This window comes from Misgurnus anguillicaudatus, chromosome 19 (genome assembly GCF_027580225.2).
Source record: "Misgurnus anguillicaudatus chromosome 19, ASM2758022v2, whole genome shotgun sequence".
NCBI lineage: Eukaryota > Metazoa > Chordata > Actinopteri > Cypriniformes > Cobitidae > Misgurnus > Misgurnus anguillicaudatus.
The window spans coordinates 52849223-52921311 of NC_073355.2; the positions used below are offsets into that span (position 1 = coordinate 52849223).

General features: G+C 38.9%; 2 protein-coding genes and 2 long non-coding RNA genes across 4 annotated transcripts; 2 read left to right on the top strand and 2 right to left on the bottom strand.

Annotated features, from left to right (window-relative positions):
- Nucleotides 1-16774: 16774 nt before the first annotated feature.
- On the bottom strand, nucleotides 16775-24413 carry LOC141350884 (GTPase IMAP family member 4-like). Its single transcript, XM_073856732.1, has 3 exons — nucleotides 24393-24413; nucleotides 18012-18066; nucleotides 16775-17858 (listed from the first exon to the last, which is right to left on the bottom strand). Exons 1-3 carry the CDS (start codon nucleotides 24411-24413, stop codon nucleotides 17110-17112), a joined length of 825 nt encoding a protein of 274 aa, XP_073712833.1. The 3' UTR covers nucleotides 16775-17109.
- Nucleotides 24414-27423: 3010 nt separating this feature from the next.
- Nucleotides 27424-41897, top strand: LOC129437155 (probable RNA-directed DNA polymerase from transposon BS). Its single transcript, XM_073856733.1, is given in 11 exon segments — nucleotides 27424-27716; nucleotides 29678-29937; nucleotides 39495-39662; nucleotides 39665-39896; nucleotides 39898-40103; nucleotides 40106-40229; nucleotides 40231-40699; nucleotides 40701-41382; nucleotides 41385-41705; nucleotides 41708-41754; nucleotides 41757-41897. Coding segments are annotated over 11 exon segments (2943 nt in total).
- A 22919-nt stretch (nucleotides 41898-64816) lies between these two features.
- Nucleotides 64817-65950, top strand: LOC129433552 (uncharacterized). Its single transcript, XR_012359466.1, has 3 exons — nucleotides 64817-65025; nucleotides 65262-65501; nucleotides 65862-65950. It is a non-coding gene; the product is annotated as an uncharacterized lncRNA (long non-coding RNA).
- Nucleotides 65951-66621: 671 nt separating this feature from the next.
- On the bottom strand, nucleotides 66622-67825 carry LOC129419080 (uncharacterized). The gene is made up of 2 exons (XR_008636346.2): nucleotides 67267-67825; nucleotides 66622-66870 (listed from the first exon to the last, which is right to left on the bottom strand). It is a non-coding gene; the product is annotated as an uncharacterized lncRNA (long non-coding RNA).
- Nucleotides 67826-72089: the final 4264 nt, after the last annotated feature.

Genomic DNA, 72089 nt, shown 5'->3' on the forward strand with positions numbered 1-72089 from the left:
CTAGTGATTTAATCCGATCATTATCATATTTGGTCAGTCTCATCTAAAGGCCTTTGCGATGCTAAATTGCGGAGATCTTGACTTTTCTTTGGAGGGTGTGTCCGTGGCGGCCTGACAAAGTTCGGCATTTTTGCCATGAAACAGGAAGTTGTTATAACTAAGGCATACAATGTCCAATCTGCCCCACGCTTCACATGTTTGATAAGAGTCTTGACTTGAACACATTTTAATGCCAGTTTTCAGCTTCAGTCATAGCACCACCTAGAGGTAGCAGGAAATGCCATGTTTTACGCTGTGATTTACTGCTCTTAGAGATTTAATCAAATCATCATAATATTTGGTCAGACTGATGTTACAGTTTTTCTCAATTGCTAAAACACTAAAACCCATTGGCTGAACAAAGTTCTCAGTTGCCTGAACTAATTTATCTAATTGTGCAGTCTGTTGTCAATACCTTAAACCATTTCACATCATAAAACACAATTTGCAGATCTCAATGAGACTTTTTAGCAAAACTCCAAACACATACTCATTCTCAAAACACAACCTGCACTCAAATGCACATGTCATGCATATTGCTAAACACAAGCAGCAACAATCAAATACAAATGTCATCACACATGTCATTGATTAAACACAACCACTCAAAATGGATTTAACCTGTTTCAAATGATGTGACACAACCGATATAAGCCAGTTCACTGTTGTATACAGAAGTACAGTGCATTTTAGGCTGTATTCTGTACAATGAACAAATTGTATGGCCCTGAACATTGTGCTTTCCTTTTGTTACTGTACTGACTGCGTTACACTTTTAGTATCACAGAAACAAAGGACAAGTTTGTGAGACGCAGGGTACAGTACTGTAAAACTAGGGGTGAAAAGTCTGATTTCATCTCTCAAAAGTAAATTTTTACATTAGTGAACATGTCAGTTCCATAAAAATGGCAAGTCTGTGTGTCATTGTTCATGAACAAGACAGTCAAAATGTTGCCATGTTGTCAATATACCAAGTGTATACAATTATATGTGCCAGTATTTTTATGTAAACTGTGGATGAATTTACATGTTCACCTTTTTTTCTGTAAACAAATAACACAAATTGTGATTTTGAAAAAAAATTACAGTAAAAATAAAAACATTTAAAAAATGACTCAAAATTTCAGGATTCACTTGACAGGAATTTATCGATTCAGTTCACATTTACAAAAAAAAACCCATAGAAAACATGCTTCATGCTTACAGTAACAGATTATGACACATATGGTCAACAATTTCATGCTATGCACGATGAACTAATTCCTAAATGTTTTGAGGTGTAAGACTATTCAACAAAACCAGAATAATGTATTTTCATGAAAATTAAATTGAAAATGCAAACAGCAGACATTTGTACATAATCATCTGCTTGATTGTATCAAATTTGTCCAAAACAATGAGAGTTACACTGTAAATATGTAAAAATTGACTCCCTGAGAACTATATGTTTTGAACCATGTGTTTTCTATTTTTTTGTGTAGTGTTTACTCTCTGTTTGATAGTGTATATCATTTTGATCACTTTGTTTATGAATTGAGAGCAGTGTTTTGATTTTGAACACAGGTAAAACTGTTTTGAGAGCAGTGTTTGATTTTACACACAGGTAAAACTGTTTTGAGACTAGTGTTTAATTTTGCACACAGGTAAAACTGTTTTGGGGCGAAAGTTTCATTTTGCAAGAGAAGTGAGAGGTTTTGCAAATAGTGCTTGAAGATGAGGTTTTGTGTTTAATGTTTTCAGAAAATGGAGCAAGGTTTCAGAAATTGTGTTTTAGCAATTGAGAAAAACTGTAATATTTGGTCAGACTTTGCCGTAATAAATTGCGAAGATCTTGACTTTTCGTTGAAGGGCGTGTCCGTGGCAGCCTGGCAAAATGTGATATTTCGCCATGAAACAGGAAGTTGTTGTAATTCAGGCATACATTATCCGATCTTCCCCCGACTTCACAAGTTTGATAAGGGTCCCGGCCTGAACACGTCAATATAACAATAATCAGGTACAGTCATAGCGCCACCTGCTGCACACAGGCGGTGTGGCACATCAGTTTCCCTTTGAATGTCCACCTATATTTACCCACTTTAATTCATATCCCCCTGGTTCACAGCTTTACTAATGCCATAGAGTGGCGGTGCACATGCGTGCGAGGGCCCTTCCATTGCTGCTTGCAGCTTTAATTATTTTTCTTCTTCTTCTTCTCCTTCTTCTTCTTCTTCTTCTCCGAAATGGATTGCATTTTTGAGGGCCTAAACATACCCGAAAACTCATGAAAATTTGCACACATGTCAGAAGTGGCGAAAATGTACATGTAGTATAGGTGTCAGAAGTGGGCGTGTAAAAATGGCTCGATAGCGCCACCTGCAAAATTTCAAGAGAACAGCCCCCTCACTACGAAAAACGTACAGATACGAAATTTGGTAGGGTCATCTATCACCCCAAGACCTTCAAAAAAGTATCTTGGAGCTAAGCTCTAAACCCCACAGGAAGTCTGCCATTTTTAATTTTCTCTGTCATTTTTTGACATTTCCATGCGTCGTACTTTAACAAACTCATCCTAGCGATTTAATCCGATTATTATCATATTTGGTCAGTCTCATCTAAAGGCCTTTGTAATGCTAAATTGCGGAGATCTTGACTTTTCGTTGCAGGGCATGTCTGTGGCGACCTGGCAAAGTGTGATGTTTCGCCATGAAACAGGAAGCTGTTGTAATTCAGGCATACATTGTCCGATCTGCCCCAGACTTCACACGTTTGATAAGTGTCCAGGCCTGAACACATCAACATGGCATAATTCAGTAACACTCATAGCGCCACCTAGAGGCAGCAGGAAATACCATGTTTTACGCTGTGACTTACTGCTCTTAGATATTTAACCATATCAACATCATATTTCACCAGTGTAATCTCAAGACCTTGTGTGATGATAAAAAGCAACACCCTTGACTTTTCATTAAAGGGCGAGTCCGTGGCGGCCTCGCAAAGTATCGCTAAATGAATCGCATTTTGACAGGCTAAACAAGCTCAAAAAGTCATAAAACGTTGCACACACGTCAGAAGTGGCAAAAATTTCAAGAAAACAGCCCCGCCGCTACGAAAAACCTACAGATACGATATTTGGTAGGGTCATCTATCACCCCAAGACCTACAAAAAAGTCTCTTGGAGTGAAGCTCTAAACCCCACAGGAAATCGGCCATTTTGAATTTTTGCTGTGATTTCTGTGCAAATTTTGTCATTTCCAGGCTTCGTACTTTAACGAACTCCTCATAGAGATTTAATCCGATCATCATCATATTTGTTCAGTATCATCTAAAGGCCTTTGCAATGCTAAATTGCGGAGCTTTTGACTTTTCGTGGGAGGGTGTGTCCGTGGCGGCCTGACAAATTCAGCGTCTTCGCCATGAAACAGGAAGTGGTTCTATCTAAGGCATAGAATGTCCAATCTGCCCCACACTTCACATTTTTGATAAGAGTCTTGGCCTGAACACATTTCAATGCCAATATTCAGCTTCTGTCCTAGCTAGAGGTAGCAGGAAATGCCTTGTTTTACGCTGTGATTTACTGTTCTCAGAGATTTAATAAAATCATTATCATATCAGGTGAGACTGATCTTAAGCCCTTTGCCCTTTGCAATGATAAATTGTGAAGATCTTGACTTTTCGATGGAGGGAGTGTCTGTGGCGGCTTGCCAAATTTCTGTGTTTTGCAATGAAAAAGGAAGTTGTTCTAACTCAGGCTTAAAATGTCCAATCTGACCCACGCTTCGCATGTTTGATAAGTGTCCTGGCCTGAACACATCAACGTAGCAATATTCAGTAAAAGTTATAGCGCCACCTGCTGGCAGCAGAAAATGCCATGTTTTACACTGTGATTTACTGCTCATAGAAATATATTCAGATCATCATCACATTTGATAAGTCGGAACTTATGTACTTCACAATGATAAAATGTGAAGATCTTGACATTTTGTTAAAGGGGCGTGTCTGTGGCGGCCTGGTAAATTTTGATGTTTCGCCATGAGAAAGCTGTTGTAACTCAGGCGTGCAATGTATATTTACCCACCTATATTTACCCACTGAAATTTAAATCCCCCTGGTTCATTGCTTTACTAATGCCATAGGGTGGCGGTGCACATGCGTGCGAGGGCCCTTCCATCGCTGCTTGCAGCTTTAATTATTATTATTATTCTATTTCTTATCCAAAGAAATGTGATTTACTGTTCTCAGAGATTTAATCAAATCATTATCATATCATGTGAGACTGATCTTAAGCCCTTTGCGATGATAAATTGTGAAGATCTTGACTTTTCGTTGAAGGGCGTGTCCGTGGCGGCCTCGCAAAGAGTGATGTTTCGCCATAAAACAGGAATCTGTTGCAATTCAGGCATACATTGTCCAATCTGCCCTATACTTTACACTTTTGATAAGGGTCCCGGCCTAAACACATCAATATAACAACAATCAGTTACAGTCACAGCGCCACCTGCTGCACACAAGACACTGCACATCAAAGTTCCTTTAAATATCCACCTATATTTACCCACTTAAATTTAAATCCCCCTGGTTCAATGCTTTACTAAGGCCATAGGGTGGCGGTGCACATGCGTGCGGTGGCCCTTCCATCGCTACTTGCAGCTTTAATTATTGTTGGAACTGCTCGTCTCTTCATTACCATGTCAACAGCGTGTACCGCCTGTGGGCGTGACCGCATTAAAGACAATGAAGTCAGCCAGGAAAAACAGTACTCTCTTTACTTTAATGCAGATTATATAAACAGTCAATATATGTTTTTGATTATAATTAGCTTGTTTAAAAGTAGACATTTCAGGCTTTCTTTGGATATGTGTATCATGTTTGTTTGACGAAAATTTGCGGAGTATGAACTGATTTTTGTAACGTGATTTGAGAGACAGCTGGTGGAGACAGAAATGTCTGAATGAACACCCTGTTTATTTTCTTTATTTGACAAAAACATAAAGATCTGTTGTTATTGTGAATGTACACAAAGAGGACCCTTCACAGTTTCAAATGATGTCAAACACGTAAGTGTATGATTATTAATGATGGAGTATTTTAAGTTGATTCTGCAATGATAAGGAGAAAACACGTCAAAACGCTTCGCCGCGTTTTTGGACCCCTGGGGGTTAACGTATTGTTACTCGTTTATGAATCACTTCATGGCTTAGGACCCAAATACATGACAGATATGCTGACTGAATATAAACCTAAAAGATTACTCAGACCATTAGGATCCGGTCAGTTAGAAATACCAAGAGTTCACTCAAAACAAGGTGCGTCAGCATTTAGTTATTATGCCACCTGTAGCTGGAATCAGCTTCCAGAAGAGATCAGATGTGCTTCAACAGTAAAAATCTAGATTAAAAACACATCTGTTTAACGCTGCATCACACTGACTGCACTTTTAACTCAAGTCACTTTTACTTCTATTTTATTCTTTTTAACATTTTAAAGTGTTTTTATTAAAATCACATTTATTTTCTTTAATTGTTATTTTAAATTCTCATGTATCTTTGTTTTTATTGTGATTTTATCGTATATCTATTATTTTTACATTTTCTTTTTCTTTTTTATATATTGTTTTCTCATTTCTATGTAAAGCACTTTGAATGACCTCTGTGTATGAAATGTGCTATACAAATAAACTTGCCTTGCCTTGCCTATAATCCGTTTCCTCATTACGCTCAGCACCGCTCGCTCAACCCAGAACGCCCTTTGATCATTTGCTAGTTCGAGAATTAGGGCTGTGTAGGGTGTAGGGTTTAGCATTAAACCGCTTGTACGGTTTAATGGTAAACGTAAGTTTTCTAAGATTGTTATTCACGCCGGCACGAATGACACCAGACTCCGCCAGTCGGAGATCACCAAAGATACTATTAAAGAGGTGTGTGAAATTGCAAAAACAATGTCAGACAATGTAATCTGCTCTGGTCCCCTCCCCGCCTACCGGGGGGATGAAACTTACAGTAGATTAGTGTCTCTTCATGGCTGGATGTCAAAGTGGTGCCCTCAGCATAACGTAGGGTTTATAGACAATTGGAGGCATTTCCGGGGAAGACCTGACCTGCTAAAGAGAGATGGCCTCCATCCGTCTCCGGAAGGAAGTGCCATTCTTTCTAGAAATCTGACCAATAGTCTTACTTTTGATATTGTCTGACTATCCAGGGCCCAGGTCAGGAAACAGACAGATCGGCTTACCCGTCAGTCTGTTAGCTGCCTTGACATGTCAAGATCACATATATCCCAGCACATAGAGCCTTTTTACCAGAGTACCAACACATCTCGACTGTGTCTGTTCCTCGAACAAATAAATACAGAGCACCGTTTACCTCGTCTCGTACAAATCTTATTAACATAAATTAGAACACAATACATTAACAGATGAAACTCAAATGTTAAAATTCGGCCTTCTTAACATTAGATCGCTTACTAATAAGAACCTATTATCAATGAAATAATTACTGACCAAAACTTAGATGCACTCTGTTTAACAGAGACCTGGCTTAAAGCAGACGATTACATCAGTTTAAACGAATCCACCCCACAAGACTATTATTATAAACACGTTCCTCGTCTAAAAGGGAGAGGGGGTGGTGTAGCTACAATATACAACAAAATATTTAAAGTAAACCATAAATCCGAACTAAAATTTAATTCATTTGAAATAATACTGTTACATATGGAAATAACCGATCATAACAAACAGCTTTCGTTAATTTTAGCTACCATATATAGGCCTCCGGGCCACCACATAGATTTTATTAAAGAAATAGCAGACTTCATGTCCGAGCTTACAGTCACTGTAGATAAAGCCCTTATCGTTGGTGATTTTAATATCCATGTGGATAACCCAAAAGATGCTTTAGGACGTGCGTTTATGAATGTTCTAAATTCTCTCGGTATTAAACAAAACGTGTCAGGGCCCACACATACTCGCAAACACACATTAGACTTAATTCTGTCACTCGAACTCAACATTAATAACATCGAAATATCACCCCAGAGCGATGCCGTTTCAGACCATTGCCTTGTGTCATACACTGTACTTCTAGATAGGATCTCTCAGTCTACACCATGCTACAGATTAGCTAGAACAATAATTTCCACCACTAAAGATAGCTTTAATAGCACTCTTCCCGACCTGTCTAAAATGAAATATGTAGCAGATAACCGTGAAGATCTGGATAGTGTAATAGAAAACCTGAACAACGTTTGCTCTAGCAAGCTGGATGCCGTTACTCCCATTCGAAAAAAGAGAATCAAAGAAAAAACGCCAGCTCCATGGTATGACCATCATACTTCAACCCTTAAAAAGTAGCTAGAAAAATGGAAAGAAACTACCGAAGCACAAAGTTAGAGGTATGGCGTTTAGCATGGAAAGAGAGTGTTCAACACTACAAACAGACTATAAAAACCGCCAGATCTACCTATCTTAGTATGCTAATTAAAGAAAATCATAACAATCCTCTTTCCTCTTTAGCACAGTTGCAAAACTGACTAGAAACAAAGAACAAACAGAAACCAATAGTAAACTCCAACAAAATAGTAACGACTTCATGAACTTTTTTACTAACAAAATTATGATTATTAGGGAAAACATAGAAACTACGCAAGCAGCCACCACTCTACCCAATAGTACATTTACCATTAGATTACCATACGAACATCTTGAGTCATTTAAACCTACTACAATAGACAAGCTCTCTAAATTAATAACGTCAGCCAAATCATCGTCCTGTATATTAGACCCCGTTCCCACAAAATTACTAAAAGAGGTATTTCTTGTAGTGTCAGACACAGTACTAAATATCTTTAACTCATCTCTAGAATTAGGATACGTTCCAACAGCTTTCAAACTAGCAGTTATCAGACCGCTCATTAAAAAACCAAACCTTAACCAGCGAGATCTTAATAACTTTAGACCAATCTCTAATCTACCTTTTCTTTCTAAAATATTAGAAAAAGTAGTGGCAAGCCAGCTACGCACATTCATAGCGAATAATAATACATATGAAAAGTTCCAATCAGGATTCAGGCCCCACCATAGCACAGAGACAGCGCTGCTTAGAGTTACAAATGACCTCCTATTAACATCCGATCGTGGTGAAATCTCAATCAGTATATTGCTAGACCTTAGTGCAGCCTTTGACACAATAGATCACAGAATCTTACTCAATAGACTAGAAAACTATGTTGGTATCAGTGGTCAGGCGTTAGCCTGGTTTAGATCATATCTAACCAATCGATATCACTTTGTTTATGTAAATGAGGAAGAGTCTTATCACTCCCCCGTTAAATACGGCGTACCTCAGGGATCAGTTTTAGGTAGGGATGTCCTGATCTCCACTAATAATATGTGGCCGATCACATTTCTGAATCGGACAGCCGATGTTATTACAGCTATTTCATGTACTATGGCTTTTGATCAGTAAGTCCTTATCGATCTAAAATCACTGTTAGTTTGAGTCGTTTATAACATGCATTTGAAAAAGCAACACTTGTCAAACATAATTGTGACCAGTCACGGAAACTAGGGACACAAGTCGGCAGCGCAAGTTTCGAGATAATGAGCAACAAAGTGTTTATTTTCAAAATTTGTGATTTTCGTTTTATTGCAGAATCTGTTAGTTGAGATCACGAAGAAGCCTCTCCATGTTTGAGATAGCAGTTTTTGTATATTTAAAAGCGTAAATTTTGCGGTTGAAATAGGCTTGTTTTTCCGGAGATTCTAGCGTGCAGCGGGGGGCGTCATTGTCTGTGTGTATTTACATACTGTATAAGCAGCTTGGTTTTCGCTCCCGCCCGCAAAGGGTGCAGCGTGACTACTAAATAAGGATAGTTTGCCCAAAAATGAAAATAATGTAAGTAATGACTTACCCTCATGTCGTTCTAAACTCAAAAGACCTCCGTTCATCTTCGGAACACAGTTTAGGATGTTTTAACGTAAGATTTAGTCCGAGAGCTTTATGTCTCCTCCATTTTAAATCTATGTACGGTTTCCATGTCCAGAAAGGTAATAAAAACATCATCAAAGTAGTCCATGTGACATCAGTTGGTCAGTAAGAATGTGTTAAAGCATCGAGAATACAGTTTGGTCCAAAAATAGCAAGAATTACAACTTTATTCCGCATTGTCTTCTCTTTCGGCTCGAGCGTGAAGTCACGTGACTGTAGTTCCGTGTCACTGACTTTATGCGGCGCCGCAGTCGGATGACGTCAAAGTACCGCGAGAGCTCTGTAAGAAATCTTATGGAGTAGTTTAATTCGACTCGCTCTCGTGGTACTTTGACGTCAGTTCATGCATCACAACATGAAGACTTACACATACACAAAAGTCACACAGACATTGTTGAATACGTTATATAATTGGCTACATGGTTTGTCTATCAATATTTTCAATGAAGTAATTGGCTGGCTGGCTGGCTGGAGGAACGAGCGAGCGATTGGTTTCATTAAAGTGTAATATCATATACAGTGCTACATTTTGCTGTTGAGAACGGGTTGTTTTTCCCAATATTCTAGCGTGCAGCGGGGGGCGCGGTCATTGTCTGTGTTTATTTACATGCTGCGGCTTTTGATACTTTAGTTATGGACCCGCCCCCCAAGGGAACAGCGTGGCTACTTAAGCAGCACTCTGACAGGCTCAATCTGATATCATTGATATCACAGTGCAAACTTCGGAAATGATAACATCCACAAAGACACCGACAAAGAGAGGTGTGCCCGAACAACTTATTTCATTGGAGGGAACAAGATCTGCAAGAACAGTTTTCTGTTTCTTATGGGGTGAGTTTCCATAAACATTAAAGTTTGTTGTTTTTTGTTCATTGTAAGAACACGTACACGTAGACCTTCACATTTAGTGCAATTGTTATTAGCTAGCTCAGGTTCGATGCCAAAACCCAAAGTTGTTGTTAACTCAGGACTGTGGTTTCGATTGCCAAAACCCCTATTGTTATTAGATAGCTCAGGACTGTGGTTTCGATTGCCAAAACCCGAAGTTATTGTTAGGTCAGGACTTGGTTTTGATTGCCCCCATTACTACAATGAGCTTTTAGATGACAATGTGAGCATCTGCTATTAATTTGAATAATGCCTGAATTGACTGATGTTAATGACTTAGCCCACGTATGAAGTATGTGTAGCCGTTAAATGTGCATTAGTCAAAACTTAAAATATTTTTACGTTTTTTTTTAATCAGACTTAAACAAGGTCTAACCACAAACTTTTACAGTGAATTAAAAGTAAAAGGTATTGGTCAAAATTTACATGGGGGAGCTTTACAGAGGGTATGGCTTATCTCAATGAGATGTAAATGAGCCCTATTGTCCCTCCCAGCAGCTGAGAGGGGTGAAAATGCACAAACTTTAAAAGCCGTTTTCTCAGCATTAAGAATTTTGGAGTGCCTACCTTCAAATGGCCACAACTTCTCAAATTCTTATCAGATTTCCATGTGTTACACATCGTTGGAAAGCTTAGAATCTGCACTTTCAGGATCTGTGAATAACTCAAAATGTCCCAGATCCGACTTGTGTCCCTACTTTCCGTGACTGGTCACAATTATTAAACGTATTCTTTATTATCATGAAAATACCTGAAAAGATTTGAAGAACAGCAATATAAATATATGCTTCAGCCATTTCATGGAGCTGCGTGTCATCACAGCTGCGTGTGTATTGTTCTTCGTCTACAGCGCATTTTGAGTTTCTGCACGAGAGCGCCCCCTGGCTTTTGGATGTAATGGCATTTCACTGTAATTCATTGAGAAACATAGCAAGCATTATCGGCCGATCGATCGGAGCATCCCTAGTTTTAGGCCCTATTCTATTCTCGTTATATATGCCTCTAGGAGAAATTATCAGGAAACATAACATAAGTTTTCACTGCTATGCGGATGATACCCAGCTTTACATCTCATCACATCCTAGCAAAACCCACCAGTTTGCTAAGCTAACAGACTGCATTAGTGATATTAGGGACTGGATGGCACATAACTTTCTTATGCTAAACTCCAATAAGACAGAGATACTTATTATTGAACCAAATCGCCCAAACATAATATGTCAGATTACAAGTTGCCCATAGATGGCTGCACGGTGGTGCCATCTTCCACGGTTAAGAATTTAGGCGTAATGTTCGACAGCAATCTATCTTTCGATAGTCATATCGCCAACATCTGCCGCACAGCATTCTTCCATCTTAGAAATATCTCAAAAATACGCCATATGCTGTCTGCATCAGATGCAGAAAAGCTTATCCATGCTTTTATGACCTCTAGAATAGACTATTGTAACTCGTTACTCGGGGGATGCAATGCAAATCAGGTAAACAAGCTTCAGCTAGTTCAAAACGCCGCCGCAAGAGTGCTTACTCGATCTAAAAAGTATGACCACATTAGTCCAATTCTGGCATCTTTTCACTGGCTACCAGTTAAATATTGCATACAATTTAAAATATTACTAATCACCTACAAAGCCTTAAATGGCCTAGCGCCCTCGTATAATAAAGATTTACTATCAGAATACAATCCACCACGTAAACTGCGTTCACAAAATTCTGGTCACGTAATTATCCCTAGAATATCAAAAGTGTCTAAAGGTGGTAGATCCTTTTCCTACTTAGCCCCTAAGCTCTGGAATGATTTACCAAATAATGTTCGAGTATCAGACACAGTCGATCAATTTAAATCTAAACTTAAGACATTCTTCTTTAACAAAGCATTCACATAAAATGTCCAGTAAATGAACTTATCCCGCAATAGTTATTTTGTAGAACAAAGCACTCACATACCTCCTATGGGTAATATAATGTTTTATTTGGAGTATATGCATGGTTTTGATGTCTTTTGAAAGGCGAGACTCTGAGGTTTGTTCCTATACAGTCAGAATCACTGTAAGTGTTACTGTTATAAAGTAATAGAATTTTAAACACACTGAAAGAGAGGAAAAAAATATTCCGCCTACTTTTTTTGTAAACAGTTGCCTGCAGATGACTAATAATGGGGAGCTATTAGCTGGAAAACACATTGGGATCATAGCATGAAGCCTTACAAAGCTTTACCAAGCAAATTTGATTACAATATCTTAGAAAATGTGTCTTTTTCACATGTTTATCCAAGTTTATGTCTAGGCGGCCTTCTATAAAGGGCACTTGGAGACACCAAATGGCCCTTTGTAACCATTGACATAAAATGCAGTTTTTCTTGAATGCTTCAATGTACAATCATATTTTTGGGCTCTAATGAAAGGTTACACTTAGAACTACTCTATTTCATGTCCAAATTCACTGTCAATAATTGCTGACACATAGTAAATGAAGCATAAACACTTTATAGTGTTGAAAAAACTATATTCTTGAAACTATACTTGTAAAAATAAAGATACAAAACAAGTTCTAAAGTAATAAAATACTTTTAATATTAGAAAAACCACAATCTAAATATATAAATGTATATAAAAAACTATTTAGAAATTTTACAATAATATTACAGGTTATTGGCAACATGCCACTCGTTATTACAATCACGGCTTGGCAAAAAGCACAAAGGCACACCACATGAAGAACATTTTACAGTAGTCTTTGCATGGCAGTGCCTGCACCTTAGACGACCTGTGGTGCTGTCTCCACTAATATGCAAAGGCTTGTGATGTGCTCTGTGTGAAGTGGGCGATGGAGCGGGTATGTCAGCAGCCACTGCCAGCAACTCACTAGTGTCTCACTAAATGCCTTCTGGCACCTCCCCTTTACCTTTAGTGATATGCTTGTAAATCAGGAAGGCATTCACAATGGCAATGTCTAAGAAATGATAAAAAAAGGCCTTTACCACTTCTGGGTTTTGTGGATCACCTTATAATAGCTGATTAGGGCATTTGAAAAGGTTCACTCCACCCATGCACCTGTATGGACAGATAAGACAACATTGAGGCACATATTTGTTTTCATTTATAATCTATATTCTACTATTTTACTTGCATATTCTACTATTTTACTTGCATAAAGTAACGCAGAAGCACACAAACAGACACACACACACGCAAATACGGGCACAAATACCTGTGCACGAGCGCATACAAACACACTCGTGCATGAGCTCACCAAACACGCACAAGATATCCAAATACAACACGCACCCAAACCCAAAACTCAGTACCAACAGTAAAATATGTTTTATAATACAATAAAACACTTACTTGTCGAGAGTGACGTCTCCCCCATCCAAAATATCTCTTCCGCTACTGAGTCGAGGAAGGAAACGCTCTCTTCGTCTAAAACGTCTTCCTCCAACAAATCACTCTCACGCCTGGTACACTGCTCGACAACTTCTTCAAGTGAAAAGTTTCTTTTACTTGCTCTTTTCGACATTGTAAAACTTTTTAGACGCTCAATGCTTTCCTAGCACAGCGCTAGCAGCGTTAGCGCACGGTCCGAGTCATAGTGGGCTTTACGCACACAGCGCGCACGCAACAAGTGTTTGTTTATGCACGACCAATCGGGTTACAGGTTGAATCTTTCTAGTGAAGCTGCATATCAATCTTTTCAGAATCTTATTGGCTATCAGATAAGCCCATCATTTGCAAACTCTGACGCGACAGGATCGATCTATTGTCAATCAAATAGGAGACGGTCCCATCCTCGCGCAAGGGCGTTCCTTGCGTATTCTTGCCTGTTGTCACCTCTGAGAAGCACCTATTCGCTCAAATGAGGTGTCAATCAAAAGGGCAGAGTTCAGCGGCCATTTTGACATCAACACATCTGCAATGTTTACAAGTGAAGAGACGCTACACGACCGAATGCGTCGGAGATTTGGTGGCTTTGTCGGCTATTTATAAATGATGCTACTATGTTCCTTGGATGTTTATTGACATATACATATGCTGTGGACTAAATATTTCACTGAATTGGATTTAATGGACCCTTCAGAGTGTAACTACACCGTTTTTGTTGGAATTTTATGGATCTTTGGACTACAAGAAGGCGTTATAGGTCAGTTTACTCATTTTCATACACATTTTGTAAGCTGGTTATTTGGTTGTTGGTTGTTTGACAAACACTCTGATTGCACTGACTGTGTTGACTGTATCTTAAAATGGTTTACATCGTTCGAATCACAAGAATCTCAGCTTTTTAATGATATATGATGTGTTTAGGTTTGTCTTTTTTAAGTTGTTGTATTTCCCAATGTTATCAACGAAAACACACGCAGTGTACCGCCGACGGTACACCGGTTTCGGATCAGGTTAAACCACTATAATGTATGACACTTGCATTACATCCAAATGGCCCCTACGCTAATATAATTCTGTTTTTGTCTCCCCGTCTCGTCCTTGACCCCGAGGACAATGAGACAAACAGACCCAGTTCCTGTTGCTGTTAAGGTCATCACACCGCTGATCTACTGGCTGCCCTTCAGCGTGATGCCCAGCCGATACGCAACCCACGACCACCGGCTGAACAAGTTTTATCCGCTTACCCGCTTCCTATCCCTACAGTGTTTATATATATAAATATATATTAATTTCTCCCAAGGGTTTTTGTCCTTCTAGGAGTTTTTTCCCACCGGGTTTTCTCCTAGGGGTTTTTTTCGTCCCAGGGAGAGTCAGCCAACTTTGGCTTAACTTAGCACTTTACTGAATACGTTACATTATTAATACGCTCGCTTGTACGGTTTATCCTTAGCCGCTTTATTCTACTTATATTATCGATTGATTTTCTGTGTTCTCCCCTACATCTACTCATGTAAAGCTGCTTTGCAACAATTAACAATTTTGAAAAGCGCTATATAAATAAAATTGAATTGAATTGAATTTATGCCTGTGCTTCGTCTGTGTTATTCTGTGGGTCAGAGTTAATTTATGCCTGTGCTTCGTCTGTGTCATTCTGTGGATCAGTGTTAAATCATGCCTGTGCTTAACCTGTGTCACTCTGTGGGTCAGTGTTAAATCATGCCAGCACTTTACCCGTGTTATTCTGTGGGTCAGTGTTAATAAGCCTGTGCTTCACCTGTGTCACTCTGTGGGTCAGTGTTAAATCATGCCTGTGCTTCATGGGTGTCATTCTGTGGGTCAGTATTAAATCATGCCTGTGCTTCATGGGTGTAATTCTGTGGGTCAGTGTTAATTTATGCCTGTGCTTCGTCTGTGTCACTCTGTGGGTCAGCTTTAAATCATGCCTGTGCTTCATGGGTGTCATTCTGTGGGTCAGTGTTAATTTATGCCTGTGCTTCGTCTGTGTTATTCTGTAGGTCCATGTTAAATCATGCCTGTGATTTTTTTAGTCTTCTCAAAATTGCCATATTCACCATACAAATTAAACGATATGCATAAATTGTCTATTAAGTCTACCTAAGTAAACGTTTTCATTTGTGTCTCTCACTCAGTTTGCAATAGGCCTAGCAAACTCGACTCCTTTTAAGGATCCGGGTTATTGTGAGTCACTCGCTAAAGTGATCCGGGTTGTGTGAGTCACTTGAATCACTTGAGTCAGTATTGCTAAATCGCCAAGGAAACTCAGTACAGACCCACTTGAAACCGGCTGATCCACGCGACTCAAGATTCTCAGAGCCGGAAACACTGCAGACTCGCAGACCATGGGACTCGCTCTACAGATCCACTAACCGGCTGATTCGCGTGGATCAGCCGGAGCCGCTTAGTGGATCTATAGAGCGACTGAAGTCTCCTCAAAAGCAAATCCACAACAAAAGCCTTTCACTTCTGAGATAACATGCTTATACGTTTTAGGTTTGGTGTGTATGGTGGACCATTTAAAAAAACAGGCCTAATAATAATAGCATAATAATATAGAAAAAAAACTGTCATGCTTATGTAGCCCCCAGAGCCAGAGAGACAGTTTGCGCGTATCAGCCGGTTACGGATCAGCCAGTTACGAGTTGAGAGATTTTCGAGTCAGAGCAGATTCGCAGGTCTCTTGAGTTTGCAATGTTTCTGGCTCTGAGTGAGAATCTCGGGTCAGTTTGCGGCTCACGCGGATCCACAGGTCTCTCGAGTTTGCAATGTTTCCGGCTCTGAGTAAGAATCACGGGTCAATTCGCGGCTCGCGCAGATCCACAGGTCTCTCGAGTTTGTAATGTTTCCGGCTCTGAGTGAGAATCTCGGGTCAATTCGCAGATCCGCAGGTCTCTCGGGTTTGCAATGTTTCCGTCTCTGAGTGAGAATCTCGGGTCAGTTCTCGTGCAGATCAGTCGGTTACGAGTGGTTCTGTAGTGCAAGCGAAATCTCATCAATAATGTTGAAAGATGTTTGTGTGTGTGGTGGCGCTGTTTATGGTTTTACATTGAATTGTAGTAGGACTCAACTGATCTGGGTTAATGACACTAGAGACTCGCGAGTTAATTTAAAGATCCGGGTTAAAGATCCGAGTGAGTCACGACTCAAACAGGTCTAGTTTGCAAGTGTAACTGTGTTACTTTGGTTACCAATGTTTATAGTAGCGGATTAATTTCTAACTGGAATCAATCTGACTGGGACTACCTGTGCATTAAACAGTTTTAATGCACACCTTCCAGCCAATCAGAATCGAGCATTTAACCAGACCATGCTATAATTCCGTATAATTCATCAACTGATTTTTGTTTAAAACCTATGATTTTCCATGCCATTCTTGTGATGCTATTTAATTTTACTCTGTTCGCAGATGTTACTTGTCCACTCGTACTCTAAAACATGAGAGTCTACAGACATGAAACATTTTAAAATCAGATTCTGGGCTTAATAAATTTTATTTCTATAGCACTTGTCACAACATATATTTGTACAAGAGGAAAAACAATAGGTGTACAGAAGCAGGAAAAATATATTTAAAAAATCATACAATGTAATTATGAGACTGTAATGCTATCATTGTATTTGTTTGTTTGTTTGTTTGTCAAGAAAGTCAGAAATCATGTTCACCTCTTTGAACAAAATAATCTGAAAAATAGTTAGACACTAAAATGAAAAGTTATGAATTCATCACTTTTATGCAGATTTTCTCCTACATACAGAAAAGGTGCCATCCATTTATCTTGAAAAAAGAGAAAATAACAAAGAGCAGAATTTTTATTTCAGTTTGATGGGAGTAAAGCATATTTTATTTTATCTGACCAGGTATCATAAGAAAAATCGCTGCTGTTGCCATTTAAACATGCAATTACAGCATTAAACAATTCTTGTAGTTTTTCCAAGAACCATTCAAATGTATACTTTCGTGCCCATTCGTACATTTCAGATGTGTAGTAACCATTGACATTAATCTCACGAATCTTATGCAGTAGTTCAGTCACCTGCCATCTGTTATTCAGATCTTTGTTGTTAAGGATGTGATACCCATGACAGCTCTGTATTACATTATTCACAAGTTCATTCTGATCTATCTCTGAAGCTAATGTCTCTGGGTCACATTCATCCCCATATGTGAAGAGGATTATAACATGCTTCATCACATTTTTCCCAAAAACCTTCGGTACTCGCTTTAAAACGTCTGCCTCCTGCACTGTGAATCTACCAAATGGCACAACTAAAAAGAACGCATGAACTCCTGGGTGGGACTGATACACACTCTTCGCAAACTCCCTGGACAACTCCATTTTTGAAAGTTTGGAACCAAAAAAACCAGGAGTGTCAACGACACGTACATTTCTGCCATCAATCATTTTACTCTCAGCTTCAGATTTATTTGTAACAGGTAACAGACTTCTTCCGCGTGTAAATCTGTTCTCTCCCAGTATTGTGTTTCCTGATGAACTTTTCCCAACACCAGTCTTTCCCAGAAGGACGATACTAATCGTGTCATTGTCCTGCACTCGTGCTGGTGCTGCATTTCATTAAGAAAAGAGGTCAAACTTTGTATTGTTTAGTAAAACAACATTTATTTTATTATTTATACAATCTGTGTGATCTTGATATGTGTATCTCTGGATAAACAACCATAAAAAAAATTTTTTACCACAGTGTTGGTCATGATTACCTGCATTTTCTGTAGGCTGCTCTGAGAGCTCATATCCTCTGTGGCGCAGATTCGACTGAAAGATTATTAGATTACACATTTGATTATTACACTCATAAAAAGATTTTAAATTGTTATTTGAATTCCTTAAAAGGAGGATAATCATAGAGTATGTCTATGATTTTGGACAATAGTGATCTGAATGTTTAATATCTACCATTGTCTGCTGCTGTTAGGTTCTTAGCTGAGGCTCAATACCTGTAAGAAAGAAATTCCTGTTTTAGCACAATTTTATTCAGCATCTAGAATCAGCACAATATGAAGAACCGAAATTAAACAACAATTCTGTAGATTATGAAATTTTCTGTGTTCAGATATATAATATTTTTGTAAATTTTGAAATCAAATTTATGATTATGAGACAACATATTTTAGTTCCAGACTGTGAAAGATCAACTTGATTCTTAATCATTAAATTCTTTTATGTGTAAGAATGAAACTGACATTATTCTACATTACTAGATAATACTTACTGCTTACATATATAACATATACAATGCTTATCGACAGGAAAGGAAATATGTGATGATAATTAAAAAATGTCTAAACTTAATTGACTTTAAATAGCAGTTAATGGTTTATCTGGGCTCATATTTGTTCCTCAGTTACCACACCCATACATTGATGTTGCCAGTCTGTATAACATTGTAAAAGAATAGTGGTGTTTTTAATTTCAATCTATCCAAACAACCTTGGTAAATCTGCTTGTAGAATGATTTCTGATAGGTAAGGATGTGTTGGAGTAGTAAGTAAATACTCACTGTAAAGCTGATCTTCAGTATTCAGTGTAGTTTCACTCTTTGAACAATAGCAGACTTATAAACCCTTTAGATGTCATCAGCTCCACCCAACAGAAGAGGAAGTACCACACAATGGAAATTTACAGCTCTACTGAAATATAAAAATTCAATGTACAAGTTCAAAGATCTTTATTTGCTGTGCAAGCAGATAGCAAAACACAATCACACACAATTTCATGCACACACAAACCGATCCAAAGAATGCCTACATAAAAACATGATTAAAATTATATACGGGGTCCTGGCAGTACCATGTTCTATGTGGGAGATGCATGGTTTTTGTATTGTTTATTCTGACCACGCATTTTCTGGGTCTCGTCTCTTTTTCCCCAATCCCTTACTCGTAATGATTTCCAGCTGTATGTAATTTATTTTGTCTCTATTTATTGTCCTTGTGTTTGCTGTTCTGTGTTCGTGCGTCTTGTTGTATCTTGTCGGTTCCTGTGTCAGTTCTGTAAGTATTTGAGAGTTATTAATCTTGTTTGTTTTATGTTAAGTTTAGTGTTAGTCTAGTGTTGCGTTTACCCCATCTTGTTTTGCCCCCTTGTGGGTTTTGTTTTTCCCCTGTGTTCTGTTAATAAATCACTTATTGTTCACGTCTGCATCTAGGTTCATTTCTTTGATAAAACCTTCAGAGTTCAATTCAATTCAATTTTATTTATATAGCGCTTTTTACAATAGTTAATTGTTTCAAAGCAGCTTTACATTAACAGAAGCAGTGAAAAGCACAGAAAATGATAGATAGCACAACAAAATACACGATAGCATAAGCAGTTAAATTTGCTGCGGTATGACTCAACATAATAAGCGTATTACTAATGTAACGTTTAGAAGAGGAAGCTAAGTTAAGCCCAAGAAGGCTGCCTCCCCAGGTTAAAAAACCCCTAGGAGAAAAAAAACCCCGGGCCTTTTAGCCAGGGAAATAAAAAAGTCCTAGGAGGGAAAAACCCTTGGGAGATATATATATACACACACACACACACACACACACACACACACACACACACACACACACACACACACACACACACACACACACACATATAAACGGATAAGGAGATTAAGCGGAGATAAAGCGGGTTCTGCCGGTGATCGTTGGTCAGGCATCAGCTGGGCATCACGTTGAAGGACGGCCAGTAGATCAGAGGTGTGCCATCTTTCACATCTACCGGAACTGGGTCTGTTTGTCTCATTGTCCTCGGGTCGAGGATGAGACAGGGAGAGAAAAACAAAATCCAGACCTTTCTGCTTAGAACCCGTATGCTGCTGCTCACCTTGATTAACCTCGAAAGGGAGTTTTTTGTTCTACACTGATAGACCCATACCAGCAGATTAAAGAGAAGAATGAGAGACACAAAGAATGAAAAGTTGTTACTTTAACTTCACTAGATTTGAAAGACAAATATCATACATTTTACTACATTGCAATTCTTTGGAAAGTCGATGAAGTGATTAATATGTAGCAGCTTTAAAAGTCAGTGGATGATTATTCTTCTCTAAAGTGTGATTGTTTTTGTTTGTTTTACAGATGATAGACAGACAGTAATCACTCTTGTAGGGTCATGTTACATGAAGTTGATTATTTCTGAGCATATTTTAACACTGTTCAATTGATAGTTAAATGGCAAAAACTGCTCCTCTGCACAGTATGCACAACCATTATCACATTATCAGGAAACATAACATAAGTTTTCACGGCTAGGCGGATGATACCCAGCTTTACATCTTGTCACATCCTGGCGAGACTGCATTAGTGATATTAGGGACTGGATGGCACCAAGGTTATTATAGTTTTGCATTTTTCATTAGTTTTTATTTTTATTTCGTTTTGACTTTTTGTTTTCAAATTCAGTTTAGTTTTAATTAGTTTTTCAAGTGGGTTTGCTAGTTTAGTTTAGTTTTTATTTTTTGAAAATGCTTAGTTTTAGTTAAGTTTTTATTAGTTTTAGTGTTAGATTAAGTCTTTTCCGTAATTTGGGTTATTTGTCAGGGGCAAGATTCAAAAAGGTAAGAAAAGAATTGTCTAATAATAACTCAACAAAAACATCATATAATTTTAGAAAACATTCATTCAAAAATAAAACCAGTACATAAAATGTACATGTAACCCTAGGTTAATTTCTATATACACATTTGTCCATTATCTACGTTTCTTCATATATTCATTTATTTTGGGGAAAACATGAAAATATGGTGCTTTATAACATAAGAGTATATCTAAATAGAAATTTACATGTTCAGACATGTTTCTGTGAGAAAGTGTGTTAAGTGTGATAGGATTGATAAAAACATGGGTTAAACCCGCCTTCTGTCTGATATGAGTTCAGTGATTGGTTTGCACGGGGGTCAGTAAAAAGGGGATGGAGGAGAATGGTGAGAAAAAGTGAAGAGGAGAGGATGATGTTATCAACACGATAATATGTAATGTTTGTGTTTAGTCAAATGAAACTTGTGTAATTTAAAGCTCCACTGTGTAGGATCTACTCCCATCTAGCGGTGAAAGTCTATATGACAACCAATTGAATATTACTTTTTAGCCCCCCCATTCGGAACGCGTTTTAACTCGTACGGTGGCCCGGCCGTGTCATGCCAAGGTTAACATGGCTTCCAGTAGCTACAAAGCAAAAGCAATGAAAAAAATGAACAATTTGCAATGTCCTTTGCCTGTGATCCATCAAAGCACACAGATTTATGTTAAACATGGAAAAAGTCTGATTTTCATGATATGTCCGCTTAAAATCACATACAAAAAGCAACCATAAATGTAGCTCAGACACTCCTTTTTCATCGACGCGAGGAAAAATATCACAGGGGCGGTTAAACTTGGTATTAAGATGTGTTTTCGTCGATCAGATCAACGAAACAACGTTTAAATCTTTTTGTCCATTTTCGACCGCTTCTCTCCAGATTACTGAGGAGATGGTCTGTGGACAAGTCCCTCTCCTGTCATTTAATCATGAGCGGGAGTAATGATGGGTTTAAATGGACGCAAACTAATATTATGTCGGAGTCCAATGCTTATGTTTTAAGTAAACGTTACATGTCCGTGTATATGTAAGAGCTTTCTCTGATATTGGGGAAATAAGATCGCTCAACTTTCACACGCTTGTGAAATGAAACGAAAGACGCGCAGATCAGACGCTTTTATCAATGAAAGGCTAAAAATAGCGCTGTACACCGTGTGTTTGTGTAAGAGGTCAGAAAAGATGAAAAACATTTATCTCAGTACCTCAGATTACATAAATGGGCGGAGAGACGGCGTGTGGCTGTTCGAACACATTAAACCACATGTGTGGTTACACTAACAAGTGCTATGCATAACCATGCTATAGTTAGCCAAAGAACTATAAAACTTCAAGTTTACAACATAGACTGTATAGATGTAAACGAATATGCTGAATTACCTTTGGAGAAGATAGAAAGAAGGCAACTTCTGTGTCCCTTGAGCCTCATGATCTTGGTAAACTAACATTAACTTAAGCCCGGGATACACTGCACGATAATTGGCTGTCCCAGACGAAAGATATCCATCGTGAAACTATCGTCGCGATTTCTGTTATCGTGGCTCTCCATCGGTGGTCCTATGTCGTACAGTGAGAGAGGTTCAAAGACGGCCGTTTTCCCGGTCTTGCGTCCAAAGATAGCCTACGATAGTTTTCTGGCAGTGTCAGAAATTCGGCATGATCACCGCACAGTGTGTTTGCTGCTACGACCTGCGCGCCGGTATTTGTTTACCACGAGCGCATGCTGGTGACGTTGCGCAACGTGTGACGCAGCCGCCGAAGCTTCCGTGTCATCATCGTACAGTCTACATGCCTGTCGTACCCGAGTTTAAACGATACATGACGCACAGTGTGATAATCTTATAAGAGGACAAAAATCGTGCAGTGTATTCCGGGCTTTACTCCAATATTGACTTTGGTCTTGATGTTTTTCCTGTCGCGTTGTCGTTTAAATCCCTGTTTAGCTTCCTTGGCGACGTGTTTTAATGTCCTCGAGAAAAGTTCTTCAACCGGCTTTCTCAAATCAAAGCATTAGATCGCGGGATCATCACGGTGTGCGGCTGTTGTAAAATCCGAAGGATTCATTCTACGCAGGTCGCATATCCGGGCTGCATACGTCATCAAGCCTGGTTTATTTAAATTAACTGAGCATTACATTCGCAAGTCATAAGCATATTACATCAATTTACAATTAACTTAGAATAATTGTCAGCTTTATATTTATTAATATTCTGAAATAAGACTGTCTCACTGACGTTTACCGCCTACACATGCAACCTCCGGAGGCTTCAGCTAGCGGCCAGCGTGAGTGTATTGAATTTCAGGAATGTCCCTCGTCAGCGAATGTATTTCAAAGATGGAGGCACAACATGGATGCGCCAGTCAAGCGACTCGACCGTATGTATTTTAAATAGCAGATTCTACACTTACGATAATACTTTGATTAGTGGGGTGGAAGTAATTACACATGAATGAACACATACTTTTGAAAGAAAACATGGGTTTTTGCTAAGAATTAACTCAAAAAAGTACACAGTGGAGCTTTAAGTGTTAAACACCGTTTTTTTTCCGTGGTGAAGTCAGTGTGACAAACCAACGTAGTCAGCACGACACGGTTTGGAAGAACTTAACTGTCAGTTTAACACTGAATTGCTATTACATGGTCGGCGGGGACTTTGATCAACTTCATCATTTGCAGCAACGCAGTAAAGGACATCCTTTGTAATTTCGCGATTGCAATGAACTATCACTATATCGGGTGAGAGCCAGACAGGACTGCCGCTGTGGAGTTTAAACAACGTGCATAATTGCAAAGTGTCTGAGTTTCTCGGACGCTGTGGGAAGATCGTAAAGTTTGACGGTTGAGCACAGATTCCCATACCAATCTAACGGGTGACGCAAAACGCAGACTCCTACCCGATACCATCAGGTACATTTCTTTATTTTATTTGTGCTCTTATAGAGTGAACCGGACAGTGTTTTGTTTTGATCGGCCTCTACGCACACAAGCGACGCTCAGGCCTGCAACGGGGGTTTTGTGTGTTATGTGTGTGTGTGTATGGTGGGCCCACAATAAGTTGTTTCTTTTGACTATTAAGTAACATTGTGGTTTATTTATGGTGTTTTAGTGCTTAAACACTGAATTACAGTTTACATTTTTGATTGGAGCTTAAAGTTTCGTTCTAGACTTTATGTTGGCTTAACAAAGCCTTTCCTGTTATTTCCATACTGTGCATGTAAAGATATCAATGTTATTGGTATAATTTGTTAAATACCACTGTGTACTTCATGTGAACCTAAAGTAATGTGAGGAAAAGAGAGAGTTATTGCATAAAATGTTGATTTGAATTAACCCTTGAAATGCCTGCAATTATGAACAAAAGAGACTGATACACTGCATAGTAAAGTAACTGTTTATTTACGTTTTGTACGCAGTTCCACTTACATTCACTGTTTTTAGTTTTTGTTCATTTATCTTGGGGTTTAAAATAAACCTGGTGTATATATATATATTTCATTTGTATAGTGTTATTACCTACCTGATATGCTGAAGTAGTCATTTATAAAGGTGCTTTGTGAATAACAGAGTAAAATTTGATAAAGAGTTTAGACAGCAAGGGGTCAAAGATCAGATGGTCACGTTGAGAGACACCAATAAAATAATCTGGGTATTAGCGTCAGTAATTGGGAGGGTAAACTTAACTCAATACCTGAAGGGGGCACTACATAATTGGGGGCTCGTCCGGGATTCTTGTTTTTCTTGCTGGTAAACTGCTTGGACATATGCAATGTACTAGAAAAAGACTTTCATAGTTTATTACCCAGGGCAAGCAATCATGGAAACTGGAGATTCAGTTTGGCAAGCTGAGCTTGATGATTGGTGTCAGGAGGCCGTAATTGATCGAAAACATGCAGTGCTGTTATTGTGAGTGCCTTCAGACATTGAAGTGGCAAGAATTGAAGAGACTGTTCAAACAGTTAAAGCATTAGGAAGGGTGAGAGTTCGAGATCGTAAAGAGGGGACAAAACCAGGGTTTGTACTTGTGCTATGTGAGTGCAAAGAAGTGATTGATCCTTCCCGCATCCCTGCAGAAGTCATACCTGAAGGAGGCGGGAGACCATTGAAAATGACAGTAGCAGACAGTGACGTATTCGCCAACTTCTGGGTTTGCTGTGAAGCTATCACAGCGGCTTATGCAAGAAGGGAAGTCCTTTTCTGATCTTCAAGCTATGTTTACTCCACCCAACCCAAATGCAGGGTCTCCAGAATCAATAATTTGTGCAGTTGGGAACTGCTGGAAAAGACTGCCAAACCTGTCAGTGATGGAAGTGCATACCGACGCTTAAGGATATTTTTAGGAGCTATCCCTGTTCCAGAGAGTGAAGAGGGGTTGGACAGTTGGATGGATCAAGCTAGAATGATGGTTGTGGAGTGTGAATGCTCGGAGAAAGCGAAACGCCAACGCATCATTGAAAGCTTAAAGGGTTCAGCCCTAGATGTAGTGAAGGCTGTCAGATTTTCCAAGGTTAAGGCAGAATGTTGGAGAAGTTCTCTCTGATTTTGTGAAGAGGCAGGAAATGTCTTTGACTAAAGTGGTGCAAAATGGTGGACTTCTCAGGAGGAATGTGGACCAAGCAAGAGTCGAGGAGCTGTTGAGCCTGATTTGATGTTGCTCCAGCTAAGGTTGAGAGAAAGGCGGGGAAAACCCACCTACTTTTCTAGCTCTCCTTAATGAGATAAGGGAGGCTGATGAAAGTGAACCAGCCAGGCAAACTTTGGGTTTCACTACCAAGTCCGCTGCCAAGTTGTGAGAGAAATCGTCCAGTTTGGCTGGGGTGAGAGAATTGAAAGCTGAAATTCAAGAGCTCCGTACAAAAGTAATGGAAAGACCTACTACAGTACCTGAGTCAGAGGTGATGTTGGAGTTAAAGCGTTTACCAGGTAGGAAAGGGGGTGACACAGTGGGAGATTCAGAGCTTCAATCATTGAAGAAACAGGTACAAAGACTTGAAGAGCAGTTGTCTTTGCTGAGTGTCAGACAATCTTCACAAGTGACAAGAGATGCACAACCTCTAAAGCAGGCTGATGTTTCTGTTAAAGCTAGATCTGAGAAGACTAAGGAAGATTACTTTTGTTACAAATGTGGGGAGGATGGCCACATTGCCCCGAAGTGCCAAGGTCCTGAGAATTATGCTTGCGTGATACAGAAGCTACAGAAGCCAAAACTACCAAAATGGACCAAAGTAGTGGTAAGGATGATAAAACCAGTTTTTCACGGAAAAGTCAGACAGATGTGGTTGAGGAAAATAGTCTTCCTGTAGGGTTAGTAGGTCCAATCCTAACAATCAATATGAATATTAATGGGCAGCCCTGTGAACCCTTACTCCATAGTGGACTTCAAGTCATCATCTTTGAGTCATGGTACACTAAATATCTATTCTTTGCACCCATTCAACCTCTCTCTGGTATGTCCATTTGGGGTCTTAGCCCAGCTACCTATCCCTACAAAGGATATGTTTTGGTAGGTGTTAAATTTTCTGCTTCTGTCATGGGTGTTGAAGAGAATGTGTCTGTCCTTGCACTGATTTGTCCTGATCCTGAAGGTCCTGAACAAGTACCTGTCATCATTGGCACCAATGCAAGTTTTTTCAAACGCCTGATAGGGCTCTGCACAGAAGATCATGAAACAGATGTAGCACACATGTTAAGAATTCAACTACACAATCTGGAAGTGACATCACCTATAAAATGTGTAGGGGAGAAGCCTGTTGTTCTACCTGCTGGGAGAGTGAAATGGGCTTGCCCAGGTGCTTGTGTCATTCCCTCTAGGGGAGAAATGTGTGCTGTTTGTACAGTGGAATCCCAAACTCCATTGGAGAAGGACATTTTCATTGTAGAAACTCCATCGGGGGATGTGTTGCCTACTGTACTTTTCATTCTTCCAGTGGTACTACATTCTTCTGCTGTGGAGAAGAAAAAGTGCAAAGTGTTAATCAAAAACGAGACATGCAAAGATGTAACTATCCCAATTGGGATGGTTGTGGCTCATGTATTTCCTACAGATACAGTGACCATAGCACCAGACAAACAACCAAAGTCCAAGAGCATTGATCCAAAGCTGTTTGACTTCGGAAAGTCCACCATTCCAAAAGAGTGGGAAGATCGGCTTCGGCAGAAATTGTCTGAAAAAGGGAATGTTTTCTCTCGAAGAATGGGATGTGGGATTAGCAATGGATGTCAAACATCATATTCAGCTAAGTGACCCTAGACCATTTAGAGAACGATCCCGACGTATTGCTCCAGCTGACATTGACGATGTCCGACGACACCTCAAGGACCTGTTGGCGGCGGGGATTATTAAAGAATCCCGAAGCCCTTACGCTTCCCCAATCGTGATTGTCCATAAAAAGAGTGGAGCAATACGTATGTGTGTGGATTAGCGCACATTGAATAGTAGAACTCTGCCAGATCAGTACACTACTCCACGCATTGATGATGCTTTGGACTGTCTCGCCGGAAGCAAGTGGTTCTCCGTCTTAGACCTTCGGAGTGGCTATTATCAAATAGCCATGGCCGACGAGGATAAGGAGAAAACTGCCTTCATATGTCCCTTGGGATTCTATGAGTATGAAAGAATGCCACAGGGTGTTAGTGGGGCCCCTGCGACATTCCAGAGGCTCATGGAGCGTGCAGTCGGAGACATGCATCTGTTGGAGGTTATAGTGTACCTTGAGGACATTATTGTCGTCTGGTCCACCCTAGAAGAACATGAGGAGTGGCTGCTTAAAGTCATAACACGGTTGAAGGAGTACAGTTTGAAAATCTCACTTGATAAATGCCAACTCTGCATGTCCCAGGTCAAGTATGTGGGCCATATTGTCTCCGCTAATGGTGTTGCTCCTGATCCGGAGAAGATAGAAGCCGTTTCTAAATGAAAGATGCCCACAGATCAGAAGACCTTAAGATCCTTCTTGGGATTTTGTGGGTTTTATGGACGGTTTGTCTTACATCATATAGTACAGTATACAGAGATCCACACGTAAATCATCGATGGACTTTCTTTATTCAGTCGCGTGTTCACAGTGCTTCTGGAGGTTGCGCGTGTTTAAATGTTTCTGACGATGAACAGGTCGTGTGTATATAATAGCGGGAACACGTGTGAAGTTTTGCATTTAGTTAAAAGATTAGTAAATTCATATACTCGTTATTCAAAACTCTTTATGTTTTGCATGTTTCTAGACACGAGCAAAACCGCATCAGATGATTCAGTTTTTGCAGTGATCTAAACAATTCATATAAACTGATACGCGAACCATTCAAAACGTTTGACACATCTGCTGCGTAAAGAACCGACTCAAAAGACGCATTTATTTGCAACACCTTGTAAGGAACCAACTTAAATGAGTCATTAATTTGCGAATTTGTGTGTGTGACCCGTGAGTGAGAGATGCATGGAAAGGAATTTGAAGCTTAACGTAATTTGCTCTATGAAAGACATTGACAAAGACAAAAACATCTCAGGTTACGTATGTAACCCTTGTTCCCTTAGAAGGGAACGATACGCTGCGTCAGAGCTGAAGCTATGGGGAACGCCTACAGCGTGACGGCGTCTGAGTATGTATATCAAATTTGACCAATGGTTGGGCGTGACGTCATAGACGGAAGCCAGAGAGCATAAATACGGCAGAAAGGAACGCCCACTTTATCTCGCATAAGCCGAGGCGGGTATTCAGGCACGCTGGAAGTATGGCCAGGAAGACGCAGCGAGGGAACTTCAACGCTGCATCAGAGCTGACGCTATGAGGAACGTTATACCCAATCTGCCAGACTACAAGTGCCTGTCTGTGTGTAGAAAGCACAACTGAGACCAAAGCACAACTAAGACCAAAGCACACGATCACCAGGAAAAGAGTTGAGATCCAACTCAAAAGTGTACAAAAGTGAGCGGTGAGAACCTGCCTGCCGCATCACAGATATCCTGCCCACAGGGCCCTATATGCTGCCATACCTTAAGTTGAATGTGCTCTGACGGTTAAAGTAAAGGGCCGTCAAGAGGCTTCATAAGCACATGGGATAGCCTCGGCTATCCATCTACCTAAAAGCTGCTTGGTGGCCGGGAACTCAGTCCGGGCCAAACCGAAGCATTTAAATAACTGCTCTGTTCACCGGCAGTACAATGCACATACATGTCCAGTGCATGCACTAAACATAGCAAATTAAGCGCCCTCTGGCTAAATCCTTAAAAGGTGGAGGGCTGAAAGCCTGCAATATTATGGGGCATGGAATATTATTCCGAACCTTAGACCCGTAATCCGACCTAGGGTAGAAAGCCTTCACCATGCCTGGAGCGAACCCGAGGCAAGTGAGTGAAGCAGAGAGAGCCAATAAAATTCTTTCTAAATACTCTCTAAAGGGAGGTAATAGCTAGGAGAAATATAATTTCCAGAGTAAGAAACTTTCTGAAATGGTATCAATAACTCAAATGGTGCCCCTGATAAGTCCTCCAGGACCACAGACAGATCCCACGCAGGGATCCTAAAATGACTCGCAGGCCTCAGCCTCTGAGTGCCACACAGGAAACGCATGAATAGATTGTCTCTACTTAATGAGGGACCGACCACTAAGGTATGAAAGACAGATATAACTGCCACATAAGCCTTAATGGTCAAAGGAGGCAGCCCTGCTGCAAACTGCTACAATAAAAACTCCAGAACTGTACCAAGGGGCAGTTAACTGGGTCATATAAGGTCAGAGGCCAGACTCCAAAACTCTAGGCAGGGGTAAAACACAGTGCCCCTTGCCTGAGACTACCGATCCCTCCAGATTGGCCCCTGAACTGGGGAGCTGTCTAGGAGGGAGACCAGGTTCGAAAACCACACTCGGGTCAGCCAACACGGGGCTACGAGCAACAGCTGTGCCTGTGCTGCCGGACCCTCTACAGAACTCCCGGGAGCTGAGCAATTGGGGAAAACACACCGGAGGCCCTCAGACCCTTCTTGTGTCATGGCAACCAGTCCGAGTGGGACTGGGTGAAAGAGAGAAAACCAAAGAGTACAATGTGAATTCTCCTGAATTGCAAACAGGTCAGCTTTTGCTTGGCCGAACCTGAGCCAAATTTGCTCCTCCACATGTGGGTGGAGTCTTCATTCCCCAAGCTCAACGCCTGCCTCAGCAGAACGTCTGCTCCATGTGGATTTACATAGATTTTGACCTATGGTCTTCCATAGCCACTTCCCGGCCTTAGAGGGATGCATCCGTCGTAAGCCTGATGTGACGACCCTGAGCCCCCAATATTGGCCTTCATGGGAAAGGAACCATGGTTTCTTCCATATTACTAAGGCACAAAGCATCTGCATGTGACCTTGATCATGAGAAACAGGTTGCCCCTCAGGGAACCCCATGGTTAAAGGATGGATTCTTTACGAGCAGGAGACAACCATGCCTGCAGTCGTTGAAATACCACACCCAGAAAAGAGGTCCTCTGTGTTGTTGAGAGAGTGCGCATGCCCAGTTACGTGATTGGTCAGAGTGAGCGTCGTGCATCAGAGATCCGTCGAGTTTATCATCCAAATCCTATTTTCTAACTACCTTGTTCCTATTTATATAATATAACATATTCATTTATCTCAAGAATACTTTACCGTGACGACTATTGAGCAGTACTACCACGTGAAACGATTTATCACTGCTAAACACCCAGTGTTAGCATATAGCCCACTAGCATCAACAAACAGGTGCCGGCTTTAGTTACCATTTTGCCGATCTAATGGCGGACTCATCCAATGTATGCTATTCAGACCTGTCCTCACCTGAGCGGGAAGCTGTGGAGCAGTTGATACCCGGTTATCGCAGATCCTACGCGACGTACAGCGCCCAGTTCACCCAGGCTCCAGACATCCACAAGCGACCGAGAAGTGCAAAAAGCGAACACCCTACGCGGTGCAGCTTCACGGACCGCGCTCGAGGGAACGGAGATGCCATCGCCCAGAATGAAAGCGATCGGGAAGCCGTGGAGGAGCTGCTGCCCGGCCGTCGCAGATTCAGCGTGCCTCACATCACACTGGCTACAGACGTCCGCAGGCGATCGGGGCGTGCTGCGAGCGAGCTTCCTTCGCGATGTAGCTTCACGGACCGCGTCCAGGTGACCGAAGACGCCATCACCCAACATGAAAACGGTAAGACTCCGCTTGTTCTTGTAACCTGCATTACTTGCAACATGTACAGTTTAGCTTCTTCCATCAGCACAGAGGGGTTTACTTGTGCTAAGTGTATTGAAGTAGTAAGGCTGACGGAGAAGATTGCAGAACTAGAAGCGCGCATCCAAACGCTAGTTGATGACAGCAATACTGCTAATGCTACAAACGCTAATACCGCTAATGCTACAAACGCTAATACCGCTAATGCTACAAACACTGTTTCGGGTGCGCCTAGTGTTAAACGTAATACACATAGCTCGGTTCCATCATCTGAGTCAAGGGGGCCGACTAATTGGGTGACTGTCAGGCGGCAAAGTCGTTTCCGGTGCCCACCCAAGACCCCCCTGGTAATTTCAAACAGGTTCGATATTCTAAGCAATACACCGACTGAGACGTCTGTTAAAAGTGCCTTGGTCATTGGAGATTCGATACTTAGGAACGCGAACATTGAGGCACCAGCCACCATAGTCGATTGTATACCGGGAGCCAGGTCTTCAGACATTAGATCAAAACTTAAAGTGCTGGCTAATGCTAAGCGTAAGTTTTCTAAAATTGTTATTCACGCCGGCACGAATGACACCAGACTCCGCCAGTCGGAGATCACCAAAGATAATATTAAAGAGATATGTGAAATCGCTAAAACAATGTCGACAATGTAATATGCTCTGGTCCCCTCCCCACCTACCGGGGGGATGAAACTTACAGTAGATTATTGTCTCTTCACGACTGGATGTCAAAATGGTGCCCTCAGCATAACGTAGGGTTTATAGACAATTGGAAGCATTTTCGGGGGAGACCTGACCTGCTAAAGAGAGATGGCCTCCATCCTCTCAGGAAGGAAGGGCGATTCTCTCTATAAATCTGACCAATAGTCTTACTTCTAATACAGTCTGACTATCCAGGGTACAAGTCAGGAAACAGACGGATCGGCTTAACTGCCGTCTGTTAGCTGCCGTGATATGTCAAGATCACTTATATCCCAGCACTTCGAGTCAATCTTACCAGAATATCAACACATTTCAACTGTATCTGTTCCCCGAACAAATAAATACAGAGCACCGCTTGCCACATCTGGTACAAAACTGATTAATATAAAATTAGAAAACAATACATTAACAGATGAACCTCGAATGTTAAAATTCGGCCTTCTTAACATTAGATCGCTTACCAATAAAGAACCTATTGTCAATGAAATAGTTACAGACCAAAACTTAGATGCACTCTGTTTAACAGAAACCTGTCTTAAAGCAGACGACTACATTAGTTTAAACGAATCCACCCCACAAGACTATTATTATAAACACGAACCTCGATTAAAGGGGAGAGGGGGTGGTGTAGCTACAATATACAACAACATTTTTAAAGTAAACCAAAAATCTGAAGTAAAATTTAAATCATTTGAACTAATGTTGTTAAATATGGAAATAACCGATCGTAACCACAAACAGCTCTCTTTTGCCTTAGCTACAATCTATAGACCTCCAGGCCACCATGCAGATTTCCTTAAAGAAATAGCAGATTTCCTGTCTGAGCTTGTAGTCACTGTAGATAAAGCTCTTATCGTTGGTGATTTTAATATTCATGTGGATAACCCAAAAGATGCACTAGGACGTGCGTTTATGGATGTTCTAAATTCTCTCAATATTAGACAAAACGTGACAGGGCCAACGCATACTCGTAAGCACACATTAGACTTAATTCTGTCACTCGGGCTCAATATTAATGACATCAAAATATCACCTCAGAGTGATAGGATCACTCAATCCACAACATGCTACAGATTAGCCAGAACAATAATTTCCACCACTAAAGATAGCTTTATTAGCACTCTTCCAGACCTGTCCCAAATTAAACATGTAGCAGATAACTGTGACGATCTAGATATTGTAATAGAAAACCTAAACAATGTCTGTTCTAACACATTGGATGCCGTTGCTCCCATTCGAAAAAAGAGAATCAAAGAAAAACCGCCAGCTCCATGGTATGATCATCACACCGCAGCACTCAAAAAGGCAACTAGGAAAATGGAAAGAAATTATAGAAGCACAAAGTTAGAGGTATGGCGTGCAGCATGGAAAGAGAGTGTTAAACGATACAGACAGGCTATTAAAACCGCCATATCTACCTATCTTAGCAAGCTTATAAATGAGAATCATAATAACCCTCGTTTCCTCTTCAGCACCGTTGCAAAACTGACTAGAAATAAAGAACAAACAGAAACCAATAGTAAACTTCAACACAATAGTAACGACTTCATGAACTTCTTTTCTAACAAAATTACGGCTATAAGGGAAAACATCGTAGCTACCCAGGCAGCCACCACTCTACCCGTTAGTTCACTTAACATTAGACTACCAAACGAACATCTTGATTCATTTAAACCTACTACAATAGATGAGCTCTCTAGACTAGTTACATCATCCAAATCATCGTCCTGTATATTAGACCCCGTTCCCACAAAACTACTTAAAGAGGTATTCCCTGTAGTGTCAACCCCGGTTCTAAATATCTTTAACTCATCGCTAGAGATAGGATATGTTCCAACAGCTTTCAAACTAGCAGTTATTAAACCGCTGATTAAAAAACCACAGCTTGATCAGGGAGAGCTTAAAAACTTTAAACCAATCTCAAATCTCCCTTTATTAGAAAAGGTAGTGGCAAGCCAGTTACGCACATTCTTGACAAATAATAGTATGTATGAAAAGTTCCAATCAGGATTCAGGCCCCACCATAGCACAGAGAGTCGTATCTAACCAATCGCTATCACTTTGTTTATGTAAACGAGGAAGAGTCATATCACTCCCTGGTTAAATACGGTGTACCGCAGGGATCGGTTTTAGGTCCTATCCTGTTCTCGTTATACATGTTACCTCTAGGAGACATTATCAGGAAACATAACATAAGTTTTCACTGCTATGCGGATGATACCCAGCTTTACATCTCCTCACATCCCAGCGAAACACACACGTTTTCTAAGCTAACAGACTGCCTTAGCGATGTTAGTGACTGGATGGCACATAACTTTCTTAAGCTGAACTCCAATAAGACAGAGATACTTATTATTGAACCGAATCGCTACAAACATAATATGTCAGATTACAAGTTGCACATAGATGGCTGCACTGTGGTGCCATCTTCCACGGTTAGGAACTTAGGTGTGATGTTCGACAGCAACTTATCCTTCGATAGTCATATCGCCAACGTCTGCCGCACAGCATTCTTCCATTTTAGAAATATCTCGAAAATACGCCATATACTGTCTACATCTGACGCAGAGAAGCTTATCCATGCTTTTATGACCTCTAGAATAGACTATTGTAACTCGCTACTCGGGGGATGCCATGCAAATCAAGTAAACAAGCTTCAGCTAGTTCAAAACGCTTCCGCAAGGGTACTTACTCGATCTAAAAAGTATGACCACATAAGCCCAATTCTGGCATCTTTACACTGGCTACCAGTTAAATATCGCATACAATTTAAAATATCACTAATCACCTACAAAGCTTTAAATGGCCTAGCACCCTCATATCTTAGAGAATTACTATCAGAATACAATCCATCACGCACACTACGGTCACAAAATTCTGGTCTCTTGATTATCCCTAGACTATCAAAACTGTCTAAAAGTGGAAGGTCATTTTCCTACTTAGCCCCTAAGCTCTGGAATGATTTACCAACCGATGTCCGAGAATCAGACACAGTCGATAATTTTAAATCTAGACTTAAAACTTTTCTCTTCAACAAAGCATTCGCATAATTTGTCTAGTAAAAGTACTTAACTCGAAATAGTTATCTGTACAGAACAAAGCACTCGCGGTCATAACACAGACCAACCAAATAAATAAATAAAAACCTTATCTTAACCTATAGTCGGATTGCGATTTTGGAACTTTCGTGTTCTTGTGAATAGTATGCCATACAAACCCGTTTGCCACTGAACCTGCATTAACAACGACAGTGGGGCCTCCAGCCTTAGTCAAACGGGTTGGCACGTATGGTTGGGTTGTGATTTTGGCGCTTTCTGTGTCTTGTGAATAGTATGCCATACAAACCCGTTTGCCACTGAACCTGCATTAACAACGACAGTGGGGCCTCCAGCCTTAGTCAAACGGGTTGGCACGTATGGTTGGGTTGTGATTTTGGCGCTTTCTTTGTATTGCGAATAGTATGCCATACAAACCCGTTTGCCACTGAACCTGCATTAACGACGACAGTGGGGCTTTCGGCCTTAATCAAACGGGTTGGCACGTGTGGTCGGGTTGCGATTTTGGCGCTTTCTTGTGTCTTGTGAATGGTGTGCCGTGCGGGCCCGTTTGCCGCTGGGCCTGCATTGGCGACGACAGTGGGGCCTCCAGCCTTAGTCAAACGGGTTGACACGTATGGTCAGGTTGCGATGTTGGCGTTTTCTCGTGATCTTGTAAATAGTATGCAATATAGACCCGTTTGCCACTGAACCTGCATTAACGACGACAGTGGGGTTACAGGCCTTAGTCAAACGGGTCGACAGGTTTCATTTTCTCTTAAAAATCGGAAGGTGACCCTTAGTTACCATATATAGCGTCGCAGTGAGCCCCCAATTTGCAAAATCCTCAACTGTGGATAGTATAGTTGTGCCGCAGTGGTTGGTCTGTCTGGAACTGAGCTGATTAAACCACATCACTGTGTGACACTTGCATTACATGTGAACGGCCCCTACGCTAATATGATTTTGTTTTTCTCTCCCGGTCTCGTCCCTGGGTCCCATTGACCCTGAGGACAATGGGACAAACAGACCCAGTTCCGGTAGATGTGAAAGTCGGCACACCTCTGATCTACTGGTCGTCCTTCAATGTGATGCCCAGCTGATGCCTGACCAACGACCACCGGCAGGACCCGCTTAATATCCGCTTAATCTCTGCTTAATCTCCGCTTAAGCTCCTTGGCCTGTAAACAAATACCCAAAAATGTTTCCATATTCTTAGGGCACGAAGACATATGCGTGTAACCCTGAACATGTGAAAAAGCCAACACTGGCCTTTTTGAGAAAGGAATCATGGTTTCTTCCATAATACTAAGGCACAAAGCATTCGCGTTTGACCTTGATTATGCAAAACGGGTTGCCCCTCAGGGAACCCCATGGTTACAGGATGGATTCTATACGAGCAGGAGACAACCGTGCCTGCAGTCATTGAAATACATACTACGCCCAAAAAAGAGGTCCTCTGTACTGGAGAAGCACACTTTTCCTGGCGTTTAGCTGATTGGACATTTTTGTCCTTTTGGCTTTCCATAGCCGATCCTCAGCTTAACAGAGATGCATCTGTCATTGATGTCATGCGACAACAGTCCGCACCTCACCCCAGCCCTTAGACAGAAACCCAGCATTTTTCCATATTCTTAGGGCACAAAGACATGCGCGCGTAACCCTGAACATGGTAAAAAGGCCAACACTGGCCGAAAGGAACCATTGTTTCTTCCATAATACTAAGGCACAAAGCATCTGCGTGTGACCTTGATCTTGAGAAACGGGTTGCCCCTCAAGGAACCCCATGGTTAAAGGATGGATTCTATACAAACAGGAGACAACCGTGCCTGCTATCGTAGAAATCCATACTACACCCAGAAAAGAGGTCCTCTGTACTGGAGAAGCACACTTTTCCTGGCGTTTTAGCTGATTGGAAATTTTTGCCCTAATGGCCTTCCATAGCTGATCCTCAGCTTAAGAGAGATGCATCTGTCATTAATGTCATGCAGCGACAGACCACACCTCACCTCAGGCTTTGAGACAGAAACCCGAAATCTTTACATATTCTAGAGTACGAAGACACGTGCGCGTAACCCTGAACATGCAAAAAAGGTTGCCCCTTGAGGAAAAACCCTGATTTTAAAACCACCACTTGGTGTGCGATTGACCTAGCTTCATCTCATTCACTTATTTGAGAAATGGACATGACACGAGCAGGAGACATCTGTGCCTGCATCATCGTCGAGTTCCATATTATCCCCAAAATATGATCACCTGGGTCGGGACTAACATACTTTTCTTGGTGTTCAGTCTCAACGCTAGGTATCTTTGATGTGCAAACACAACATCTCGATGCTGTGCTGCCATCTGTGCTGACTGTGCTAATATTAGCCAATCGTCAATATAAATAATATGCAAATGCCCTAAAGATGCAATGGCGCCAGGGCAGCATTTACACATTTTGTAAATGTGTGAAGGGATAGAGCTAGGCCGAAGGGAAGGCTGATATTGGTATGCCATGCCCCCAAAGGCAAACCAGAGATTCTGAGAGAAGGAAAAAGCCATTAACAAAAAACAGTCCTCGGATCTGATTTGAGATTAATGTAAGTGACTGTCAACATCATGAACCATAATTTTGTGACAGTTTCGTGTAGCCTTTGAATAAAAGGAATTCCAATTCCTGCTCTAAAATTAGGGATGTAGCCTAATTTTCTGTGATAACATCCATAGAGATATGTTTGGAATGTTTTTTCATGATATTATCATTTTTACCAAGGGAACCTGATTTACTGTGCTCTGTACTACGAGAGGCAGAGTGTTCACAGTTAATACAGGAGGGCACTGAGAGGTGTGGGACCCGTTAATGGCGGAAAAACCCACACTCCCCAGGAGGGCATACCCTGATAGGGCCTTATACACAAATATTGAGAATGTTGGAGGCTTTAGGGATGAAGCCACTCATGGCAACATAAAACATTCTCTAAATAAAGCCTATTATGTTTAAAAGCTAGCTGAAGTGCTTGTGTAAACATGGTCAGAGAATGGTCTTTTCCATGACTTGCATAATATTGGAGATCAGGAAAGAAAGGAAGCCTCTGGTGTTGAGATTGCACTCATTTTGTAAGAAATCTCTCATCTAATTCGCTGGATGATATAGTTTTTTTTCTTATGTGCTGGTTCATACATATTAAAACTAGCAGTTACGAGAAACAACCTCGATCAACTTCTCATTTAATAGACCGGTCAAGGCGGGCCTCGAACCGTGAGACACGCGAACATCGTCTGACACAGTCAAACAGTGAAGCACGGGCTACCGATTGGGGACGGGAGAAACCAGCATGCGGGCTCTCGAGTCCCTCCCGGCAGCAAGGATAAGTGCACACCGCCTTAGCGGACGCGGATCTTTAAACCGGTCGGTGAAGAGAAGGGCTGTGTTTACAACATATATCTCCTCAGAGGTAAAACATCGCATAGGGCTCCCGTTCGGGTTGGAAGTAACCGCAATGCGTGCTTCCAAACCCTCCCGAGGCAGAGATTTCATGGTCAAAGTACACTACACCCGCTCAGTGGACGCAGGACTTAAGCCGCGAGAAACGCGATCATTGTCTTGACTCATCAAACCAATGACACACAGCCCGAGTGGTGTGTGGCTGAGTTTTAACGTGTTGGAAGGGCTCTGGCAGCTTATCGTGCGGATGCCCTTCCGGCCATTTGGATTAAACTTCGACACATGCAGCTCATATACTGAGCTTGATTAAATCATTACATGGCGAAGGGAGGATAGCTGTGCATCCTCACTACCCTGTACTCTAATATATCAACCCCCTCGGGGGAAGATTACACGAGATCACGTCCCTCTCAATGAGGGGAAGTAGCTGCAACGCAGGCATCCACACCCAGAGGAGGAACAACGGAGCACTTTGAAAGGTAAGTTATCATAATAAACACACATCACACCACTCCCTCAAGAGCGGCGTGAGCATGCTCTCAGCTCCTAAACTTTCGGATTTCTAATTTTCCTTCATTATCAGCAACACAGTTAGTCAGCTCTGACGCAGTGTCAAAGTTCCCTCGAAAGGGAACTAAGGACATTTAATCTATAATTTTATTTTATTTTAGTTAGTTTTGCCAGACACACATTACAGTTTTAGTTAGTTATCATTTTTTTTGTAATGCCTTGTTTTTTTTTTATTTCAGTTAACGACAATGTTTTTCTCACCTAGTTTTCGTTTTTTTTTGTTCATTTTCGTTAACGATTATAACCTTGGATGGCACATAACTTTCTTATGCTAAACTCCAATAAGACAGAGATATTTAATATTGAACAAAATCGCTCCAAACATAATATGTCAGATTACAAGTTGCCCATAGATAGCTGCACGGTGGTGCCATCTTCCACGGTTAAGAACTTAGGTGTGGTGCTCGACAGCAATTCCCTCAGTCAGCTAGTGCAAGATCAGATGCTGCAGGGATGTTGTCCCGAGGGCAGCAGAGAGAGCTGTCTGTGGGATGGGTGGCTGGAGTCACTGATAGTCCTTCAGGATTTCCTTATATACCATCTGATGTAGATGTCCTGGACTTGGGAAGCTAACCCCCAACAATGTGTCTGGCAGTTCGCACAACCCTTTTCAGAGTTTTACAGTTGTCCGAGGTGCTGTTTCCAAACCAGGCAGTGATACAGACAGGATGCTCTCTATAGTGCAAGGCAGAATGATCTGAGGTCAACATGGACACTTCTTGGAGGAGTTGGATGTACTTCTGTCTTCATTCCCAGAGGATCGTACTCATTTAGTAGTACTTGGTGACTTCAACATCCACCTTGAGAAACCACAGGCAGCTGACTTCAACACCCTGACTGCATCGTTTGACCTCAAGCGAGTCCCTACAGGTTTGGTAATCTTTTAGATCTTATATGCACACGCTGTTGTTCCACTTACCACACCCAGGTCACCCCACTACACACATGGGATCACTTCCTTATTACTTTTGAGCTTGATCTTACTCCCCAAGTGACTGCACATGATCCCCCATTGGTCACGTTCAGATGCAACCTGCGCATGCTCTCTTCCTCTCGCTTATCCTCTGTGGTCCCTTCCATGCTCCCCCCTCCCAACCAACTCTCTGTTAGATACTGACAACGCCACAGACACACTTTGTTCCACTCTTACATCCTGCTTAGACACATTATGCCCTCTGACATCTGGACCTGCCCGGGCCACACCACCTGCCCCTTGGCTATCTGAGGTTCTCCGTGAGCATCGTTCCACACTCAGGGGTGCAGAGAGGAAGTGGCCCAGATCTAAAGATCCTTCTGACCTCTGTCTCTATCAGCTCTTCTTGCCTCCTTCTCCACGGTTATCTCATCTGCAAAGACCCTATACTACCATTCAAAGATTAACAACTCACATGACTCTCACACTCTCTTCAAAACCTTCTCTACTTATCTTTGTCCCCCTGCCCTACTTAATGGCTGATGATTATGCTTCCTGTATTGTGAAGAAAACGGAAACTATCTGCAGTCAGTTTTCCGAGCCGCCGCATCTTGCGCATACTCAAACCTCTGAGACATGCTCCCTCCCCTCCTTCTCGCTCCTACCTGAAGCGGATGTTTCCAACGTCTTTGCTTCCAACCATCCGACTACCTACCCGGTAGATCCCATACCCACCCAGCTCCTTCAGGCCATCCCTCCGTCAGTTATCCCTGCTCTCACCCACATTATCAATTCATCCCTTTCCACTGGCACCTTCCCGGTAGCATTTAAAGAGGCTCGGATTACCCCGCTGCTGAAGAAACTCACACTCAATCCTGCTATGCTAGAAAACTACAGACCCGTTTCTCTTCTTGAATGCATGGTGTTTAACCAGCTACCCTCTTTCTTCACACAAAATAACGTACTGGATAGCAATCAGTCTGGTTTCATAATGTGGTCACTCCACTGAGACTGCGCTGCTCTCAGTCATTTAAGCCCTAAGGCAGGCAAGGGCAGCCTCCAAATCATCTGTGCTGATCTTACTGGATCTATCTGCCACCTTTGACACAGTCAACCACTATATCATCCTGTTGCCCCCTATGACTATGGGTGTCTCTGACACAGCGCTTCTATGGTTCAAGTCGTACCTCTCAGGTACGCTATTTCGGGTATCCTGGAGAGGTGGCATTTCCAAACCCCAACGTCTTGATACTGGGGTGCCGCAAGGCTCTGTGCTTGGACTGGTACTCTTTTTGATATACCTGACATTCCTGGGCTCTGTCATTTGAAAACATGTTTTTTCCTACCACTGCTATGCTGATGACTCTTACATCCACTTATCATTCCACCCTGATGATCCCACGGTTTCTGCCCGCATCTCAGCATGCCTGAGGGACATCTCACTCTGGATGAAGGATAACCATCTCCAGCTTAACCTTGCGAAGACAGAACTGCTTGTCATATTATCTGAACCAAAGATTCATCACAACCTTTCCATTCTGCTAGGTTCCTCGACCATCATGCCTTCCAGGATGGCCAAAAACCTGGGAGTGGTCATTGATGATCGACTTAGCTTCATGGAGCATGTTGCCAGCACCTCTCGCTCTTGTAGATTCATCCTCTACAATATTAGAAAATTACACCTTTTCTAAATGAGCAGGCTACGCAGGTCCTCGTCCAAGCTATTGTCCTGTCCAGGCTGGACTACTGTAATGTGCTACTGGCTGGGTTTCCAGCCTGCATGACCAAACCCCTACAGATGATTCAGAACGCAGCGGCAAGAGTGGTCTTCAATGAGCCAAAGAGGGCACATGTCACTCCTCTCTTTGTCAAGTAACACTGGCTTCCTATAGCAGCTCGCATTAAATTTAAAGCTCTGCTCCTGGCCTTTAAAGCCACCACTGGGTCACCACCCCCTTACCTTCACTTACTAATACAGCCTTGTGTACCCTTTTGATCCCTGTGTCTGCCACCGAGCGACGGCTTGTGGTGCCATCTCAAAAAGGAAATAAAAAACATTAGCGCGTATCTTCTCAGGAGCTGTTCCACAACTGTGGAATGATCTCCCGGTCGTGACATGATCTGCTGACTCTGTAGCTGTCTTTAAGAATCGGCTAAAAACCCATCTCTTCCACCATTACCTCACTTCATGATATAGGACTTACTATCTTTCTTCATTTTTTCTTTCTCTTTATCTGTACATTTCTTTAAAAAAGGAAAAAAATACTAACCAAACTATGTATACTGTGTTGGACTTGATGAGACTATTTCCGGTGCACTTATGTATTGCTGTTCTTGTGTTGCTATAATTGCTTCTATTGTTTACTTCATTTGTAAGTTGCTGTGGACAAAAGCGTCTGCTAAATGACTAAATGATCTGAGGATGCTGGGGCTCATTCCAAACTTCCTCAGCCATCTCAGGAGGAAGAGGCATTGATGTGCCTTCTTCAGTACTGCATCAGTGTGTGTAGTCCAGGTGAGATCCTTGCTGATGTTAAGACCGGGGAACTTAAAGCTGCTTACCTATTCCACAGGTGTCTTGTTGATGGTGATGGGTGTGTGTTCTCTGCTCTGTCTTCTGAAATCCACCACCAGCACCTTGGTCTTGTCGATGTTGAGTGAGAGGTGGTTCACCTGACACCATTTAGTCAGGGTGCTCACCTCCTCTCTGTAGGCAGTCTCATCATTGTCGGTTATCAGGCCTATCACCGTTGGGTCATCACCGAATTTGATGATGACGTAGGAGCTGTGTATGGCTTTACAGTTATGTTTTTACAATAAGTACAGGAGTTGGCTGAGGACACAGCCCTGAGGAGCACCAGTGTTAAGGGTCAGTGGGGAAACAGTTGCTGCAATATGCAAATTGTAGCAGATCCAACGAGGCAGGCAGCACAAAGCAGATGTAATCTCTGACAAGTCTCTCAAAACACTTGCTGAAGATTGGCGTGAGAGCAATGGGCCTCCAGTCATTTATGCATGTGATTTTGTTTTTCTTTGGTATGGGCACAATGGTGGGTTTTTTGAAGCAAAAGAGAACCACAGACAGACAGAGGGAGAGGTTGAAAATGTCTGTAAAAACACCAGCTAGTTGGAATGCGCATGCTCGGAGCACACTACCTGGGATTCCACCAGGACCCTATGCCTTACGGATATTTACCCAACCGAAGGATCGGGTAACATCCACTTTTGTAGCAGCTGCACGAGCGCTCTGTGTGGGCGGTGTTGTGAGCCTCGAAACGATCGTAAAAGTTATTAAGCTCATCCGGTAGAGAGGCGGCAATGTTCCTCGTCAGTGAGTTCCTTCAGTTGTTCGTGATCGCAGAAGAGCCTGCATTATTTGTCATACTCTGGATTAAATACTTCCAGAAATTAAAAATGATATAAGTATCTGTCATTATATATAATAATAATAATTCGTTACATTTATATAGCGCTTTTCTGCAGCACTCAAAGCGCTTTAGATATGAATGGGGGAATATCCTCAACCACCACCAATGTGCAGCATCCACCTGGATGATGCAACGGCAGCCATATTGCAGCAGAACGCCCACCACACACCAGCTTATTAGTGGAGAGGAGACAGAGTGATATTGTCAATTAGTATGAGGGGATGATCAGAAGGCCAACAGGCAAGTTTGGCCAGGATGCCAGGGCACACCCCTACTCTTTTTCGAAAGACATCCTGGGATTTTTAAGGACCACAGAGAGTCAGGACCTCGGTTTAACGTCTCATCCGAAGGATGCTGCTTTTTGACAGTATAGTGTATACCCGTCACTATACTGGGGTGTTAGGACCCACACAGACCACAGGGTGAGCAGACCCTGCTGGTCTCACTAACACCTCTACCAGCAGCAACCTGGTTTTCCCAGGTGGTCTCCCATCCAAGTACTGACCAGGCTCAGCCCTGCTTAGCTTTAGTGGGCAAGCTGTCTTGGGCTACAGGGTGATTGGGGTTTAATTTACTAACGTGAATGAACAATCCCTCTCATAGCACGCTGAATCCTGTTACCATAACAGCCCTGCAGCCTACAGTTAACAGTGAATCACATCTTCTGAGTACCTTTAACCAGTGTTGGCAACGTTACTTTAAAAAAGTAATTAGTTATAGTTAATAGTTACTTCTCAAAAATAGTAACTAGATTAGTAATTGCATTACATCATTATAAAAGTCACTAATTACCAGCAGGGACGTTAATTTGGAGAGGGGGGCGGGGATTTTTGTGGGGGCTCTAGCCCCCCGAAATTCTTCTTAGCCCCCCTAAAAGATGTCTATGTTAGCTCTATAAACTGAACACGAATTTGTGATTGTTTCAGTCCTCTTTAAATTTCATATGAAAAAGGCAGCAAGGCAGACTTCTGCTTTTTCCCTCTCCGACTTTCAACGCGTTTAGCACATCTATTCAGTACAGTAGAATAGTCTGATAAGGTGGCAGGGCTAAAAGGGCATCCAAATTTAGTGTGCTACTTTCACTCACTACAAAAATTAATTTCCCATTAATTGGCACAGCACATTTTTAAAAACAAATATTAAGAAAATATTAACTTACGTTGCAAATTTTATATAATGATTTCATTGTAGGTTGGATATTTGTCTTTCTGTGGACTGAATAAAGTCTATGCTTATAGATTGAGCTTTCTTTTTCTCTTTGTACTGTTTAACAGCAGAACTCAATGCCATGATTTTATTCTTGAAGTGATATTTTTACTGTATGAGAGTGAGATTGACTGTGTTGGTCTGGACTACCGGCTTGAACTTGAAAATGCGACGCGCATCTTGTTTGGGGCACAGCGTTTCCTACCCAACAATAGCGCGTGTGCACAGAGCTGAATGAGTTCATGTTCGCATCTTTTTGGTTTAAAAAAAATCCAGATAATTTACTCACCACCATGTCATCTAAAATGTGATCTTTCTTTGTTCAGTCGAGAATAAATTATGTTTTTTATGGAAAACAATTCAGGATTTTTCTCATTTTAATGGACTGTTACCTCTTGGCTTCGTTCAAGAGCGAGAAGAGGGAGAGCTTTTACCAGCGTTCGGCTGTGGCTTGTAGGGCCAAAGGTGGCCAATGGCAACTCGGTGACTGAATTCAGGTGGAGCAGCAACCATACTTAAAAAATATTTCAAATTGCAAACAACTAAATTTAACCTTCTATATTTTATATCAAACCCGTGCAAAACCCGCAACTTTATTTTCAAACGTATCATGTTTAAACTGCTCCAATTCATCCGCTATGCCTTCCCTTGAAAGGATAATTTATATTAGGGGTTCCCAATAAGTGCGTTGCACAGGGGAATAAAGTGGGTTGTGCAAGTAATTGGTTGTGCATAACACTTAAAATATATAAAAACATCATTAGTTCACACGTTTATTGTGCTTGGACAGTGGATGCGCAAGCAGCGTCGTTACAATGCGGATAAAGCTTAATGGACGCATTTCTGGAGCATGTCTGTCTACCTCAAATATAACATAATATATATATATATATATATATATATATATATATATATATATATATAATAAATAAATATATATTATGATTACTTTAGATTTTAGCTTTGATTAGTTTTAATGTGGAAATTGTGTTGACCTTAGGAGACTATAAGCAAGTGCGCAGTTTGTTTTGAATGTTTATAAAGAATGGCATGCAGTTGCCTCAAAGTTATAAAACATTAAAAAAACTTTGATGCAAAGTCGAATTAACATTAACAATCCTAATTAGTTTTTTATTTTACCCGACTTGTTGGTAGACTAAGATTTAATGGATATGAAATGCACAAACAAAATCGTAGGATTCGCTGTATAGCTGCCAGTTTCACCACCTCCATCACCCAAAATATATTTTTTAAATAGTTTCTTAATCCTGTAGCAGTTAATAGTTCGCAGTTGATGTCCCTTTGGAAAACATAATTAAAAATCTAACAACCATCAATGTAATGATGTCTAATTATGTGAATGTTTTACTCTTTAAATATAAAAATATTTGCCTAATTAAACACGGAGTGTTTTTTTTTAGAAATATTTAGTTATATAGACTGCAATGTAAGCTTTTATGAAAGTGATGGCCCCTAGTGGAGTTATGTGGGATAAGGTATAGCTAAGAGCGCTCCAGACCAACCTTACGAACGTATGACTTACAGAAGTGATACGTAACTAAGAACGTTTCGGAAAACACGTATTAGCGATAAGGTACAGCTTAAGGTACAATTTAAGAATGACGTAGCGTTAAGGTAGTTTCGGAGAACGCAGCCCAGACTTGTCAGCATACACTCATTTTGACATCAATTAGTAATTATTTCCATGTTTTTGAGGTGCCAAGAGCACATGGATCGCACTTACTCGAGGTAAGTTACCGAAAGAGTATGGGATTGCTTCGCAAACGGAACAATTTATAATAAAAGTGCATTTGTATGTTTTCGTTTTTTGTGTTTTGATGAAATTAAATGGCAGGGAATCGCACAATAATGATATCGCGTTGATTACGTAATACGTACCAAACCGCACAAAACTATATGGCAAACAATTCTTGAACAGCCAGACAAAATATTTTACATGTGTCTAGGTGTCTCACTACCGAGACTCGAGTAGGCTATGAGTTAACTGTAACTGTTAATCCGAATAGATAATATCAAACGATAATAAAGTTTTGCCAGAACGTAACGATATGTACGTTTCAGTCAGGTGATTGTTTTAGCGAGCAGTGGACACCCGGCTTCAATTACCCTGGTACAAAAAATATATTTTATTGACCCCCGTAATCTCAATTGATCTGTTCTTTTATGACCCGGATCATATTTATCTGGCCATTCAACTGGTTTTTAATGTTAATATTCCCTCTCAGTCTGATATCAAATAGGTATCAGCTAGCGCGGAGTTAAACAACGCTGGAGGTTCAGTAACATTCAGTGGTGAGTTTATGCTCAAATGCGGGTAAAACAACATTCAGACAGGAGTTTTATTAAAACAGCGATCATCTGCAGGTAAAACAACACTCAGAGGTGACTGTAACAACGCTCCACGGCACGTGAGAGTAGCATTTTAAGCGTTTTCTGCTCATCTAGGGAGCTTTGATTAGACGTACCATGCGGGATGGTAAATCATTTTTATCAGAGGCTCGTTGATGTTAACACATATAGATATAAATATACATTTTACTATACTGCGATTGTGTTTGATTAATTTATGTGTTGTATGATTATTAATTTGTTTATTTAAAATCCTGTAATTTAATAACTCTGACGTCATCGAACAAGACGATCCCAATGTCCATTGCGATATTCCACTCGGTAAGTTGAGATGGATTCTTACATTTACACAGCACAAAAATTTATAAAAAATAATCATGACAATAAGTTGTGTTTGAAAGATTCAAATGTATGCAGCAATCTTAGGACGGTAAATAATATAAGTCATTAAACAAATAACTTTGTTGCACCACATGTGCACGCTAATATCAAAATTAGCTAACTTAATTCAATTCATTTTGTCGCGTATAAGTTAATCCTGCAGCAAGATACAGGGAAATGCAAGATTTTCAGTAGTGATATGTTACCTATATTACACTAGCTCGCAACTAAGTTATTATGTTGACTTGTGTGCGTGAGTCAGTGGCGGATGCAGAACGTGACATATGGGTGGGCATGGATTAAGTCCGGGTGGGCCTGAATCTATGGGTGTCACTTTTGAATAAGAAACTATAACAAGTCTATAAAATTCGTCAAAACTTCAGAACACTAATTTAAACAGCATACACACACACCCGAACTGCAGGTCACATTTTTGACATTATTGATACTTTAAATTGTAATGCAACGTGACATTTATTAAGCCTTTTTGGTAAAAAAAATATTGGGCTCTCATAGCCTACAAAAAAGAACCTGCACACAGTGACAGGAAATATAAATGAACCCAAAAAAACCTTATACTTTTTTAAATAACCTATTAAAGTGTTTAAATAAATACGGCTACTAAATGCTTAAAATGAAGCTTCTAACATCATATTCTCTTCATGCAAATCACTAAAAATATATTTTCGTTCTCACATATTTAAGTTAACTTACTAAATAAAGAAAGAAAAAGGGAATTGCTAGAATAATGTTAGACTCTGGGGTTAAACGAAATGACAAATAAATAAACATTTAATATACTTTTTGATGAGCACAAGAGCAAGCCTACTCGTGAAGAGCGGAGCCGAGGAGCGCGCATATCAGACGTGAACGAAAGGAATAATGGATTTAATGCTTTCACTTTATTTCCTGACAGTTTCACTTGTGAGGATAGTAATGGCTAACAAGATTACGCCGAATTACATACAACATAATTACCTAACTAAATCTGAGAGAATGCAAACACATTACAATATTTTTTCCTCCGCCCGACGGCCAAGGCGCATCATTTTTTTTTAGCCCGACAGGAATTCGCCAAAGCCCGTAATGGACGTCGGGCAAGCGATTTTGCGAGGTTTGTTTTGTAGAAAGACTCTCTTTAAAGTGAATTTCGTTTTGTATAAATTGTATCTTAATATTAATCAATGTTTGATCAAACAATTGCCTCGATTTAATAAATAGGAAGCAAACCAAGAACGTCTGTGGTGTGGATTGAAGTGAACCCACTATATTTCCGCAGCCTACACGTCTTTCTGCTTTAATGCATTTCTTAAATTAATGTCTCAATTACACAGTAGGCTTATAGGTTGTTATGATAGGCTATTTGTTGCTTAAAAGCAATAGGCTATATTGTATAAAGTGTAGCAATAAACGTGGCGTGACTTATAGTGCTGCTATATCAAACAACATCACTATGATCAGATGTTTTCTTTCTATTTTTTACCCCGCTGTCATATTTGTTGTGTGTTTATGTTATTGAGAGGAAAGCGCGCAGCACATATTTATAACGTGTTGTTATTCAAAATACTTTTTCTACTTGCTTGCAAAAAAAGTTCTCAAAGTGATCATGGCTGAAAGTTGCTTTGGAATATTTCATTATAACGCAACATTCAACTGCTTTAATAGTTTTTAAATAGTTATCAGGCTTACTTATAATTTTACTGTTATTAACATAACATGCAATAGATAAATTACACCACATAAAGTAGTATACATGTCTAACTATACAGAGTAGTATTTTTTACATTTCTGATTGGGCGGGCCAGCTGTCAATCTGGGCGGGCCCAGGCCCGCCCATAGCTCCGCGCCTGGCGTGAGTGCCTGTATTATTAGTTATTTATTTATTTTCTGTTTATGTCCTTCAAATTTGCAAGCTTCAAACTCTTTATACCCCCACCACCTGTTGTGGTTTTATTTTCCTCCAATGAAACGCTCTTCAGTCTTAGGTTTTGATTTCAAGAGATAGACTTTTATTTTCCGGACAAAATAAGAAGCCGAGGCCGCCCTGGTGAATCCTCCCAGAATCAGAGTGGAGTTCCGGGAGGACTCTCCAAATCAGTCTAACTCTCTGAGCCAGGGTTTGATTAATTTATAGGTCTTTGTTCCCTCCCCTCATGGTTCAAACAATATGTTTCTGTTCAGGCTTATAATTTGAAGAATCACATGACAGTCCTCAGACCCGTGTCTCCTTCCCACGACCTATTTGACCCTTGGCTATTTGCTAATACTAAAATCCTTTGTGTCCTGAAACATGAATACACACAGCTGTTCTTAAATCCACACAGATGGCTTTTAAAAACTCCTAACACATAATGCACCACACAGATGGCTTTTAAACTCCTGAGTCACACACAGCATGACACATGACATGCATAACTTCATGGTAAACAAATTGCATGTGATTATAATGGTAAACTCATATTCATGTAGATTTGGATTATAATAAACTTCTTCATAATCCCCGCTCTGAGGCTTAATTTAGCCTCACTTTTCCTGTTTATTTTAATCCGGAGTGCAGTCTCATAATTTAGCGTTTGAGTTATTAATATCTTGTGGCTAAAGAAATACACTATACCTTACCAATTACCAACTTATGCCACTGCACTTCGAACTATGGACAATAAGAACAAACATCTTCCCATTCTCATTTTTGTCTTGAATGTAAAAGTAAAAGAACTTAAGTCCTAAACCATTTGTGCGCAATTGGTTCTGCGCTTACAGTTATCATTTTAGCTATGTAGAGTATATGATGAAATATCGTAAATGTAAAGTCAACGTTAATGAATCCAAGTAAAAAATAATAAAAACAAAAGTAAATTATGCATAATAAACACAAAAGAAATGTTAAAGATTCAATATTCAAATTCAAAATGAGTAAATATAACTAATTGATACTGAATTGAAGCATAAAAACTCAAAAATTAAGTATAATAAACAAGTATAAATGTAAGTTAATTCAAATAAACAAAGTAAAGAGAAATAACCAATAATAAAACTAGTAAAGATGGCATTATAAACACAAATACATGTAGTTTAACTCAAATAACATAAGAAAATGTGAACCACTAATATACTAAGTAAAGATTGCAACACAAATTAAAGTATAGTACTCCAAATAAAACAAGTAAATGTAAATAACCAATAATAAACTAAGTAAAGATTGCATAATACACACATAAATGTAATTAATTCAAATAAAACTGGTAAATGGTAAAGCATGCATAATAATTCTTCATAACGGTTTTAATGAATTTTTTCCATCCTCATCAGAGGTGCTTGAATTCTCGTTTACTATTTGTAAATTCATTACTGTCTCGTAACTGTAACGGTGAATGACTCGGAGGAGTGGTAGAATCCATATGCAGAGTTTATTAGGCACACACAGTATAAACAATGGGTAAGGCAGAGAATCGTGGTCGATATAGGCAGGCAGTAGATCGATAACAAATAGGCAGTCCGTATAACAAACAAGTCCAAATCACAATCCAAGAGAAACAAGGTCAAAAACAGGCAGTAATCATACACGTGGTTAGCAAAGAAGGCAATGACAAAACGCTTGGTAGAGACAGTGGTGAGCTGGCAATACTTCGCGCCATCTTAGACTCAAACAGGGGCTTAAGACAGTGAAACACAGGAAGTAGAGAGAGAGTAAGAGCACAGTCAATATTCGGGCGATGGCGCCCTCTGGGCATTGGATGAATGAGTGGCGGGTGTTACAGTAACGTAAGTCCTGATAACGTTCTTGTTGATTTCAAGTAATTTTTTCCATCATCCTGATATTTTAACTTCCATTTGGTTCTCTAACTAGACCCCTACGCCTCATTTACCCACTAACCTCTAATTAAAATTGATTCAGTATATGTTATCATGTATTTCTAATGGCTGCATCTAGTTGTTATGCTAAGATAAATTAACGCCTTATTTGTAAACTTAATAATCTACTTTTTGATTGTAGTACTGTACATAATTTATTTATTCTGTATTTTTATTCTGACAAAACTTTATTAAATTCCTTATTTAGCTTAATCTCATCCCTTTATCTAATTTGGTATCCATTTGGTTGATCAACAGAATCTACATATAATTTATGATTAATTGTTTTGTTCATCCCTTTATAAGGACTCTAAATACCCTTCTTTTGTAGTGATTTCCTGTCTCCATCATATTTAAGTACCTTTTCTGATTACGAGGTCAAACATTTTCTTTTTCTACAAATCCAAAATAATTCTCCAATCGATATTATTTGATCTTCAAATATCTTCAATTTATATGTTTCTCTGATTTGATTATATTATTCTTCTAATAGCATTTCTTTTCTCACTTTTACACCTTAAGTTATACTTTTTGATGTCTTCATAATAGATCTAGAGGTTTTTTAGTTGATTCATTCAAAATTCTTGTTATAAAGCATTTCCTATTTAATTTTCTTAAGTCTATAATTCCATAAGGCTTATATTTTCTTGACTGTAATCTTACTGTACCATTCAGAATTTTTACTGTACCATTCTGAAATATCTATCCTTCCTTTTATTATTTTTAGTGTTTTGTTATTTACTACCATTGACACAAATTTCCAAATTGTGGCCTACCAGATGTATTTTTAAACTCAGAATTTCCCAAAAAATATTATCCAGATAAGTTGACCTTAACTTTTTCTCTTATCCATAAAAATTCTTGTTTAATTATCACCTTTATCATATTTATGTGGAATTGAAATTGTTATTACCTTATTAAAAGCTGGTTTAGGGAGGACTTCCGGTGGCTGGGCACGAGCGATGCACGCCTAGAACAGAGCTCCGTCTCAAATGTCCGAAATTTCGAGATAATATCCGTGCTTTCAGAATTTAATATAGATTATTTTGTACTTAAGTATCCCTAGAAATGTCTGGTTCAAAATCCGCGAAGAACAAACCCCCGCAAGATGAAACAACAACGAAAAAGAAATGCAAAGACGGGCCTAATGAAGATTCGCCGAATTCAGCCATTTTAATGGCTTTGCAAGAGCAAGAGGAGAGGTTTGCAAAAAAGGTTAAATTAGCAGTAAGGGAGGTAATGGAGGAGGTACTCTCTGGAGAAATCCAAACCTTGAAGAACATGATTGAATCCTCTAATTCAACAGTTAATGAACTACGACATGATATCACTCGTCAAGCCGAACTCTCGAAATCGCTAGAAGGGCGGATGGATTCTGTAAATGCAAACATGCGTGCAGTTAAACAGGAGGTCAATACGCACCAGCAGGAAATAATGAATCTCCGCGATAAACTGGTCGAAATGGAAGATCGATCCAGAAGATGTAATGTCCGACTCGTGGGTCTACCTGAGGCAGCGGAAGGCGAGAATGCCGTTCAATTTCTCCAGGAGCATTTACCGAAGTGGATCCCCTCCCTTCAAGGCGGTGGAAAGGTAGAAATCCAGCGGGCTCATCGTATTTATGCCAACCGTGAAAAGACAAATCGCCCCCGAACGCTCATCTTTCGACTCCTTAGATATCAGGACAGGGAGCGAATTCTCAACGGAGCCAGAGCACCCCAGCCGGAAATAATCCATGGAGCCTCCAAACTTCTGTTTTTTCCAGACTTTAGCAACGAAACGGCTTTAAAGAGAAGGTCTTTTGACAGCGTGAGAAGGCAGTTCGCAGACAAAGGATTGCGTCCATTCCTGATATATCCAGCAATTCTGAAAGTGAAGCTCAACGGAACGCTACATCACTTCAAGAATGCCGAGGATGCCGCAAAGTTTCTGGTGGCAATGGAAAATCCCCCGTTCTTAAGGGCTGGTACACCGAGTACTTCGTTTCCAAGTGCATTTGATGACCAGGAAAACCCGTCAGCTGCTACTTCAGAATCCAGTTAATTGACAATTGGGCACAGTTTAAACTGATATGATGGGTTGCACAGTATCATTTCTGATATTCGTTGGGACTCAGACGGGAGACGTGTTGCTTTCGATAGCCACAGGCAGTAAAACTTTGATTTTTGTTTAATTTTTTCCACCCAAAGGGAGAGAATTTTACGTCTTGTCTCTTGCGGATGGATGTTAATGTTCTATTTTGTTTTGTTTATATGTTCTGTTGCCAAAGCCTCGCTATGTTCTGTAACTTTATGGGTAAAGTATATCTTTTCAGTATTTTTGTCATCATATCTAAAACTTTGTTGAGACCCACTTATATTCTAAACATAAGGTTAAAACACCCTCTATGAATATACCTGTTAATGTAATGTCGTGGAATGTCCGCGGCCTAAATTCGCCGATTAAACGTACAAAGTGCTTAGAATTTCTTAAACGTAAAAATGTCTCGATCGCTTTGATACAAGAAACACACTTAAAAACTAACGATATTCACAGATTTCAGAATAGATTCTATAAATGTGTAGTTCATTCTTCTGCTACAAATAAGTCTAAAGGTGTTGCTATTCTGTTCGATAGGAAATTAGGAGTAACTGTAGATAATTGTGGAAAAGATAATGCTGGGCGGTTAGCATATGTTGCTGTAACAGTTCATAATGTTAAAATTTGTTTTGCATCAATATATTGCCCAAATATACCTGATCCCGAATTTTTAAGTGCAACCTCAGCCACGCTCTTAGACATGCCTGAATACTTAATGGTAGTTGGCGGTGACTTCAATCAAGTATGTAATAAAACTTTAGATAGATCAGCAAATATCTGTTCTAATTTGGATGCACCTTATGGGATCAATACATTTATTGCTGAACTAAACATTATTGACGCCTGGCGTCTACGACATCCCCAAGTGAGAAATTACACATTTTTTTCTTGTAGACATAAGACATTTTCCAGAATTGACTACATTTTTATTTCACCTCAGTTAAATTATTCAGTAACAGTTGCAGACATTCTTCCCATCATCATTTCAGATCATTCTCCTGTGATATATACTTTTGAACTTGTAAGGAATCCGGGCAAACATACACATAGATGGCGTTTTAATACAAAGCTTTTGCAGAACTCAGAGTTCCTAAAGCAATTGAAAGCCAATCTCAAAATGTTCCTAGAAATTAATTTAGAGTCAGCATCATCACCACAAATACTTTGGGAAACAACCAAATGCTTTATTAGAGGGGAAGCTATCTCATTTGCCTCTCATATGAAGGCATCCAGAAATTATAGAATTACACAGTTAGAGAATAAAATTCGACTATTAGAACAGGATCAAAAGCGTCAGTTTTCTGACCAAAAACAGACCTCTCTTCTAGCTTTAAAATTTGAATTGAATAATCTATTAAAATCCAAGGCAGAATTCGCAATCCACCGCACAAGAGCGACGTATTATAGTCAAAGCGAAAGTTCAAGCAGACTTCTAGCTGCCAAAATAAAGCAAAATGAATCATTTTCTATTATTAATGCAATCGAAACTCCATTAGGATCGGTTACCTACGATGCAGAGGAAATTAATGCTACATTCAGACATTTCTATTCTAATCTTTATGAAGCCGAGACATCTTTTGATCCAAATGCCCTTAAGTCATATCTTTCAAAGCTCAATTTACCCTCCTTATCCAGAGATGAAGCAGAACTCCTTGATGCTCCACCTACTATTACAGAATTAAAAGATGCTCTGTCCTCAATGAAAAGAGGTAAATCTCCGGGACTAGATGGGTTTCCCCCAGAGTTGTTCCTGGAACTATGGGATAGCATTGGACCACTACTTTTAAATTCAATCAACTATGCTTTTAACACTGGTTCATTTCATCGTGATCAAAACACATCACTTATTTCTGTGTTGCTTAAGAAAGGCAAGTCTCCTCTGAATTGTGGTAGCTATAGGCCAATATCTTTGATTACAACAGAGTTAAAGATTTTTGCTAAACTTTTAGTTAAAAGGCTTGAAGCATCTGTAAGCAAACTAATACATTTTGATCAGTCTGGATTCTTAAGGGGAAGACTTGCATCTGATAATGTTAGACGTCTTTTGCATATCATCCATGCAGTTGAAAAGGATACTTTACCAGCAGCCGTTTTCACTTTAGATGCGCAAAAGGCCTTTGATCGGGTGAGCTGGGAATATCTCTGGATAGTTTTGGAAGAATTTGGCTTCGGGAAAGCCTTCATATCTATGGTCAAAACGCTTTATACCAATCCTTATGCAGTTGTATTAACGGGTAACATTCTATCAAAGTCATTTCCTCTGCATCGTGGTACTCGCCAGGGCTGCCCTCTTTCCCCCTTACTTTTTGCACTGTCGGTTGAACCGTTAGCACAGTCAATTCGATTGGATTCTCTAATAGCCCCTATAGTCATAAAAGGAACACAACATAAAATTTCTCTCTATGCTGATGATATATTATTATATTTTACTAATATACATATCTCCATAACCCAAATAATAAAAACATTTACCAAATTTAGAAAATTTTCAGGTTATAAAATAAACTGGGACAAATCCCTTCTTGTACCCTTGAATGTCGCAGCTAAGTGTCTCACATTACCAAATATTCCGCATATTCAATGGCATGTCACAGCGTTTACTTATTTAGGTTTAAAAATAACAGATTTTTCTAATATATCACGTATAAACTATGACAAACTTAAACTTGAAATCTTTGCAGATATGCAGAGATGGTCTAATCTCAAAATGTCACTGCAAGGTAGAATTTCAATAGTAAAAATGAGGTTGAACTTTCTTTTTTCAATGATACCTCTACCTCCACCTGTAAATTATTTTGAGGAACTGCAATCTCGGATTTCTGATTTTATTTGGGATGGTAAAAAACCCCGTTTTCGTCTAAGTACTCTTCAACGAATGAAACTATCTGGTGGTCTAGCACTCCCTAACCTCAAATTGTATTATTGGTCCTTTCAAGTGAAATCATTCACAACTTGGTGTGACACAGACTCTGTACTTCCCTGGCGAAATATAGAACAAGAAATTGTAAAACCTCATAGAATTGAAGATCTGCTATTTGCTGGACTTAAACCTAAATCAGCACACAAGGTTTTTGGCCCAATTATAGGCAACTGCCTGCAGGTTTGGTCAACGGTTCAGAATCATATGGGTTGCACTACTAAACTTTGTGATCGCTCCCCCATATGGTATAACTACAATCTATTGCAAAACTCTGGCCCATATTTTAATGCGAGCTGGGCGTCAAATGGAGTTTACATTCTGAAGGATTTGTATGGACAAAATGGCTTAAAATCATTTCAGGACCTCAAAGTAGATTATTCTCTTCCTGGATCCTCCTGGTTTCTGTACCTGCAACTGAGATCAGCCATAAAAGCTCATGGAGTTCCCTGGGATTCGCCATTTTCTGTGCACCCTTTGAGTCCATGGATTAATTCTGGAACATCATGCACTGGACTGGTGTCTAGAATATATACACAACTAATCTCAAAATGTGATAAACCTCCGGGAGTGACTGAATCATGGAATCATGATCTTAAGGAGAGAGATATAGAACTGGACTGGGGGAATGTATGGAATAATGTGAGTTTTTCATCAAAGAATCCTGCACACCAGTTGATTCACTTCAAGTTTATTCAGAAGTTCTACTTTTCCCCATATAGACGTTTTAAAATGAAGCTTACGGATACCCCAAATTGTACAAAATGTAATCTGAATACGATTGGTACTTACTTACACATTTTCTGGGACTGCCCAGATGTCTCTAATCTTTGGTCTAAGGTTGCAATATTTCTTGAGGATATTTTGGGCTTCCCAGTCCCTAAATGTTTAACTTTATTTTTATTTAATGATGATTCTTCTTTTAATATCTGCACGAATTTAGCTTCTAAGAAAGTAATATTTGCTGGTTTAACTGCTGCAAAAAAAACTATCATTCATTCCTGGTTTTCTCCTGGACCACCCTCCATAAAAGAATGGTATAACTATTTTAGAGACATTGTTATTATAGAGAGATCACTGGCTGTCATCCACAAAGCACGATGTACAACTCTCGATGTTTGGGACAAGGTTATTGTTGCGCTTCTGAAACCACCTGTTTTTCCCTGAATTTAGCACATAATTAAGTTGGGTCTTAAAGATCCTTATTTCATTTATATTTATCTTATTTACCTATTTACTAATTTATTTAGTTTCAAGGCTTTGGCAAATGTATATAGTTTTTTTTTTTATGTCCTTGATGAAGAAGATTTTTTAATTCAGAACTATATCTTTGGTGAACATGGTACTCAGATTCAAATGTGTTTTGCAAGTATGTATGTCTCAAGCTTGTAAGCTGAAGACTAGCAGTCGTAAAGACTGCAATGTATGCAGGGTTTAAAATATGGTAACTGAGAGCAGAGCTAAAAATGCATAGGCTGACATTTGGAAGGAATGAAGTTACCACACCTGTCAAACATAAAAACATGCTAAAAACAACTACATGGGAGGGGTTTCAACTTTTAGAGAACTGTATATTAGGTTGCATTCTGAAAAAGACCCTTTAGTTGCTTGGCCACCAACTCGGCCTTATTGTTGTATGCAATAAAGTCATCTTTTGGCAATGGAACCCTCTGCTGAAAATTATTTTTCATAATCACTACAAAAATCCACAACATTTGGCGCCCGAACAGGGACTGGAAAGGAGCATGGAGGTGGATGACCGCTGTGGGCTAAGTTTGGATGAGCAGCATACACAGGACCAGGTGAGCAGTTTTTGCTTATTTACTGGTGTACTGTTGTGTTGCTCATCTGGGGTGGCTCATGGTGAAAAGACTTTCACAATGCTCTTCCAATATAAGAACTAAGATTAATATAAGATAAAAGGGGTTCCATTTCCAAGGATTTTGATGCATGGTGTGATATTTTTATGATGAAGAAGGGATTAAACAGCCTGAGCTCGGGTGTAATCTGTGGTTTTGCTAAGTAAGCCTTGTTTTAGCATTAACCTGGAACAGATTGTTAAATTGCTAAGGGGCAATAAAAAGTTAAATTGCTGAGGGGCAATGAAATATATAATCTGTGTTTATTTTTAAACATATAAAAGGCCTTTGACGAAGGGCCTTTGACGAATAAAATAGACTGTAACAGATTATAAAAAATGCTTATTGCAAGAGGGCTATTGATTAGATGTAATAAGCTGATACACTGTAAATAAATAATTTGTATAAAGAAAAAGTAACTTGGTTTTGAAAGCAAATCCATGTTTCAATTTGTTATGTTAAGTATTTAAGCAGATGTTGATTTGACATCAATACTGCATTTTATTTACAGTGTATGAAAAAAATAAGATAAAATTAAATAATCTGTGTTTATTCTGTAAGAGGGCCTTGACGGATACAGGTAGACTGGAACAGACTATTAAAAATGCTTATGGAAAAAAGGGATAAAATTAAATAATCTGTGTTTATTCTGTAAGAGGGCCTTGACGGATACAGGTAGACTGGAACAGACTATTAAAAATGCTTATGGAATAAGTGGATACACTGTAAAATAATGATAGCAAAAGGAAAAGTACTTTGGTTTTTCAAGCCATTAATGTGTTACTTTGTTAGGTTAGGGTAACAAAAAAATTTATATGTTGATTTAACATAAATGCTGCATATTTTACAGTGTATGGATAAAAAATAAATAAACAGAGCATGAAACAAAAGTGTTATAAAGTGGATAGGGGTCTGCAAGGGCAGAATTAATTTTTATGAAAACAGCTCTTTATATATATATTTATATAATAGAGGTCTGAACGAATAAAATATTATTCTGTGGATACCACCCTAATGCATGATAAAAAGTTTGACGTGTAAGTAAAAGTGGAAAGGATCCTCAACAGTGAAAAACAAGTGGTGTCATGTTTAAAGTGTGAATGACTGGGTGTATGTTATAAATAGAGTGAGTGCAGGCCTGACTGAGTGCTGTGGATGAAAGAGCTAGCAGTGAAGTGAAATACCGGTTACAGTAATATAAGTAAAAGAATAATAATAATAATAATAATAATAATAATAATAATATATTATTTATATAATAAAGTAATAAAAGATTATAGGTAAAACTATAGGTAAATGGTATATAAAGGTTGAAATGAGGTTTTTACATCTATATTGTATATCTTAATCCAATGAAAAAATATTTGTGTTTAAGACTATTGTAAAGGGAAAAAATAGTATTACCTGACAAATAAAACAAATTGAATTGAAGGGAGAAACATTAATTAAGAAGGAACTGCTTGACAAACATTTGCAGTGGAGAACAAGTAATATTGGAGAGAAAATGGTAAGCTTGACGTTTACTTAGCTTGAAAGTTAACTGGAATAAAAGTGTTTTTATTTGTTAATTTTTTAATGTTAAAAAGTTAAAAAATGGCTAAATATGATAGAGAAGATTGAATGGAGAAGTAACAGGTGTAGAGTAAAGTCATAGTTGTTATTCTTGTGGAAATATCTATTGGGCAGAGATCTGATAAAGAATGTGTTGAAGAAATTGTCATGAAGGGAACATTTGATGTTGCAATGTGTAAAGAAATGGATATTGTAAATAAACCTATATTAAATCAAAAGAAAGAAAAGAAGTATGGATTTAAAGAAGAAAAGCATTGGCATTATTCATGAATAAAGGGGAACATATATAGATTAGAAAAATGTTAAAGGAAGTTGATAATGGAACAAAAAGAAAGTGTGTTAAATGTTAATCTATATTTATCATGCATACTGTAGAAGGTTGATTTCCAGTACTCAAGGGCACTGTGGAAATTATAGGTAAACTGTAAATGAAATGATCAGTAGTTATAGAATAGGAAAATTAAACAGGTTTGGGAGTAAAGCTTAAAAATGAGGAAAGATACTAAATTAAAGAAATTTAAATTATTATCAGGAAGAATATGAGAGTAAAGAGTGTAGAGTAAAAAGACAAAAGGCATTGTTTACACACAGAGGTGAAAAAAGATGAGGCAAAAAGAGATAAATGAAAAATAAGAAATAAAAATAGGAAAAACATTAGAAAGAATTAATGAAGTAAAATTAGAAGAGAGTAGAGAGGGAGAGTAAAGAGGAGGTGTCATCTGATGGAGTAATGTGGATATGGGGAAAAAAAGATAAATGATGGCTTAGGCTACTGGCCTTACAATTTTTAAGTTTAATAAAGGTATTAAGGACCTTGTGAGGCTGATCACTTACCCTCAGGCATTCATGGGACTGGGAAAAGGACTAAGTTGTGGCAATGGAGAAATGAAAGAAACCTTTGACTTGTGGACTAACGTTACATGAAGAGGGACTATTTTTGAACATATCATAGCAGTGTGGCAGCCACTGCTTGGACTCTAAAAGCACAAAGAGAAAACTGGGAGACACAGAGAATCCAGTTTTGTTCAGAGACAATAAAAAAGAGACTGGAAATCCAGAAGGAGACCCAGGAATGACCACACTGTTTTGAAATGCAAAGTGAATAACAGTGATGACTCTTGTGTTCAGCTACTTTCAGCAATTCCTCCAAAAAGCCAGAATCCTGTACCCATCATAAATGACTTTGCAGCATCACCATCCCAGAAAGAAAACAACTTGAACTGGGAGAGACAAAGAAAACATGCTGAGGACAACAAAAAGCCTGGCCACGCCAAGAGAGACTTTCGCTATGTCCATGTACCAGCTCTGTGAGTGAAGGGGGGAGGGTGACAGCAGCCTTTCAAAGTACAGTTCAAGGTTCAGAAGATTTGTTAAGAATATGTTTCTCTGGACAAGTATTGGTAATTCAATGTATGGATACAAACAATAAACAAAAATGTGACCATATCTATTCTCATATCAAAATCACACTCCTGTTTACTGTTTACTTGTTAAACAAAATATGCATAATTTGGGTTAAGCCATTGGAATTTGTGTTTTCCAGAAGGGTATAGGGAATATAGATATAAAGTAAGTAAGACATGATATTAAAGTGATATTAACTGAATCAAAGCAAATGTATAATAAGTAGTGATGTACAACAAACAATAAATAAATTGGAAAATGTATTGAAGCACACATTTCTAATGCAAAGTTATCAAAGTGGGAATTTCATTGTATTATAATATGATCATGAGAAAGATATTCAACTTAAAAAGTGGCAAAATAAATTATATGACAAGAAATTGATATAACCTCAGAGGAAGGTAAACAAGAATTAGTAAATAGTATGGTTGAAAATCAGTTAATAGAATAATGACTTAATGTAACCGACTTATTTCCACAGGTCTCTTGTATACTGGAAAAGATTGTGAAGAAAAGGATTTATGGGATATGATGGAAAAAAAACTATGCAAAGCCAGTGGGATATATCTACTATGTTTAAGAATCACATTAGAATTATATGTTAAAGTAAAATAATTGGTCAGGAAATAGTTTTCATAAAAAGAATAAATGCAGATGATAAAAACATGCAAGATTAAGAAGTGTAAAAGATGAAGAGAACTAAGTACTAATTGAAGTATACAATTAATGACATTGTAAGACTAAACAGTTGATATCCAGATCCACATTGCTAACAAATGTTTTCCCAGATGACAAATACTGTAATTGATATTTGCTTTATATATTTGAGTTTTCAAACAGAAGAAATATTTGTTTGTTTTTTGGGTAACTAAACAATATCCAATTCGGTATGGGAACAAAGAGGCTTTCAAAAGAATGAGGGTATACATAATCAATGTACTGAATAAGTGGGGTTTAATTTCTGCATTGAACATTATCAAAGTAAATGGCAATCATAAAATATTAAACTTATATAAAAATGAATGATATTTTATCACAGGGAACAACACAGCAGATTGGGAAGCTAAAGAAGCCTCAGAAAGCCATACAGAGGTTTTGCTTATATAGTGTTAATATAAAAGCCTTAATTAGAATATAGGAAGAGAAGAAGAACAAGCAGGATGTTATGAACATTTTGTGGTACCCAAAGGGGGACAAAGAAAGACTTTCAAGACATCTAACGTACACATTGGGGATAAATCATTCTATAATACAGTAAAATGTTACCTTTCCAGATGGGTGGGTTTAATTTCAAAATAAAAACAGAGATATAAAATAACAAATTAAAATTAAAGAGTAAAAAGAGGAAAAATGGGTATTATTCTCCATATTTGAGAAATTGTCTTAATATTTAAGTGCAATACTGGTTAAATTTCTGTTCAACAGGTAAAGCTAGTGCCAAAAAATAAGGATAAAAATGATAGAAGAAGTAATCCCTAAATTTGAAACACTATTAGGAATTATGTTAGATAATGGATCAGCATTCATTAAAAACTATAAAGCAAATACTGCAACAGTAATGAATAAAGGAAAAACTAAAATTACCATAGTGTTTACCATCTTTAATCATAAAGAGTAAACCATCCCTTCAAGGTTAAACTCAGCAAAACATGGGAAAGCATGAAACTGAACTGACTGGATGCTTTGTCTCTTGCAATAACGAGTGAAAGACTTCAACTAACACTGCATGGAATGCTTATTGGTCGACCAATGCCAATACCAATGCCAATACCAATGCCAATACCAATGCCAATACCAATGTCTGCGCTATACTATATGTGATAACAAAAATTCATCCCCAAAAAAAGGACAGCTTCTGGAACGACTGCAGATGGAGCTTTTGGAACCATTACAAATAAAGATGAGATCTTATGTGATAAAACTAACTGTATGCATAAGCTATTTGTGTGCAGGAAAAAGAAAAGGAGCCTGATGAGGAGATGGAGATAAAATGCCATATTATGCCATGGGATCTAGTGTATCTGAGGGTCTTCAGGAGAGAGTGACATAAAACAAGGACCAGGGAGAGCAGCCCTAACAGCAGGCCAGGGGGAAGGAGCACATCTGATGTCATCTGAGCCATTGCACAGCATTCCTAATATACCAGTCGGAGAGGAGGACAACAAAAACACGATACTGAAGAAGAGAGCTGAGGAGAAAAGGACAACCAAAAAACACGATACAGAAGGAGGGCTGAGGAGCAGAGGAGAACTTAAACACAAAAATGAAGAGGAGAGCTGAGGAAAAGAAAATAATAAAAGACATGATATAGAAGACAACAACAGAAAAATGACAAGCAATTCAAGTCTACAAACAGATAAAGAACTAAGCAATGACCACTCAGGGCATATCAAGCAACAACAACAAAGTTAAGAAAAAGATGTAAAGGAGGAGAGACTTTCAGGAGCAACAAGCAATGAGTGCAAAGCAGTGGAGTTCACAAGCAATACATCTGGACAAAGTTGCTGGTAATGTGTAAAGGACACACAAGGAAAACTTCAAGGAATTAGTCATGGAAATTGAAAAATAAAGCTAATAACCAGTTTGACAATTATCAGCAACATATGGTAAATTCACACAGCTGCAGTCAATAATCAAACTTCTCTTCAATTAACTTTTCACCTATCAGCAAGGATCAGTCACACTTCAGCGAGGACCAGTAACACCAGTGAGAAGTTATTCTACAATAATCTCAGGAGGAACAAAATCTAGATTGAATACTAAAAAAAAACCAAAACAACAAGTAGACAAGGACATCAAAAGAAGAAAAGGACGTCAACGGAAGGAAAAAATATATTTTGGACATTTTCTGGGAAACAACTAAAAACATAATGAATAGTACAAATGGGTAATTTTCAAAGCTAAGAGAAAGTGGTATGAACAATTGCTTATTATGCTCTGAATTATGAGAGGTAATAATAATCAAAAGTCAACATGATATTATAGGGGTGTTCAATTTAACAAAGTGACAAATTCTGGTTTAAATATCCATTTTATAGGGCAAATTTTTGGTAAATAGTCTCAATTTTGGAAAGTTAATAAAAGCATTAAAATAGAAAAAAGGCAGAATAGGAAAAAAAAAAAAAAAAAAAAAAATAATAAAGATTATGAATGCTACAGTAAACCTGATGGAACTAAAGATGAGGGATATTTAAAGGGAATATTCTAAAACATAGAACTTGAACAAATAAAATATAAAATTCCAAAAGCTATTATAAAATCCTTAATAATTTTGGCTTTAGGTATGGAAAGGGTGGACAATGCTAGTATACAGTAAAAAGAATGTGGGAATCAGATCATAGCACTGGACATATGAAGATTGCAAACAGTAATGTTAGCAGAATTTTTTTGGTTTAATTTTGATTTGATGGGAAATGATAACTTATGGTGGTTTTGCAATTAGAGAAGAAATATATATGTACAAGACTGAGGTTAATTTAAGAAATCATCATGATTATATTGAAGTATATTGAACAAAATACAGAGAAAACAAATGATAAAACTAAAATAGTTTATCCCTAAATTCCTATTTATATGTTACAATTTAAGCAAGATATGAGATAAAATCATGGTTAGAATAAATATTGATTTAATCTAGAATTAATAAGTTATATCTACTATAATCAACAAAGGTTTATTAGTTTTAACTAATGATGTTTTAACAATCTTAGAAAAACAATGAGATACTACAAAGGGGTATAGTTTTACTGTATGGAGATTAATGTTATGCTAACAATACAACATCAAAATAGGTATTCATTGAAGCTATTAATAAGCTTAAGAGTTTAGGATAGAAACTGCAACTAATACAGGAAGAAAGAATCTTAATGTGGAATTGGTGTGATTTAAAATTAGGGAAATTGGGTGATTGGTTTGTCAAATTATCAAAGATATATTTTGGTATGTCAAATGATTTATAGGTTAAATGATCCAAATGATTAAAGGTATAGGTTAAATGATGAATATTATCAAAGGTAAAGGATGCAAATTATCAGAGGTTAAAGCTAGGGTAGGTAATGTTTGAGAGCTAGCAAAATTTGAAAATGGCAGCTCTTCTAAGCTCCACCCCCTCTCCGTTAGCACTCCGTCCAAAGCTACGCCCCCACAAACATGAACGCGCATCCACAGTCGGAGTCAGCTGCAGGTCACAGGAAAACCGAGTATTTCAACACATTATAGGCATCAACCAAACGACTTCATGTCTCATTCACCTGTAAGTAAACTATATTTTTATTACAATGAATGCCAAAAAATGCTATTGTTAGTAATGTTACTTGCAGCGTTCAAAGCAAACGTTACACGTTTGTTGTTGTATGAACTCTGAAATGTAGCTACGTGTCTTTGGATAAAAGCGTCTGCTAAATCAAAATTTAAAAGTTTTTTTTTGTTACTATCACTGGCAAACGTGAATTTTCTATTTTTATATATCTTCGTTATTTTGGTTGTTAGAGTTTCCACGACGAGAGCATTTGATCTGATCCTACATACAGTCCGCATCCGAGCACGTCTTCAGGTCAAAGGGGACAGACCCGAGGTCGTGCTCGAGGAAGAGGAGGTGCACGGGGTAGAAGCCGAGGAAGTCGAGGTAGAGGACGCGGAGCAAGTCAGACTGCAACCGGAGAACACCTGAGACATGACGATATTCTGCAAGTCGATAATCTGCAAGCTCAACGAATTTCAGATGAGCAGGTAGCCAATCTATAATATCATTTTTGTTATTAGTTGATATTTTTTCGACCTCAACATCAGCAAAAAACAATAGTATAAGATCAAATAAGATAAACATTTATTGTCCCACAATAGTGAAATTATCAGTGCTGCAGCAGCCCAGTAGATTTTTTAAAACGAGTAAAGAATTTTAATAACAATATAATATCAACAATATATACAATATAAACAATACATATCAAATTGAGTCCTTGGCACTGTCTGCCAATAAATAATTACCTGGCATTTACTGTGGACACAACATTTCTCTTAGAGGACAGAAAAAAAAGAGTTCTAAAAATAAAGTTGAATCTTTTTGACTGTTGAACTATTGTTTTACAGGCCAGAATTCATACACTGAGCTTGGAAGAATCCCATCAGTTGCTGCAGATCTGCCTGACAAGGGACCCAAGCCTCATCTTTGATCTCCTTCATATGTCAACATCAGGAGATGCTCCTCCACCAGGCCCTCCAGCTCCGTGTCAACCCACTCGGTGTGTGTGCCGAAACTGCAGAGAGATGCCCTCAGATGTAGAAAGAAAGTGCTGTGGGCAACAAGACGACTCCTGTATTTCCATGCTGCCCCACATGGAATTGTACATTTTGCAGGAGGGGGTGTTGCGACTTGCCAGAAGGATCTGGAATGATGTCCGGGCTGTGGAGGATCTTCCAGACCCAGGGGAGAGCAATAAACAATTCCGCTACGCTGCATACCGGCAATATGTTGTGTGGCAATATGGGGCACTGGGAGCTGGGCACAGAGTAGTAATTCCTAGTTGCTGTGTTTTGGAAAATTAGAGACCGCTACCCAGATACACATGGACAGTATACAGGTTTCATCCCAAGTAGGGTGTAGGCACAGTACAATAAATAGTATTTATTTTTGTGCCCTGCTTTTTTATTTATTTTGTACTGGTTTATATATTGTTCTGTAAAATTTGCACTAATGTATACAGTATGTACAGTCATATTATTATTTAAATTTTGTCATGTTTTAATAAATATTTTGAGTTGATAAATGCCTTTCCTTTATCATTTTAGCATAAACAAGCTATTACTTTTCTTACCTCCTTACATGCTAAATGAATAATGACAATGAATGTGGTATAACACTTTTTGTTTTATTAAAAAAACAACACCAACAACAACAAGAGAGACCTAAGAGGAATACTTTTTTAAACAACTATCTGTCCTTTTGTTGCTTTTGATTGTCATAAACAATCTGTATTTACATATAATAAATTTGAAAAATATATATGTTAGAAAATGAGTGTCCATGGATGGCTGACAGGTCAGGCTTTGCATGATGCGTTGTCTTCTGTGGTGATCTACTCCTTTGGCAGTGATTTACCTTTAGGAAGAATATCACAATTACACATCTGACAATAATTACTGTATCTCAAAGACACACAATGAATGACAACACATTTTTTTTCCCATTTCACACAGTGACAAACATTTATGTGATTCTTTGAATTAGTTTATCCGTAGCTTTGTTTAGAAAACTATTTTAGATCATAAGTTATGATACACTTGCGACTATGGCTGTGCAATATTATCATAATGTCATGTCCTAAAAGTCAGATAAGCAGTAACGTTACCTACGACCTGTAACTCAACTGACTTACACCGACAGAGAAGCTAATGTTAGCATTGGGCTAATACTAGCTACAAAAATAGCTACGTTGCCTAACGTAACATTTATCATGGAAATAACAAATCCCCCCGAAGCAAAACAAATTATTACCTGTTTAGCAGAAAGACCGCAACCTCGGCATCGCTTTTCAGGCCCTTCAGCTCCCTCAGTTGTCTCCACCATTCAAATGCTCCACCGATGTTTACGCGAGTTTGTCCTCTGGCTTTATCCAGTACCTGTTTAGTTGCAGCCTTTTCTGCCTCAGATTTTCTTTTTCTAGGTTTTTTTATTAGGGCGAGCAGTTACCAGCAAAGCTGGCAGTGGTAGTTTTGGCTGCTTTTTATCTTCCATTGTGCCGGTGCCGCAAACTCCTGCTTACTCGGTGTAGTGACACTGAATATTTCAGGGAACGGTGACGTGATTAGTGCACGCAGGGCAGCGCGCGCAGTGGGGCTCGGCCACGAGACATGAAGGCATCTGATTGGTTCTTTACATTCGCACCGCATGGCAGTGATTGGTCGGAGTTTGTACTGTCCTGCAGCTGCTACAGAGGTCTGATTGTTTTCATTCCTTTTTCTGAACACATAATGTATTGACTACTCTCAGGATGGAAGGACCATTTCACCTAGTATTAAAAAAAATGTATCTGAACAGGATTACCTACCCTAGCTTTAAGGATTTGCAAGTTTCATTGGATGAATTGTTATTTTACTGTGTTCCTATTTTGAAACAAATGTTAACGTTGAAATATCAAGATAAAAGTTACTTCATATAGGACATTACAAAGTGCATCAAAATGGGTTTTGCAAAAGTTGGAAAATGGTAATACTACATCAGAAAAAGATAATAAGTATTGAAAAGGTATTGACTCATTTCCACTCTTATGATGAATATGAATATTTTTATGAGTTCTAATTTTACAGCAACAATAACATAATCACACAAGTATATTTCATGATCATGAAAGCATGTTAAATTAGGGAGCAGGTTCTTTTCCTTCTCCAAGGAGAAGATGTTTGTTCCACACCAAAGTGCGGCAGCATGATTTAGTCATTGGTAAGGGAAATATGGCTTAGTTGGGCCATTAATTAGCTTAACTCAATTGAACTGGATTATGAAGTTGCACTTTGGGTGAGACTTGTGAAAGTCTCAAAGGGTGGAATGAAGAAGATTTTTTAATTCAGAACTATATCTTTGGTGAACATGGTACTCAGATTCAAATGTGTTTTGCAAGTATGTATGTCTCAAGCTTGTAAGCTGAAGACTAGCAGTCGTAAAGACTGCAATGTATGCAGGGTTTAAAATATGGTAACTGAGAGCAGAGCTAAAAATGCATAGGCTGACATTTGGAAGGAATGAAGTTACCACACCTGTCAAACATAAAAACATGCTAAAAACAACTACATGGGAGGGGTTTCAACTTTTAGAGAACTGTATATTAGGTTGCATTCTGAAAAAGACCCTTTAGTTGCTTGGCCACCAACTCGGCCTTATTGTTGTATGCAATAAAGTCATCTTTTGGCAATGGAACCCTCTGCTGAAAATTATTTTTCATAATCACTACAAAAATCCACAACATTGACTACCCATATGTGCTACCTGGCAGGCACAAAAGGATGTGTACATTCTGTGTGTAAAAAAAAAAAATTAATAAAAAGTTGATCACAAAAAAAAGCTGGTTTAGTTTAAAGCATAAAAAGCAACTTTGGAGACATATTTCCTTAACTGAAATATTCCCCATTTGTATCATTGTTATCTTTGGGATGTTTCCTATAAAATGTCCACCTTATGTTCTCTGTTCAATGTCTCTATGTTTTCAGTCTTTCTTTCAGAGTCTGTTCCTTTGAAATTATTGCAGATCTTTCACTGGGCCTCGTTTAAGGCAAAAGTCCATCGCCAGGAAGTTTAATTGACTTTAGCAATGCAAATCTTCTGTAGTAATCGGTTTCGTTCTTTAATTGACTGTAGCAATGCAAATCTTCTGTAGTTATCGGTTTCGTTCTTTAATTGACTGTAGCAATGCAAATCTTCTGTAGTAATCGGCTTCGTTCTTTAATTGACTGTAGCAATGCAAATCTTCTGTAGTAATCGGCTTCGTTCTTTAATTGACTGTAGCAATGCAAATCTTCTGTAGTAATCGGCTTCGTTCTTTAATTGACTGTAGCAATGCAAATCTTCTGTAGTAATCAGTTTCGTTCTTTTCAATTCAATTTCTTTTGACAATTTCTCTTTTTCACTTCTTCCTCTCAGTGCTCAACTTTGCTCTCCATCCGTCTGTATACTTGAATTGCTTTTACTTTGATTAGGTTTTGATGTTTCTTGTTTCATATCATGGCATTCTTTCTCCTTTTCTCCTTCCTACGAGCTCTGCTACATTGGCTGCTACTCCCACTTTGGACATTTCTGGGGCTGGTCTCATCCTTCAGTTAGGCCCCCTGTGGCCGTGTTTAGGCTTCCCCGACCTCTCGACCCTCAGATAAGCTAGATCATCTCGCCCAATGAGTCATGTTGTCTCATCTCCTCCTCAACTCCTTTCAGCTTTTTCTGTACACAAATAAGTCAATACATAGACAATTAGTTTCTTCATATAACACTTAATTCCAGATGTTTTTACAATACGCATAGGTCTATCGGCGAATATTTCATGCAGTGTTAAAGGTGTACGTTTGTTAGTTTACATGCTCATTAATACAAGGTAAAACATAAGTTCTGTTACGATTAGTATTTTCACACATTTTGTTAAGTATGGCTTTGATGATTATTCCTTTTCTATACCTTTTTATCTACCATCCTTTGTGATTATAGATGATAGTCAAATTTTTCTTCTCTCTTATCCGTCACATCAGTTTTTCCCTTTTTATCTCAACTCAAAATCTTTATTCTTCTCATGAATCAAATAATTTATTTTCATTCATTTATTTACCCCATGTACATCGATGATAATAATATTTATGACTGAGATTTCTCACTTCTATACAATCTAAAAAGATCTCCTGACACTCTGAGGCCCTTTTTAGCTTCCACATCTGTTTGCCCATGCTGGCAAAATCAACTGTTCTCCTGTGTCCCTATAACTTATAGACAAACAATCATTTTATCAACTTTTTAGCATTAATCAACCAGACTAACCTTTCTGCATGTTGGAATAGTAGTTCATCCATTCTAAACCTGTATAATATTTTCCCTTATAATTAAATACGTAAATGCAAGTATCTACTTCTTATGCAAATCATAATTCGCAGTAAAAATGTTTATCAAATGGAAAAACACTTGTAAGCAAAGTATGTGGTTTTTTGGATCATCAATCTTTTCTTGTCATTAATTGGTCTTAAATCGTGACTAGATACAATTTAGATTTATTTCCTTAAATCCTAAGTTTGTTACAATAATTAGTTGTTTCTTTTTTCTATTCTCACAGCTTTTTCTTGTTTACCTTTTATAGTATCCTATGGTGTTTTTTTTTCAATTTATTTCTTTTATCTATTTTATTTTCCTTTCTGCCATAGCTGTTCTATGCCATTTATATTTGCTTTTTAGACTAGTACCATCATTCTAGTTCTAACTTCCTCTGTAGATACCAAATTTAAAAAAAAACCCAATTTTCATTATGCATTTCTTCCTGTCAGATTAATAGGAGTCTGATTTGATTTCAGAACAGGTAGTCACACCTAACAACATAAGTTCTTGATCAGCCTTTGAATTTGTCTAGCTGATTTTCTCATAAAGATTGTCTGTGTCCCTAGAGTAACAGGGTCTTTTGCTAAACATTGAACGGTTGTTTACTCTTTCCCCTTTTTCACTCAAAGGCTCGTATGAAGATGAAAAAGTTCAGTGTCCAGTGAAGTGTTGTCAAGTTTCTCTTGCCTCCAAGAACATTATTGTCTTTGTGAGTCTTTCTGGACTCCACTCAGTCTCTGAACATTGTGCAGTGCCCCCTTCACTGCTTCATATAGTCCCATTCATATAGAATGTGTCCACAGTTTAGTTTATGAGTTCTCCTCTCTTTGCAGCTCCAACACTTTGATGTGACACAGTTTTTTTCCATGGTCTTTTCAATGCCAGCTTTTATTCACTTTCTTGAATGTCAAAGGATGGGAATGATCAGCCCACAAGGTTTCAGCTTGACCCATGCAAAATATTGCCTTTTGATTTAAAATAAAATTTATTTTGTGACCACCTTCCATCATCAGATGAAGACTCCTCTTCATTTTGTAATAATTTATCTTTGTATAATTTATCTGTGTCATTCACCTTTTAATAATTTTTCTGTCCTTTTTATTTTTCTCTTTATTTCCACCTTTAATAACTACTCTTTTTCTCTAATTTGTTGTTTTTTCTTTCAAAGCTTCGCTTTTGTCTTTCTGCTAGATTTAGCTTAATCCCACAATTCCCTCGAGCTATGGGAGTTGACCTTCCCCCTCCCTTTCTCTCTCTCTCTCTTTCTCCCTTTGAGCATTTCTTTGTCTGTTAATTATCTCCTCTTATCTTTCATTAGTTTATATTTTTATTTAATTGTATTTCTCCTCACACAATGCCACATCAAATGTTTCCTCATTTGAACTCCAATTATTTTATTTTCTAATTCTCCACCTAACAATTGTTTAATCCTAATTTTTCCATTAATGTGACTGCCATAATCTTTGCTTTGCAATATAACACACCTTATATTTTATAATTATTTCTCATTTAACCACTTCACAAACTTATTGTTTTTATTTTTCCAATTTATCTACTCTCCAAATAGTTACTCAGATTCCCAATGTGTCTTTTAAAATAAGATTTCCTTTAGAATATTTTGTAATATTTTGTCAAATAATGTCAAATACCATCACCAACATCTGTCCTTTTTTGGACAAGCAAAATTTTCCTATTGAGCACATTGTTTTTTATTTTAATCAATCCTTTAAATTAATTATTTAATTTCTAGAAGTAGC

Coding starts and splice junctions, on each gene's coding strand:
- LOC141350884 (XM_073856732.1), bottom strand. CDS start 24,413: ATGACTACTTCAGCATATCAG. Junction 18,067..24,392: donor TGACTACTTCAGCATATCAG/GTAGGTAATAAC, acceptor ATAATCTTTCAG/TCGAATCTGCGCCACAGAGG. Junction 17,859..18,011: donor GCAGCCTACAGAAAATGCAG/GTAATCATGACC, acceptor AATGAAATGCAG/CACCAGCACGAGTGCAGGAC.